This window comes from Phalangium opilio, unplaced genomic scaffold (genome assembly GCF_054372755.1).
Source record: "Phalangium opilio isolate 3A_F unplaced genomic scaffold, DU_Popi_V2 ptg000041l_1, whole genome shotgun sequence".
In the NCBI taxonomy this organism is placed as follows: Eukaryota; Metazoa; Arthropoda; class Arachnida; order Opiliones; family Phalangiidae; genus Phalangium; species Phalangium opilio.
Genome location: NW_028324165.1, coordinates 388,247 through 460,335, shown reverse-complemented (window position 1 = coordinate 460,335; position 72,089 = coordinate 388,247). Strand labels below are relative to the sequence as shown.

Genomic DNA, 72,089 nt, shown 5'->3' with positions numbered 1-72,089 from the left:
TTTTTTCTTTCGAGCGATTTCCATTTCCGTTATCAGTCCCCTCGGAGCTTTCATTAGCATATAAATTGTAGGAAGTTTCTTCAGGTTTTGATGTAGTACTTGCTAAATCTAAATGTCCTGGATCGTCATTTGCGTCTTTAATTACTTTAACTTCGTCATCAGCTCATGTACTGGATGGTTTCAACAGAGACAGGAAAATTGTCGCTAACCCTGACTTTACCGTTGAAATCAGGCTTGTTGTGTTTTCAGTGTTTATTAAGTTTATCACGTATAGAGGTTTAATGGCAGAATTTTACTGTTTGTTCATATTGTCGGGTATATTTTATCATGCGTTCATTAGGATACGTTTGCATTCCGTATATTGTCTTAGGTCCGTTTCAGTGATCAAATTTTAATCTAAATATATTTTCGAAAGTTGTTTCTTTGTTTATGTTTATTTTTTCCGAATTTGACCGAGCTGCCTGGTTTATATCGGTAACAAGTAACACTATTGGGAAGTTTTAAAACTGGTTTGATTGAGTTCTTTTATAGACTGGTAAGAACATACTATTCTGGATCCGTAACATCTGAGCTTTATGATTAACCACTATTAAAGCATCGTTACATAGAATTTGAAAACTATCCGTTGTTCGCTTTAGGCGGACGCTACTTCTTTAGCGCCACCGCGTGACCGATACATAACAAGCTCATCATTTTTAGGCTAATATTACTAAATCTTGGGTTAATTGAAAAATGACAGTCACCATCGGGGATTCGGGGGCTAATTCTAACCACCAAATATGCTGTACACTCACGAAAGTGAGTCGGAAGCACCTAGCTCTCGTAGGAAATGGAACTAGCCGGGTAGCCGCTGCGACTGCGAGCAGCTTGGGTCCGCGAGCGCATGATCGAGTTGGCTATGGGACGCCCCAGGCGCTGGGGTCAAAAACTAAAACTGTCTGGTAGAGATAACGGTAAATGAAAGGGGAAACTACTTCTTCAAAAGTTCAAAGAGGAAAATAATCATGACAGTGTAAGCGATAACTGATAACATTATTTTTATAGAGTTTAATCAAAAATTGAAGAAATACACAGGTTAAATCTTTATTATAAAAGTTCAAAATATTTAACAGAAACTTTCGAGCTCGTGGCTCTTTTTCAACTGCCAACCACGTGCTCGGAAGCTTCTGTTAAAAGCAGGGTGAAAAGGAAAATCAAGCGATTTTTTGTCGATTCTTCTATTAATTATAAGACCAGGCTGCATAATGAAACATTCAGAAAATACTTCGAAATGATTTTAAAACTCAAATTAGGTTGAGATTTTATGGATAGTTTTAAATAAGCACATCCGACCAATCGCATAACGCTTTGCATTACTGTTATCAGAGGTGGATTATTAAAATTGCCATTGCACGCTCTACGTCTCGAGCAATTTTATCAAATCTCGCGCTAAATTTAATTCGGCATGGAGCTTGCCACGAGAATTTTGTTATCAAGAAGGCAGGGCGTTACGCCTTTGGCCGGAGGTGCTTATACATAGTTTACAGGAATGGAGATTTGCTACCATTAAAACCAGGAGACCAGGCGACTTAGAGTGTAAAATAGCAGACGATTTTACGCTTTTAGTCGCCTGATCTCCTTCTATTAATGGTAGGAATCCTAAATGCCTGGAAAATATGTATTTCAAATTGTCCATAAAATCTCAACACAATTGTAATTTTAAAATCACTCTGAGATATTTCCTGGGTGTTTCACCATGCAGGTTGGTCTTATTATTAGTAGAAGAATAGGTAAAAAATCACTTAACCATGGACATAAATAATTTTAAAATTTATGATAATATTATTACTAAAAAAACATTTTTTAAGCCTCGACTTAGAACTCTGTTGTTCTAAACTTATCAATGCCAAATCTTGATTTACATTTATTTTTATTATATTAAAATTGTACGTGTCAAAGGTCCTTGACATCACAGTCCAAGAAAGAGTGAGTTCCTCAACTGATTGTCGAAGTCAAAAAACATTTGGAATTGTCCCTTGAAAGAAATATGGAGATCGATTCAATTATAGAATCATTGTTTGAAAAACTAGAAGCACAGGAATCTAAAAATAAGCTTCATGAAAATGAAGATATTGAACCTAGCTTCGGTTCACCTGAACTGACCCCGGTTGATCTGGAAAGCGACTTACCGGTTATACAGCTTGAACTTGAAAACGATACTTCAGTGTCCAACTTAGATGCCCTTGAACCTTGCACGTCAAACTATTCGTCTGCTAGTTCGAAAATTGGTAAGTAATTTTCTTCTTAAAAAGTGTGGGTACCTAGAGAGAGAATAGGCCGAGTCATACTGCTACCGTGTTTGAAAATAAGCCTGAGCGATATATCCACTGACGCTGGTAAAGTTTGATGTCCGTAGTGTGAGTACCTAGCATATTGAATCATGTGTCGCACATTGATACCATAAGTTCATAAGACATGATCCACAAGTTTCTCACTTGTTACTGAGAGCTTGTCATGAAGTGGTGTAGTGAAACGTCATAGATTCTCGAAAAGCGACGCCTGGTTTTGGCGCTGTCAAAGGCTTAGTACAGACTAAATAGGAAGATGGACTGCAAAATTAACGGAGTGTAGTCAATTCTCGCTTGCCATTCTCGAACTAGCTCTCATTAAGTCTCTAGCATTACTAAGTGTCATACATATTGAACACATCTTATAAACTTATGGTGATACTAATGAACCAAAAACTATGAAGTAAGGTTTGCATGGTGAGCAACTGAACACCAAAACTGCTCAGGGATATCTTGTAATAGCCGACGATTTTCAATCTAAAAATATCGTGCGAAGAACTTTATTATGCAGAATCAGTTGTAAAAACAAACTTAAATGTTCTGATTAAGACTATCGTTTTACCTCATTTCAATAATCGCACTAGTTTTAACTTTTATGGCACCAGGTGGCACCTATTGTAAAAACTTTAAGATTTAAAGGAAAAGATCAAAGACATAACATTATACCTTAAAAGATCGGCATTTTTCTAAATATAAAAGAAAGAATATTAAAAAATAATTATCTCTTATTACAAACTAATTAGCATTTAATTAGTCTCAAAAACAATCAAGGACTACTGCGCCATCCGCCATTGGTTTAGTGGCGTCTGCTAAATCGAACCACTTACCCCTACGGGAGTAACGGAATTAGTTGAATTCACACAGGCTGAGAGAGGTAGGGGTAATAGGTTCGATTTAGCAGACGCCTATAAACCAATGGCGGATGGCGCCGTAGTCCTCGTTTTTAAGACTAATTAAATTCTAATTATTAATTTGTAATAAGAGATCATTTATTATTATTATTTTTTTAATATTGTTCCTTTTATATTTAGAAAAAGGCCGTTCTTTTAAAGTATAATGTTATGTTACCTTCCCTTTTCCTTAAATTTGTCCTCCATTTTCAAAATTAATTATTTATTAAATTTAATTAACTCCATTTAGGGTATTGGAGTGGGAAAATATTAAATAACACTGACCAGCGTCCAAACGACAGGGGACCCAGGGGTCCTATAATTCCTACAAAATTCTATATTTTTGAACCTGACCTATATTATCATATAATAATTTCCTATATTTTTCGAAGTTTCGGTATAGTTTAGCCTCAAATTTATCAAAATTTAGTTCAGTTATCGAGATACCATTTGACTAGACACCGAAATTTTATTGCTGAGCTCCCTTCGCTTAACTAGTTAAAAATGCCTCGGTATATTATGGTTCTGGTGAGCTTTATGTGTTGGGCCTGTGGGCAGCTAATAGGTTATCTATTAAGTTGTCGTTTGCTAGCTCACATTTTTTTAGTGTCCTATATAACCCTATAATTCTGGAAAAACGTCCTATAAATTCCTATATTTTCATGAAAAAATGCCTATAATTCCTATAAATATTTTCGAAATTCGGCTGGGGGTCCTAGTTTACTGAAAAATTTTTAACAAAAATGCACTAAAACTTCGGACATTTTAACCTTTAGGATTTTGAAAACAAACCCAACGTTATATCATCTGGAAAATTTGTATCAAGGAGACCCAGATTAACAGAGGGTTCAGCTTTTTGAGCTAACTTCGATTTAAACTTATATTGATGGGTTAATTTTCTTTCTGTAGAAAAATCCAAGAATGAACTTTCAACTCGATGCGAATATTCTAAAAATGATCAAGAACGTCAAATGCGAAAGAATAACGTTGAAAAGATTTTCAAATGTGATCAGTGTGACCATGCCTGCACACGGAAGCATTATCTTATCGCGCATAAAAGCATGACACATAGTCTTGAAACACCCTTCAAATGCGAGCATTGTGACTTTGGTAGTGTGTGGAAGCATTGTTTCATTAGACATCAACGTCTTTACCATGGTGTAAATCCCTTCAGATGTGATCAGTGTGAATTTGTAACCACAGAGAGTGGTCATTTGATCAGTTATCAAATCAGTCATCGGCGCATTCACAGTGGTGAAAAACCATTCAAATGCGATCAGTGTGACTTTGCAAGTACTCGGAAGTATGATTTGAAAATACATCAACGCATTCACAGGGGGGAAAGACCCTTCAAATGTGATCAGTGTGACTTTTCCAGCAAAGAGAATAGTCTTTTGATCACGCATCAACTCACTCACAGTGGTGAAAAACCCTTCAAATGTTATCAGTGTGACTTTTCTAGCAAAGAGAATAGTCATTTGATCACGCATCAACTCACTCACAGTGAAGAAACACCCTTCAAATGTGATCAGTGTGACTTTTCTAGCAAAGAGAATAGTCATTTGATCACGCATCAACTCACTCACAGTGGTGAAAAACCCTTCAAATGTGATGAGTGTGACTATTCAAGTAAGTGGAAGAGAAATTTGACCAGACATGAACGCATTCATAGTGGTGAGAAACCCTTCCAATGTGATCTATGTGACTGTAAATGTAGGCTGAAGTGTACGTTGCGCGCATATCAACTCATTCACAGTGAAGAAAAACCGTTCAAATGTGATCAGTGTGATTATGCAAGTAAGAGAAAGGGTGATTTGGCCAGACATGAACGCATTCACAGTTGTGAAAAACCATTCAAATTTGATCAGTGTGACTATGGTAGCAAGAACAAGAGTGATTTGAACAAACACCAACGCATTCACAATGCCGAAAAACCATTCAAATGTGATCAGTGTGACTATGCCAGTACAAGAAGATTAGTTTCATCACACATCAACATCCAAAACACCACTCAGTAATTTAAAACTTTGTAAGGAGATTTATTTAAATGCACCTTTTGGAAGGTGACCAGTTGAGACTTAAGCCGGTGTAAAGGAAATCAAACCCGCGATTTTATATCTGATCCAACCAAACAGCTTCATGACTTTGCATACATTTGCAAATTTATTGACGTAGTGGGTATCCTAAAACTAAGTAGTTTTAGGATACCCACGATGAACAATTTTTAAGGCAAATTATTCATTGAAGTTTTAGGAGAATTTCTTAAAGTTAAGTTGGAGTACTTAAAGCAAAGGGCGGCTCCTTTGATGCCCCTGAAAGATGCCTTTTCTGCTACACGTTGGCTAAGCTTGGCAAAGGCTAGTTAAACCAAAGGCAGGAACCAATGGGACCTAGTGCATTAGGTCTGATTGGTTCCTGCCTTTGGCAAGGTAAAATTCGTGTCCAGAAGATTAGCCAGCATGCTAATGGTGATAATGGAGCCGCCTGTTACTTTAAAGGAAAATTGGAGGTAACATAACATTATACCTTAAAAGAACGGCATTTTTCTAAATATAAAAGGAACAATAATAAAAAAATAAATGATCTCTTATTACAAATTAATAATTAGCATTTAATTAGTCTTAAAAACAATGAAGGACTGCTGCGCTACCCGCCATTGGTTTAGTGGTGTCTGCTAAATCACTCACCACTACGGGATTTGTTGAATTTTCACACGCCGAGAAAGGTAAGAGGTAGGCTCTCGAAGTTGGGGACGCAAGCTAGATGTGGTGTTCTCTTCCCCCCTTGCTTTGGCTTCCCGCTCGCGTTTTTAACTTTACACACGCTAGCTTGGGTCCTCATCAATGCGAAGTATCACACATCCTCGGTGGTGAGAGCTGGTAACCACTACGTTGTGTGGGCTAAGCGGATACGCGTCCTTCCCATGCCAAGGTGTTGAGGCATCGTGCCGAGGGCTGCATGGTACTGGGAAAGTAAAACTACGGTATCGCTAACGATCCCCTCGGGGCACCAGGCGACACCCCGTTTTATCTAGCCTTCCACCCGGGTGGGGGACTACCGGGTGGTGACCTTTTTACTTGCCCCCTTACTCGTGGGATTCTTATGGAAACCTCTATTAAAACAAACTCTAACACTACCAAACCTACGGTGCAGGGGTCTGCTCAATGCAGAACCCACACTGATACCACTACGCTAGGGCCTGTATCCAGCGATACTCGTGCCGATTTATCGGTGCGTGTGACTGGTAAGGCTTCGAAACGTACCGCGCGACGTCGTCTCAAACGACAGATCGCTAAGTAAAAGGCCAAATCGGGGTCTGGAACGGTCTCCACCCCCGCTGGGGGTGCGGCGACACGTGACACCCAGTTGAAGAGGCCTAGAACGGAGGACTCGACTCCCTCGCCCAGTACCTCGCAGGCGGCGTCGAAAAAGGCTAAGTCCTATAGAGACGCCGCCAGCGCCGAAAAGATGGCCATTGTTAAAAATGGCTATCCGAAGGCGGTCATTACGGAGGAAGACGTGGGCCCAATCCAGAAGGCGATTCTAAGGGCGCTGGATGGGATACCTTCGGGGAGCCATCTACCGCGCCTTGCGAATTTTAGCCTGACGGCCGGGGCCCTGGTATACTCCTGCGAGGATACGTTCACTGGTCAATGGCTGAAGGATAATTTAGCCTACTCGGTGGTGGGGGATGCGGTGCTCTCAGTAATGAGAGCTAGCGAACTCCCTAAGCCGTTTAAGGTAATGTTCCGCACCAGAGACCAGATCACTAAAGAGCCGGCGGTGCTGTTCCGGCGTCTCAAGGCCCTTAACGATGGCTTTGCTACCGAATACTGGAAATGCATTCGGACATACGTGGACAGGGCAGTGCGATACTGGGTACTGTCCATTGATGGCTCCTCTCCGGAAGCCATTAAGAATGCTGGCTACGTGGGCTTCACTGGAGTGGACAAGGGTTCCTTCAAACTCCTACAGCACACGGAAACCACCAAAACCACTGCAGCCGAGGCTACGGCAGGGGGTGGGACTAGCGAGATGGGGGATCTCGCTGTGGAGCTCGCTGGTGTCGCTCTAGGCACAGAGGGGGAGGGGGTGGCTCATTCGGAAGCTTGTTCTTCCATGGATGAGTCCACCCTACTGGAAGAATCGGATGGGACCCTTCGGGGTTCAGCCGATGAGCGTTCCAGTGGTCCTGGTGAGGGGGAGGATCTTGGGACTGGGAGCTTGCCTGTCAGGGGGGGAGGTGCCACTAGCCCTCTCGGGACTGATGAGGTGTAGCTAGGTCTCTTCTGAACCCCTCTCTTAAGGACCATGGGGACGCTACGTGCGATTCAAATCAATCTGCACCATAGTAAGGCGGCCTCTGCGGTACTCTGCAGGAGGTTTGCTATAGAGGGTCTTGATCTGGCCCTCATACAAGAACCATGGATTTGCCATGGCAAAATCCTAGGTCTTGACGCGGCAGGGTCACTATTTTATGACCATACTGCTGCTAGACCTAGGGCGTGTATTCTGGTTCGGAGGGATCTTTGCTGTATCTCTCTACCGCTGTACACGTCCCAGGACACGGCGGCCGTGAAGCTAGTCCTGGCCACTGGGCATGCCAAGTTGACTATCACGGCTGCCTCTGCTTACTTTGCCCACGACGCGGACTCTCTCCCGACAATTGAGGCGATCAATTTGGTCGATCAATGTGAAAAGAGAGGGGACAAACTAATCATTGGCTGCGACGCCAACGCTCATCACATCACGTGGGGCAGTTCTGACTGCAACAGGAGAGGTGATGATTTACTAGAATATTTAGTTGGTTGTAAACTCCATATTCTTAATCAGAACAATGAACCTACTTTTGTTACTTCTAATAGAAGGGAGGTCATTGACCTCACGCTAGCCACGGAAAACCTCGTGTCTTCCGTGTCTAACTGGCATGTGTCTAATGAGCCGTCTCTGTCGGATCATAGGGACATCTGTTTTACTGTCGCGACTATCTCTGTCCCGGTGGGGACGGAGATACGCAATCCAAAACGGACCAATTGGGTCGGCTATAAGGAAGACCTAATCCTACGCTACGGAGATGGTCACACCCCTTAAACTTACTTCACCTAACGATCTTGATAGGGCTGCTGGTGACTTACAGTGCTCTATCATTGAGTCGTTTCACCGGAACTGCCCACTCAAGACCGTTAACCGCTCGAGGCTTGTTCCTTGGTGGAATGCGGATCTCAGCCGGCTCCGGAAATACACGCGCAGGCTCTTTAACAAAGCCAAGCGCACGGGTGACTGGACTGGATACAGGCAGTCCCTTAATACCTACAACAGGGCCATTAGAGCTGCTAAGAAGGACTCTTGGCGGACCTTCTGTGAGCAAGTCTCCAATGTCCCTGCCACGGCTAGTGTCATGAAGATCCTAGCGCACGACAACACACACCGACTTAATACTATTAAGTTGCAGGAGGGTGTGTACACTAAGTCTGGGGCTGAGACTCTCAAGCATATGCTGGAGTTCCACTTTCCTGACTCCACTTCAATCAATCCAACAAACCCTGACTCTCGATACCCTGTCCTGCACAGGGCGAAGAGGGAGGACTGGCTTGTAGCCAGGCAGGTTGTTACGATTCCCAAGCTTCGATGGGCTGTCAACTGTTTTGAGCCCTACAAGTCTCCGGGACCGATGGGGTCTTCCCTCGGCTTTTGCAGGAGGGTTTAGACCACATCGCCTCTCCGTTATGCAAAATCTATAGACTTTGCATTGCTCTCGGCCACATACCTCGTGACTGGAAGCGCTCTAGGGTCATCTTTATTCCCAAGCCCGGGAAGGTTTCCTATCTCGAGGCGAAGGCATTTAGGCCCATATGCCTGACCTACTTCTTCCTCAAAATCCTAGAGAAGCTGGTGGACAGGTACATTAGAGACGAGGTACTTTCGGTAACTCCTCTCTCTTCTTCACAATTTGCTTACCAAAAAGGTAAATCAACTGAGACGGCCCTTCACGGCCTTACGAATTGCCTGGATAGGGCATTCGAGTTTCAGGAATTTTCACTGGCCATTTTCCTCGATATCGAGGGGGCCTTTGATAAGGTCTCTAGCTCGGTTATTACTGAAGCTGTCAAGAGATTTGGCATCAGCGACACTCTTGGCCGCTGGATCAAGTCCATGCTGACCGACCGAGAAGTGACGGCGTCTCTCCTTGGGGACTCTCTAGGGGTGACTACCAGTAGGGGCTGCCCTCAGGGTGGAGTGCTCTCCCCCCTGTTGTGGTGCCTGGTGGTGGACGAACTCTTGGAGAGGCTCAGGGGTTCTGGGGGCTGTCACTGTTTCGGGTATGCGGCCGATGTGGCGATAGTCTTTACCGGGAAGTTCCCGGATACTGTCACCGCTCTTATGAGATCTGCTCTCTCTAACGTGGAGCAATGGTGTCAGGCGGTCAACCTCACTGTTAATCCTAACAAAACTGTCCTTGTTCCATTTACGAGGAAGAACACTAAGGATCTGTTCAATGATATCTCTTTCTTTGGCCAGGTCCTGACAAAGTCCACCGAGGTGAAATACCTGGGGGTGACTTTTGATTGTAGACTCACATGGAAGCCGCATCTTGATCGGTGCATCAAGAAGGCCAAAATGCTTTTCTGGAGGACCAGGAGCTCTGTCGGCCAGACTTGGGGCCTTAACCCCAAGGCTGTACACTGGCTCTATACTGGGATCATCAGACCCATATTATCCTACGGGGCACTTGTCTGGTGGACAAGGGTCCGGCTTAAAACGGTGCAGGCTGCCCTGCGCAAGCTTCAAAGGCTTGCCTGCATCGGTGTTACGGGGGCCATGAGATCAACCCCAACTGCTTCCCTGGAGGTGCTCCTTGACATGCTTCCTCTTCATCTTTTTATTGAGGAGGAGGCTGTCATGGGGGCCTACAGGCTCCACATTAATGGCTGTTGGGTCCCAAGACTCTGGGATTACAGTCATACGAAGCTCTTTCGGGAGTACGCCGCACTCGAGCCGTCGCTTACGATGTGCTCTGACAAAACCGTTACCAGTTTTGACTTCACTAAGCCATTCAGCATCCACTTTCCCAGTCGGGCCGAGTGGACTAACCTGCTGCCTCTTGGCACTGGAGGTGAAACTATTTGGTTCACCGATGGTTCTAAGACTGACTCCGGCGCTGGCGCCGGCTATTACTGCCAAACCAAAAGGGGCGGTTTTTCTGCATGCCTGGGCACCTTTGCTAGTGTGTTCCAGGCGGAAATTGCCGCGATCTGTTATTGCGCAGATTACTGTATTAACAAAGGGTATACCGGACGGACTGTGAGAATTTACTCTGACAGTCAGGCCGCCTTGAATGCGCTGAACCAGTGTGAGATTACCTCTCAACTGGTGCGCAGCTGCCTTGATCTGCTAGCGCGACTGGCATCCTGCAACAGGGTTCTGTTGTACTGGGTGCCAGGGCATAGCGGATATCATGGCAATGAGCAAGCCGATAGATTTGCGAAAAGGGGTGCGGAGGCCAAGCTCTTGGGGCCGGAGCCGGCCGTCCCCATCCCCTACAGGCACGTCAAACGGTGTCTGCATGACAGGTTGACTGTCATACAAAACCAGCTCTGGCATAACATGGAGGGCCAGAGACAGACTAAACTTTTTGTCAATGGTCCCTGCAGGTCTCGTGCCAGAGACCTAATTTCGCTCAGCAGATGGGATATTAGGCTGGCCACCGGTCTTTTGACCGGGCACTGTCGGCTTAATAGGCACCTCCATCTGATGGGTTTTGCCGACGACCCTCTCTGTAGGTCGTGTCAGGAGAAGGAAGAAACATCCGCTCACGTACTTTGCGAGTGCGACTGCTTCGCCTCGCTTAGACTAGAATATTTTGATTCACATACTTTGGAACCCTCGAGGGTCTCCTCTATTACGGTGGAGCGAATTCTTCGCTACGCTGCAGCTACGGGCCTATTCAAGGCCTGAATATGAGGATGCACAATATGCCTTTGGCATCGGTGCTAGGGCGCGTAATCTCCTCAACAACAATAATAATAATAATATAAGGTAAGAGGTATGAGGTTCGATTTAGCAGACGCCACTAAATCAATGGCGGATGGCGCAGTAGCCCTCGTTTTTAAGACTAATTAGATACTAATTATTTTGTAGTAAGAGATCATTTATTTTTTATACATATTTTTTCCCTTTGATATTTAGAAAAAGGCCGTTCTTTTAAGGTATAGTGATAATAATATTATGCTACGTACCCTTTTCCTTTAACTAAACAAGTCACGTAAACAATTTGCGTATTAGCTAGGTGTGGTTGGGGTTGGCAAGGGCGTGTTAATTTCGTATGTGTTAATGTAGTACAGTATTCATATTTTCTGGCTCGCTAAGATGATATTCAGGATGGCCCAACGGTTGGGGTACACTACCGTCTTACTACACCTAGCTGAAAAAGTCTTTTCGTCTATCCAGCCTCCACAGGCAAACCACAAGCATACACACTCACAGATCATAATCGTAAAGCCAATATGTCTTTCACAAAGTAGATAAAAAACCTAAAACAGCGACCCAGCCTTTACACATAGTGCCCTTTCCGTATGAAAATGGTCTCTCTTTCTAGCTACCGTGCCCGCATTCTCCATCCCACTTCGGCAACTCATAAAGAAATATTTCCATATATAGACGTTCCAAGAAATCGGCTTCGCAGTCGTCAATCAAATCGGAGCCTCCGAAATGAACTAGGCCCATGCGTGTCGCGAAGCGAGAATATTTTTTTAACCAATTTAGTTCGCCGTGGTTTTACGCTCGGGGGCGCTTATATTACCGTAAAATAAACAAAGTTCAACCCCGTGACCCTGTCGACTGCTTAAGTATTTGGGCCAAGGTCGCGGATTGTAAGTATACGTTTTTATTACTCTTACTGAATTATTTTAATTGAAATAATTTATTTTGTTGTCATCAATACAATCTAACCCAAAGATTCAATAAAAAGTGAATAGCCCCAAAAACATTTACGTTCATTTTAGGATGAAACTTTTCTCTATCATAAAAATTTTATGACTGACCCCTAAAATATCTACGATAATTTAAGGAACACCCCTGTCACAACGGTAATATAAGCGCCATCTCGTACACATATATGGTGAAAATATTTGCCTTAAAAAACTGGATATTTCCCCACATAAAATTTGACATGCATGGGCCTAGTTCATTTCGGAGGCTCCGATCAAATTAACCCTAAACTTGAGGATTGCCGCAATCTAACCGGCTGAATTCTTTGACGATACCAATGTTGTTTCTTTCCCAATACTTCAAAGAGCCTGAAGAGGATCTTTTCTTAACAAGAGTAAAAACCAACTTGTTTATGCAATCTGAAGTCGGAAAATTGCTGTTAACTCATACAATAGAACTAATGTATTTCCTCTCGCAATTCTTTCACATTACGAGCTCCAACGTGGTAGCGGTTCTTGCCTAATCGGTTTCCATCTGCGCTTGTTTTTCGTGTGGCCGACTGGCCGGGCTACAAACACACACACATCCAGACACACAAAACACCATCGCAATGCTAGGTGTGATTACGTAACATCTGGTGTGTAGTGCTAAATTCTAACAAGTACCGCAGATATGTTTGGTAGAATGAAAAGGTTTCATCGTTGAAATTGTTAGTCTACTTGGTTGTTATCATGTGACTTACTCCTTCATAAATAATTTAAACCAAGACTGAGAAGTTTTACTACTTTAAACTTTTATTATTCCAATTTAATTTGATTGACGAATGATTATGACAGGGAGAAATATCATTCTTTTTATATTATAAAAACATTGAACTTTTATTTTTCGACAGGGGTAAATAACGAAAGGAGTTAGAGACGCTAGCTTCCGTAGAGTAGAATACAGTGGGACTTTCAAACGTAGACACAGAAAAGAGAAATGCCTCGGTCGCGCCGCCTATAATTCAAAATAAGTATAATATTTTGCAACCAATAGCGTGGCAGCGAAGATTCGAAAGGCATGCTGGGATATCGATTTTCTCCTGTCTGCTAGTATTCGTCTGCTAGTGTTCGTCTGCTTACGACTGAGTGACAATTAGGGTTAGAGTAAAGAGTATTCATTAAGGTGCACTTGAATTAGAAACATGCAACTTTAAAGTTGGTAAATTCCTTATTCGATAATGAAATGGAATTAAATGTCGTTTTTGCATCCTTCAATACAGTTTTAGTTGTTTTAATTTCTTTAGTCACAGATACAGTCGATGATCCTGATCCCACAGTTCCCACTAAGGGCCTTGGCTCACTGGGCCGACTCTGTAACCGCGCACTTACGGCAAAACAAGTTTGATCACATTTTGAGGATTTCCCCGGCTTCAAATTGCAAATTGTTGACTTATCTAAGTTATCTTTCTTCTTTAAATCGCTGTTTACTCGCGATTGAATATAATAATTATATTGGGTTGATTTATGAGACGACTTCACAACATCGACACCCGCCATTTTACTTCACCCAGAATGCCTTGCGGCGCGAGATTTTAAGGCAAAACTTTTAAGGTTCTGCTCTTATTTACAATACAGTTCCAAAGATGGCACTACGTTAGTTACAAATTCTATGACGTTTCAAGGTCCCACTGCATTCTACACTACGGAAGCTAGCGTCTCTAACTCCTTTCGTTATTTACCCCTGTTTTTCGGTAAAGTTTGTCTTAGAAATATAACCAATTTCTATTTAATGAGTATGTTGATAAAATAATGAGAAATTCCATGATTATTAATATTTGCTCTGATAACTTATGGCGTTTTTTCTTGGTCTGCCATAATGGCATTACAATGAAAAACGGCATTACCTTCCAAAAATTGTAACATTAATATTTACAAAGTTTGCCTAGTATTCAAAATATGATAAATTGTGGCAACATTTTATTTTTATAAAATAGTAATATATCAGTATGTTTTCCTTGTCCTTTGAGTATGTAAACATGGCCCGGGCAGGACTTCAATTCAAAGAAGCAGGAATGAATAACAGTCCTCTCTTCAACTTCATCGTAAGGTGGGCCCATTTCAACTAAGACCACTAAAGTAAACCTTATATTTTGGTACTTTCATCAAATTCTTCAAAACGTAAATTTAAATATGCAAAAAGATGTTTTAAAAATCACATTAAACATGATTAGTAAATACCGCGGATGCACGGTGGCGCTCTTCGCTGTGAAAACCTTTATTCATTCCTGTTTCTTTTAATTGAATAAATTCCTGACCCTAGCCTGCGATTCCTTCAAGAATGTTTTATAAAATAGATTTCAAGACGCTAGGCCCAACGTCGCAATGACAGTATTTTCTTACGCTAAGCCTTGTCCTCTTTTGTGACTCGTAGTCGTAGAAAGATATTAAACTAAGATATCTCGCCTATTGTTGTAAAATATGTCTACTTTTTAGGCATAGTCTAAAAATAGGTAAGACACGAGTTAGGCTCAGCAACATATTCGTAATTGAGAGTCAAATACACGATGTTTAAATAAATCCCAGTTAATTTTATGTTTGTGGTTATAAAACCGTAGATGGTAACGTTTTGGATAAACTGTTGAGTTCTGTTTGAATGGAGTCGAGTCCGCACTCCTTATCAGGGCTACTTGAAGTTGACTGACTTTTTGGTTTAATAAGTGGCGTTACGCCGCTCACAAATCGCTGTAAAAGTACACAGAAAAGGGTCATGATTGTATTTTTATTTATTTTTTCCCCCGAACAAGTATCTAAATTAATGAACATTTCAAATAGGAAATATCAGGGGTAAATAACGAAAGGAGTTAGAGACGCTAGCTTCCGTAGAGTAGAATACAGTGGGACTTTCAAACGTAGACACAGAAAAGAGAAATGCCTCGGTCGCGCCGCCTATAATTCAAAATAAGTATAATATTTTGCAACCAATAGCGTGGCAGCGAAGATTCGAAAGGCATGCTGGGATATCGATTTTCTCCTGTCTGCTAGTATTCGTCTGCTAGTGTTCGTCTGCTTACGACTGAGTGACAATTAGGGTTAGAGTAAAGAGTATTCATTAAGGTGCACTTGAATTAGAAACATGCAACTTTAAAGTTGGTAAATTCCTTATTCGATAATGAAATGGAATTAAATGTCGTTTTTGCATCCTTCAATACAGTTTTAGTTGTTTTAATTTCTTTAGTCACAGATACAGTCGATGATCCTGATCCCACAGTTCCCACTAAGGGCCTTGGCTCACTGGGCCGACTCTGTAACCGCGCACTTACGGCAAAACAAGTTTGATCACATTTTGAGGATTTCCCCGGCTTCAAATTGCAAATTGTTGACTTATCTAAGTTATCTTTCTTCTTTAAATCGCTGTTTACTCGCGATTGAATATAATAATTATATTGGGTTGATTTATGAGACGACTTCACAACATCGACACCCGCCATTTTACTTCACCCAGAATGCCTTGCGGCGCGAGATTTTAAGGCAAAACTTTTAAGGTTCTGCTCTTATTTACAATACAGTTCCAAAGATGGCACTACGTTAGTTACAAATTCTATGACGTTTCAAGGTCCCACTGCATTCTACACTACGGAAGCTAGCGTCTCTAACTCCTTTCGTTATTTACCCCTGGAAATATGCATCTATCTAAGATATTAATTTACTTTAGCTTAGGTGTTCGCCGGTTAGGCCTATCAGGTAGGTAGCGTAACGGGTGGAAATTTACCACGTGATCAGGGATTCAAGGAAAAACACAGGTTGGAGCTAGCGCGAGTAAAACCCCTTGATAAAAGTATCCTAATCAATTATACCTGATCAGCGCCACCCAACTAGTGACGACTTTGAGAAGTATGTCGACGGACAATTATAACGAGCTTTGAAGAGAACTAATCATTGACCGTAGAAACGAATGCGACATCTGATTGACTCGCGTTCTCAAAGTCAACGCTACAGGTAGCTGGCGCTGATCAGATATAAGGCTAATTCCACCCGAAAGAGAGAGTCTGGCTACTCCCAGATATAAATAAGTGCCCCCACTTGATAGACCATTCCACCGAACAACCTCAGATAGATACTTAAGTGGTCTCATGAGCTTATGAAAATTCTTATTTTACATAATCTTTTGATTATGAAAGGCCGTTTCTATTAACCATACGTTTTAAATTTATTTGTGTAAAAATATCATTACCGTATATTTATATAGTAAACTGAATCATATTTCTTACCTCTTTCAATGTACCGGGTGTGATACAAAGGTAGTAAATGACGTAGCAAGGTATCCAGACCATGGATGCAAGGGCAATACCCCAACCCATCATTTGACCCCACAAAGGGTACGTGTAAGGCCGGGAGTGTGGCGCACTCCTGTAAGCCAAGTTTCTGGGCGGCAAAGTTTGAGGGAATACGACACATCCTACCCTATAGGTGCCGACTGCCCCGTGTCCGCCGGAAGTGACTTGACCCCTAACACCCCTTCCGTCACCTCCAAAGTAAACCTCATTTCCTTCCCCTGCTTACGCACATTCCGAAACCTCATTAATCGCATCCTTTTCAAGGATGTAAGAGCCCAATTTGCATTGAAAAAAAAAGAAGAAAAACAGAGGTGGGACCGTGGGAGGTCTCGTTCTCAGCGTACTTCCCTCCCGCCTACTAGTGTTGCCTCTAACGCGAACAGCTTGGTTCGTCGACCGCGTGATCGAGTGGGCTATAGCCCAGTACTATTTAATTTATCACTCAAGGGCAAGGTTTTCCAGCGCTGTTAGTCAGGCGTCACTAGTATCAACTTGCCTACTTTTTTGTACAGGAAGTTGCACATCCTATAGAGCTTCGAGTGTTTTTCACGCCAATCCTTTATCCATTGACCTCCTTTCTTTATTGTGATTATTTTCATTTTTGGTAGCTAAAATCGCTTCAGGCGCCGCACTTTACAAAGACTACTCTCCTTATCCTGGAACTAACAACAAAAATTCAGAGAAAAATGATCCTTCAAACAAAATAGCTATTAGAAAACTGTTAGTCTTTCATTGAAAAAGCAAGACATAACCTTGCAAAGACTTAAGTGCAGGTATTTTACAATTAAAGCATCATCGCTCGGGCTACCAATAATTTAAACCATTTTTCTTAACGAAGGGATTAATAATAATGAATGTAATTCCTTTATTGTTTAGTAATAAACAATGTATCTGTTGTGTTTAAAACATGGTGGGAAATATTTTAAAATCTATATAATAACAAAAATATTCACCTTTTTATTAAGATTTGAACTAACATTATCTATAGCAACACCAATGATTTAAAACTAAGCATTTTAAATTTCGCGCCAAAGAGTAGATTTTCTCGCTATTTACGTGTTGCTGTTGGAAGTAAAACATCCAGTGGTTATTGCGCATGTTCATGGGCGGGGCTATACATTTCCCCACTCGGCATATATCCCACTCTAGCCGCTGCGACTGCGAGCAGCTTGTGTCCAGGAGCGCATGATCGAGTTGGATATGGTATACCCCAGGTGCCAACCGCGCCAGGCTCAAAAATTAAAACCGTCTGCTAGAGATTATTTTTGGCGTAGTTATTTGAGTAGTTATCTTTTGTTCCGGAATCCGTAACAACTTTAGTTAATTTAAAATTTTTGAGCCATACAGCTGGGAGACGGTAAATAACAGAGGAAACTATTTCTCCAAAGAGCAAGAAAATCAGAACAGTGTAAGTGATAACTGATAACATTTTTCTATAGAGTTTAATCAAAAATAAAAGAAATACACATGGGTATAAAATTTATTATTGAAATTAAAGGTGAAATCAAGCGATTTTTTACCGATTCTTCTACTAATTATAAGACCTGTCTATATAATACAAAATTCAGGAAATACCTCCAAATGATTTCAAAATTCAAAATAGATTGAGATTTTATGGATAATTTGAAATAAGCACCTCCGACCAATCGCATAACGCTTTGCATTCCTGTTAAAAAAAATTCGTTGCACCCTCTGCATCTCGCCCAATTTTAAAAAATCTTGCGCTAAATTTCATTCGACATGGAGCACGTACCGCGAGAATCTGGGTGCACGGCACGGCAGTGCACCCGCCAAGTTGTCGTGCACTACCAGCAATCCTTTACCCGAAACATTTCAGTCTCATTTTCACCCCCTCGTAACTCGGTACTGGGGTATAGTACACCACTCATATTTGCACCTCAAGGGCACAGTGTTAATCCAAGGAAGTCCTCCAACTTCCAGTTTTCTAACTCATTTGGTTTCTGTGATAATCCTATGTGAAAATGACACATTATGAGACTGACTGACTGACTGACTGACTGACACATCATCAAAACCTCTAGGGCATTTCCGGTGGTGCTAGAGTGATGAAATTTGGCATACTTGTACCACTAAGCATACAAGCAAAGGGAAAAGTCCCAAAAGCGGGAGTTTTCCCCTTTTAGGCCCTGAAATGGGGGTTTAGAATTAGAGTCATCATCTAAACCTCTAGGGCACTTCCGGTGTTGCGGGAATGATAAAATTTGGCATACAAGTAGGACTTAGCATACAAAGAAAGGAAAAAGTCCCAAAAGCGGGAGTTTTCCCCTTTTAGCCCCTGAAATGGGGGTTTAGAATTAGAGTCATCATCTAAACCTCTAGGGCACTTCCGGTGTTGCGGGAATGATAAAATTTGGCGTAAAAGTAGGACTTAGCATACAAAGAACGGAAAAAGTCCCAAAAGCGGGAATTAGCCCCTGAAATGGGGGTTTTATAATTTAGATCCCTTCGTTATAGGACATTATAATTTAATTTTTTCGTCTTTTAATATTAATATTTTTTACTAATATGATTCTTTCGTATTGTAAAATTGATGTTTTTTACTTAATGTTTTAGTAAATAAATTTTTTACTCATTTCCTTTTCATTTCGTCTGAAATGGTTCTAAGCGTGTTTTGATTCGTACAAATGTTTATTTCACTTCATAATCCTACTTCTATAAATCTACAAGAACATGCACGTACGAAAAGGAGTGAAATCCCAACAAAAACATCTCTGTAAAAATATGCCAAGTTGTTTTGCCGTAAAAAGAAGTGAGATCTAAAATACGGCCAAGTTATTATGTCCTGGGGAACCAACATTTTATTCGACTTAAAACTTCTCAAGAATGTTTTTCTGACTTGGCCATCTTCAGGGATATCTTGCATTAGCCGACGATTTTCCATCTGAAAATATCGTCCAAAGAGTAATTTTTATACCGTTCATCATCTTTTATGCATAATCAGATGGAACAAGACGACCCAAGGGCTCGTAATAGTAGCCACATTTACCGAATTTAACAGGCGTACATAAATTTATGTGAATTGCCCCCGATGCGCTACTTTTAACTGTGCTAAAATGATAACCCGTAATCCTTACTTCAATAAATTTATTTATGTCATGATTATTAAACCTATCCCTGCCATGGCAAAATAGAATGTATTGCAACACATGTCTCAATGAAATTTCTGGTCATTCGAATCAATAGAATCGTCCGTGGGCGTATGATCGAGTGGGCTATGACTTTCATACTTGGAGAAGTGAGTGGGATGGAGACTTAATCTCTTTACCTATAAAACAGCCTCTATAAACACATCTATGGCAACTACGTTCTCCGAGCATCCTCGCTGTTTCGGTATGGGGTAATACGGTACGAAAACGTCAAAGATGCCCATTATGTCTTAAAAATAGAAACTACTCTCATACAAATACAATGGTGCTACGCGGCAGAACTTAATAATCAACTATGGAAGGGTAGTGGCGTCCGCAAGGTACTCCTGGAGACTTTCATTGCCGCACATGTTCCACCAACATTTTACTCCAGCCCACTATCTCCTCCAAGTTAACTCATTGAGCTTCCATGGAGCAATGAAAACGGGAGAAGTATTTGAGGTCATCAGTTAAAGACCGTTTCTGCAGAATCAAGGTCTGCAATTTTTATTGTTCCTTGATAGCGCTCATTCGCCTTGAAAAGTTCATATTTAGAATTGAATAATTCTCTCTTTGAAGCACTTTATTTAAAATTTCAAAAGGGAAATTAGGGAATGCTGGCCAGGCTGGGAAATAGCAGACTTCCTCTGGTCCAAAATCAGTTTATTAATTGCTTGGACTAGTTTTTTAATTCAAGAAGTGGGGCTTACTGGTCCTCGGGACCAGTTTATTAATTGCAAATCTATTGGGGAACAATTTATTATTTAGGACACTAGGGGAGTCACTGGTCCCAAGGACTAGTTTAAAAAATATCCTTATTTCCCAGCCTGATGCTGGCAGCGTGCCGCCCTTATACCGTCGTCTGCTACCGTGACTGCTACACAATAGGGAATTGGCAGTACTACGTCATGCAACGTCAGGCTACCTTCCACTAGTGTTCAAAAACATACCAGGAGGAGGGGCTTATATAGCTTTTACTCTGTTAATTTGATTTCGGCGAGTGCGGTCGCACCAGTTTTCTGCTCCGCGATTCTAATCTAGTCTTATCTAATCTTATCAAATTGTAGTAGGATCGAGATAAACGCGGATTACCGCCCCCTCCAAAATGGCAGGGAAGAAACAAGTGAATAACAAAAAGCCAGTTAAAACCAACTCAAATTGCTTAGTTTGCAAAAAATCAATTACTACTTCTCAACCGAAAATACCGTGCAAAATGTGCAACGCAAATTCTCATGCTATTTGCCTTGGAGCCTCAACTACTGAAGAAATCGGACTGCTACATAATGGAAGACAAAGTAAATATAAATGTAAGCCTTGTCTAACTAAAAGAGACGATAATTCCCTTGTTGAAATCACTAACTCTGACGACGCTGACGCCGACTCTGAAAGCGAAAGCGAAAATGACCCTGACAAAAGCTTAGACAATGAAGATAGATACACCTCTAACGATCTTATGAGTAGTTTAAACGAATTCTTTAAAACAAACAGCCTATATAGAACTAAAGATAGCATCATGGACAATGTTTTGACCTCTCTCTCGTTATTAGTAGAAACTGTTACGGAACTTCAGAAAGAAGTCAAAGACCTTAAGGCACAAAATGCTCTTATAACAAGACAAAACGTAGATTTTCTTAATAGAAACGCTAGTATTCGAAACGTACCATCACATCTTAGTACAATTAATATACCAATGGGACAGAATTTGGGAAATATTAATCCTTGTGCAAGCAATCCCCGAGAATTTTCTAGTTTAATTAACCAAAACCTTAAACAAATACCGATCAGTTCTAAAAAATTTACAACAAAACCCAAAGACAAACAACCCATACAGACAGGAACAAAAAAATCGGACTCAATCAAATGCATTACTAAACCGAGAAAAGACCCTAGAAAAAGAGCCCTCTTTATATCAAGGTTACCGATCGATACCTCTGCAGAGCAGCTTAAGGAAACAATAGAATTCGAAAATGACTTAAAAACCATAGAATGCATACGTCTGAATACACGGATAAAGGGTCACTACTCCTCATTCTACGTCACCTCTAGTGACGAGGAATTTGACCAGTTAAGCGATCCCGGAAATTTTCCAGAAAATTGTTTAATAACAGAATTTAGAGGCCCCTTACATGAAAATCAGAAATACAAGAGCAACCATCAAGAAGCCCATGTTAGGATTGAAAATATAAGTAACAGTTCTGAAGAAGATCATGCCTAGACAACATAAGCTAGTAAATATATACTACCAGAACACAAGAGGCCTACGTAGTAAAGCGAATACATTCTTTGACAACCTGATAGAAACTGATCTAGATATCATATGCCTAACCGAAACCTGGTTAAACAATAGCCATTGTAGTATCGACTATTTTCCCAACAATTACACCGTGTTCCGCACTGACCGTACGTCACATCTTCGCGGTGGTGGAACTTTAATTGCTATAAAGAACAACTTTAAGGTAGTCCGGAGACCTGACCTCGAATGCCATTTTGAAGCAGTTTGGATTGAAACTCGACTTAACAAATATAAAAACCTCTTGCTGGGCTGCATCTACCTCCCACCACAGACACCCATTACGTCTTACGAACTATTGAATATTACCCTTAAGAATAATTTGCTAAAATTTAAGGGCGACATCATTCTGCTAGGAGATTTCAATCTTCCACGTGTAGAGTGGAATCAATGGAGCTTGGAACACTGTAATTGTTATACTAAGAAAAAAGCTCAACATATTTTCGAACTATCAAATCTTAACAATCTTAAACAGATAAACACAATCAAGAACTACAAAAATGACATACTTGATCTCTGCCTCACCAACAATCATAAATGTAGAACAAATATAGTGACAAATCCCTTAGTCCCAATAGATAACTTTCATCCTACTTTCTTAGTGGAATATGAAACAAATGGCCTTAAAGACCAAAATTTAGACGAAAATGTATTTACCAGCCTTAATTACAAAAAAGGCGACTACCTAAGGCTTTACAAAACTATCAAGACAATTAATTGGGACCCCATCAAAACATCTAACGATCTAGAATTTGCAGTACAATTTATAACTGGTAACATACAAAAGGCCATGAACGAATGTATTCCTACATATACCAAACCGAAAAACATACTCAAAAAGAGATACCCTAACTGGTTCTCCCGTGATCTTATTAAGAGTCTAAAAAATAAAATATACTACCACAAAAAATTTAAAAGAACAAAAAACTCCAATGATCTACAGAAATACAAAGATACCAGGCAAACCGTAAAAGATTTATTAAAACGCGATAAGCTAGATTATTCCTCAATAATATGCAGTAGTATAAAAAAGGACCCAAAAACATTCTGGACCTATGTAAATAAAAAATCGAAAGAGCAGAAAAAAAATATCACTCTGAAGAAAGGAGACAAACTCCTAATAAATAACCTTGAAATAGCCACTGAGTTTCGAGAAATTTTCTCCAATATCGCAAATGACACTTCAAACGACCTCGAATTCTCTCCAAAATGCATTCAACGGGAATTTTTCAACACCAAAATAACAGAAGATGAGATTAGAAGTACAATCAAGAAACTAAAACCCAAGTTGTCCTCTGGTGTTGATGGAATCCCCAATATAATTATTAAAGGCTGTAGCGATCTTCTGTCCCCAATACTTGCCAGAGTATATAATCTCTCTTTGGAGCAAGGTCTCTTCCCTTCAGCGTGGAAGGAGGCACTGGTAACACCAATATTTAAAAAAGGGCATCAAGGAGATCCTTCCAATTATCGACCAATTTCTCTACTGAACAGCTTAAGCATGCTTTTTGATATGATTATGAGTGCTAAACTATACTCATGGTTTAAAGTAAATCTTCCGGAAAGCCAACACGGTTTTGTAAAAGGAAGATCCGTTGAGACAAATCTTATAAGCACACTGCAATACATTGCACCCATTGCGGAAAATAGAGGACAGGTTGACATTATATATGTCGACCTATCTAAAGCGTTCGATCGGGTATCCCACAAGATACTTATCCAAAAACTACAACACTATGGATTATCGGGTAAACTGCTTGAGTGGACTAAAAACTACTTAAGTAACCGTAAAAATACCCTCAAAATTAATGGGGAAAAAACAAATGTCACGTACAATGTAACTTGTGGCGTTCCACAAGGGTCATCCCTTGGCCCACTATTATTTAATATTTATACAGCTGACGCACCCTCGTTTATTAACCACTCTAAAATCCTCCAATTTGCCGATGATACTAAACTTGGGAACTCTGTATCGACGGACTCAGACTGCGAAAAACTTGAAGCCGATCTCATTAATCTTAACAACTGGTGCACCCAAAACAATATTCCCATAAATAATGATAAAACCTTTATAATGTCATTTACTAGAAAAAAATCTAAAATTGCATATAATTATAAACTTAATGGAGAAACCCTTATCAGAGTCCAAACCATAAGAGACTTAGGAGTCATATTTGATGAAAAACTAAATTTTATCGCACATGTTAAACATACCTTAGCTGATTGTTATCAAAAGCTAGGCCTAAGTCTCAAAATTGCAAAAGATATAAATTCACCAACTTGCTTTGTAAAACTTTATCTAACTCTGGTCAAACCAAAATTAATATTTGGAAGCCTGGTTTATAGCGGCTGCAGTGAATATCAACTATCCAAACTAGAACGGGTACAGAATAAATTCCTGAATTACTACAAATACTACTTTTTGCCGAAAGATACACATAAGACAACCCAAAGTAAATTAAAACTAGATACCATCAGTAAAACCCTAATTAAATTAGACATCATATTCCTGCAAAAGCTAAATGGAAATTTTATAGACTGCTCCATGTTGTTAGAACAAATCAAGTTCCATGCTCCCAACCTGAAAACTCGCCACAGAAGCGACAGATTATTGAAACCCAACATAACTTCACTAGAGCCAATGAGCAGAATGATGAAAAACTATAATATTTATGGATCTCATATAGACATTTTTGACAAAGCAAAACCCTCCCTGAAAGATATTTGTATATAACCCTATAACTCTAATTTTTATCTTAGAACTTCTGTTTTTACCTCGCGACATTTATTCTTATGTATTTTCATATTCCGACTTATATTTTTAACTTATTTTTATCGTATGTTTATTTTTATCTTATGTTTATATTTTATCCTATGACATATTCTTACATTATTTCTAAATAATTATTCTAAAATATACCCTTCACCCCTAACTTATTACCTTATCCCCGTGTAAATACTTGTAGGTCATATACATGTACCGTTTATTTGCACGTAATAAACACTATTATTATTATTATTATTATTATACCATAATGGCGCTGGGGGCGGAGTTAAGCCCGAATTGCCAAGTCCCTATTTAAACCGAAATTGGCCCCAACATGAAGGGGTTCTGAATTTTCGCATTAAATTTTATTATTCTATAACTTATAGCCTTTCTGTCTTCTCTCTCAATTTATTTGGCAACATTGGGGGAATGATTTTCGTAAAGGAAAAGTTATGTCTTTAGAGTCAGACATTTCGGAAATGAGTTTAGTAAGTCTTCAAAGTGTGGCGCTTAAAGAGGTACTTGAGAAATTATCCGTGGTTTGCGCAGGAATTTTAAATTTCAAAAAACTGGACTTTGTTTATAGGAAATGGAGGCGAATGATTGTAACTGTGATCATTTAAGCAAAGATGATGAAATAAAGCAACTAAAAGCCACGGTGAGTTTCAAAGCCTATAGCGTTTCGGCGCGGTAGGATTGCACTTTATCTAACTAACTCAATTAACAGCGGTTACTGACTAATTAGACCACGGGGCGTTCGGAAAAAATAGTGAAAAAATTCTAAACCCGCCGCAAGTTGGTCAAAAAAAATTTTGAAAATTTTAAAATTGCATGTACTTACCGCTATAGACTAAACGCATTATGCACTCAATCTTTGATAATATGCCGGGGGGGAGGGCAACTATAAGAACTTCAAGGACTCGCGACGGAAGTATAGCTATGGAATTTTAAAGACCTACTGAATTAATCCAAACCATTCATTTTTGGTACTGGGATTGAAAAGTAGTCTGAGAAATTTCCAAAATATTGCGTAATGAAAAATTTAGAAATGCCAAAAATAAGGAAAAGGAGAATATAGGCGAGAAATGGCGAAAATTACATTAGCGATATTTTAGTTTCTAAAACAAGCATTAAAACTTTTGGGAAGTATTTAAAAGTAAATCAATATTTTAGGAAAAAAAAGGCACCAATTGGTTTTGAAGTAACTAGGCCTAATCGCAAACAGAAATTTTGGAAAAGGTGGTAAATTAGCTAATAAGTAAGCAAACCGAACCCTACCTAATAATATTTGAAAAGGTGGATTTTAATCGAGAAAAAAATTAGAAATAGGGCGCATTATATTTGAGTTGTAAATGAAGTAATCATCAAAACTTTGGAAAAGGTGGATTTTGGTTCATAAATATTTCAGAAAAGGTTGCATTCTATTTGGGTTGTAAATGAAGTAATCATCAAGTTTTTGGACCAGGCTTCAAATAATTGGGGAAGCAAATGAACGCAAAGGCAAAATTATGGAAAATTACGCAAATTATTTGGAAGTAAATGGTAATATTTGTAAAAGGCGTCATATTTTACAGCAATATTTTGGAAAAGGCGTCAAATTTTACAGCAATATTTTGGAAAAGGCGTCATATTTTACAGCAATATTTTGAAAAGGCGTCAAATTTTACAGCAATATTTTGGAAAAGGCGTCATATTTTACAGCAATATTTTGGAAAAGGCGTCATATTTTACAGCAATATTTTGGAAAAGGCGTCAAATTTTACAGCAATATTTTGGAAAAAGCGTCAAATTTTACAGTAATATTTTGGAAAAGGTGTCAAATTTTACAGCAATATTTTGGAAAAGGCATCATATTTTACAGCAATATTTTGAAAAGGCGTCAAATTTTACAGTAATATTTTGGAAAAGGCGTCAAATTTTACAGTAATATTTTGGAAAAGGCGTCATATTTTACAGAAATATTTTGGAAAAGGCGTCAAATTTTACAGCAATATCATAGAAAAACTCTCCATGAGAAACGAAAGGTGGCCTCCTCCAAGTGGTGTTTCTCGGGTAATACATTACGGCATAGCCGTAAATATATTTGGAATATCTCATTGTATTTAGTTCTTCTCTGGTAATTTGAAACCCTTTACAAAAATATCGCTGTTTGTGTTTAGATATTTCAAAAAGAATAAGACGCCTTTTGCAAAATTTTGCTGTAAAATATGACGCCTTTTCCAAAATCTTGCTGTAAAATATTACGCCTTTTCCAAAATCTTGCTGTAGAATAGAACTCCTTTTCCAAAATATTGCTGTAAAATATGACGCCTTTTCCAAAATATTGCTGTAAAATATGACGCCTTTTCCAAAATATTGCTGTAAAATATGACGCCTTTTCCAAAATATTGCTGTAAAATATGACGCCTTTTCCAAAATATTGCTGTAAAATATGACGCCTTTTCCAAAATATTGCTGTAAAATATGACGCCTTTTCCAAAATATTGCTGTAAAATATGACTCCTTTTCCAAAATATTGCTGTAAAATTTGACGCCTTTTCCAAAATATTGCTGTAAAATTTGACGCCTTTTCCAAAATATTGCTGTAAAATATGATGCCTTTTCCAAAATATTGCTGTAAAATTTGACGCCTTTTCCAATATATTGCTCTAAAATCGGACGCCTTTTCCAAAATATTATTGATGTAAAATATGACGCCTTTTCCAAAATATTGCTATAAAATATGACGCCTTTTCCAAAATATTACTGATGTAAAATATGACGCCTTTTCCAAAATATTGCTATAAAATATGACGCCTTTTCCAAAATATTGCCATAAAATATGACGCCTTTTGCAAAATATTGCTATAAAATATGACGCCTTTTCCAAAATATTGCTATAAAATATGACGCCTTTTCCAAAATATTGCTGTAAAATATGACGCCTTTTCCAAAATATTGCCGTAAAATATGACGCCTTTTCCAAAATATTGCTGTGCAATATGACTCCTTTTCGAAGTATTACCATTTATTTCCAAATAATACGCGTAATTTTGCCTTTACGTTCATTTGTTTCCCAAATTATTTGAAGCCTGTTCCAAAATTTTGATGCTTACTTCATTTACAACTCAAATAGAATTAACCCAATTCCTAATTTTTTTCTCAATTAAAATCCACCTCTTCAAATATTATAAGCATAAATCTCATAATTTTTGTAGATTTTGCTTTTCTTAGTAAGATCTAGAATTCGCTATAACACTATTTTCGACGCGAGTCCGTTTGGTAAGATCGAGCTCGGCTGCAGACGACGGAGTTAGGTTTTTCTCGACTTCTCGGGCCTCGGGGGCAGGGCCGGAAATAAGAAAAAATTCTTATAGGACATGCGTCCAGTGACCCCCTGTTTGACTTGAAATTTTATAGGACATTGTCCACTGGAGTGTGAAAAATAGTGTCGAATCTCCATAGTCAAGCTATCAAAACTTCTGAAAATTTATTGGTCAAACTGTCCAGTGACCCCCTTATTTTTTAAAAAAATTATGGGACATTTTAAAATTTTATTGGACAATGTCCAGTGTCCTGTGCTTATTTCCGGCCCTGCTCGGGGGTTATGGTAAGTAGCCTACATGCAATTTTAAAATTTTCAAAACGTTTTTTGACCAACTTGCGGCGGGTTTAGAATTTTTTCACTATTTTTCCGAACTCCCCGTGGTCTAATTAGTCAGTAACCGCTGTTAGTTGAGTTAGTTAGATAAAGTGCAATCCTACCTTTTGGCCAGTACAGCATGAGACATCCAATCTAGTATCCCTTTAAAGCGAGTCTCAGCTGTGACTGTGGTTTAGTGAGTCAATGCCTACGAGATAGGCGTTGGTTTAGTATAGTGTGTTACCACGAACTTTGTAGTGACGTCACATGCTCTTATCTCTTACCTTATTTTCAGGCGACCATATTGGCAGTCGCGAGACGTCGTCAGCTTGGGCAATACAAATTCGGGACCCAATATTGACGTCACAGTTTTTCCCCCCTAGCTTCGTGGTAGTACACTATAAAAAACGGCACTAGATGCTCCCATAGTCGAGGGGTGGAGTTGACTGACCCAATAAGCTTATCAAAGACTAGGTCTAGCTCCGCCCTTGAGGACGATTTCTGATTGGTTCCTGCCTTTGGCTACATAAAATTGGTGTGTAGAAGGTTAATCAGTGTATAGGGGCGCCACAGTAGCTGATATTTGCTTTAAAGTATAAATCGCAATAGAAAAACCTCAAGTAAACCAATGTTTATTGGTGGCTGATTAGAAACACCATAAGCCTATCACACATCCCTCGACCATTTATAGCGTTATTAAAGGGCACCACAAGAGCCTTGTGGGAGCTGTATGCCCACACACACAAACTGCAGCCTTGCTTATAGTTCTTGCAAAGCTACCACGCCCCCAAACCATGGATTAACTAACGCTAGGGATTGTTCACTAACTTAGTTTTCCATGTAATGCTATCGCCAACTACATGTTCTGAATCATTCCTTGATTCCCCTCTTCATTCCCCCAATTTATTGAACCAAAACGGATGTAGATAGCGCCATCTCTCGTCATGGACCCCGTGATATTTGGTCCAATTTTCTCATATAACTTCCTGTTAAGGATAGTAGTTGCTGCTAGGGGGCGTTTGGAACATGCATGCGTTATCTTTTTGGGGGAGCGAAATATCCCTAGCATTAGTTAATCCATGCCCAAGCCTCTGGTGGCGCCCTTGAAGAAAAAACCCCTTCTGATCCCCCCCCGTTTGTTGACGTCACTGGTTTCTCTGTTTTCTTTCTGGACACTTTAAAAGACATTCTGCGTATAAGAAAGTCCTATTTTGTAACGCAGTCTATTTTTTTCAGTGTAATGGTTTAATATCAAACATGAAAGAAGCGAGAATGACAATTTTATTTGCGATAAATAAGAAACTGGACGAAATTGAAAGGCTCAATGGGGTCATTAAGGAGTTGGAAAGTGAAATCAAGGATCTGATGGTTTGTAACATTCTTCATTTTCATTGTCGATGTGAAAGAGAATCAGGTTAAAAGTATTGGTTCAATTATTGTTAACTGTTTATAACGTAGGAGGAAAGTGGAATACACGAAAGAGCCGACATTGAACGCGTGAAATCAGAACCTGTTGAAAGTGATTCAGGACTGAATGAACAGGAATTATCTCATCCTGTTCTGATAAATCAACAAACAGAAGAACAATTACAAAGGTATATAAAGCAAAAAACCAATGAGAACTTGTCAATGAGGGCGGAGCTAAAACTAGCCTTTGCTTATGCTAAGCTCAGCGGGGCTGTCAGCTCCACCCCTCGACTATGGGAGCATCTAGTGTCACTTGTTTGAACTAAACCATAGTCAAGTCTCGGCTATGGTTAAGTTTAAGCTCAAGTATAATATTTTATTTGACTGACTAATTGTCGTCAATAAAACTTGATTCGTTAAGCCTTGCCCTGAGAATCGTGAATAAAATCAGAAGTATGTATTGCTTCGAGGGAGAAGTGGGGTAATTGTAACATGATTCTTCCCAACATCATTTTATATTTGGAGCAAGGTTACTATTAAACCAAATCACACGCGTTAAATAGTTCCCTCATTATTACTCCATTAGTGCTTAACTATTTGCCAAGGCGCATGCATGCGCTTGTGGTCATTTTTGTCCCATCCACGTCAAGACAATCACGGTTTGTGCAGAGTTGATTGCTGAGGATTTAGCAAATACCAAACAGTTATAGACTTCACCCCACGTTGCGATGCCCATCTGAAGTTTGTTGAGCAGGAAAGCAAATGTTCAAAAAGGGGTCCTTCGCCTGGGAAGAATCATGTAACATGATATAACTAAAGAGTGTCATCCTTTTTCTATTATCCCCTTCTGATAAAATGTATTAATCTTTTATTACTGTTGCTATATCAGTTTTGACGATTTTTTATTTGGATAGTTCGCAAAGTATACCAGCTGAGATTACCAGCAACATTTACCAAAGTCTGCTAAAAGTGGAAGCCACGAACCTCGAGCAATTTGGGATAGGTATGGTGTCACATTATTGTGATTCTGACACGCAACCTGATGTAGTTCCAGTTTGATGAAACTATTAGGGTTATTTTTTCGTTTTGATCATCAAGGTTCCTTGGTAAAAGCCGAAGGTGCTTGCAATATCGAAGGAACGCTGACTGAAGAAGACATTAAGGAAGAATCACCCGAATGTGATGCGGAGATTGGCAAAGGAAACACGTCCCAAACTAAAACTACCTCAAAAAATGCGCGTTTTTCAACGCGAATTATGAAACTATGTATTCCTGAACTCAAATGCCGTGACGGTGTTCCCTTACTTGAAGGCGAAGCGCAGTTCGAAATGTCTCCTGTCCCAACGACAGATTCGCCTCCCGAGAACAATCTTAGCGTTAACAATTCTTATCCCAAATCACGAATTTCTTCTACAAAAAGAGAAAATGAGAGTATAGCAACTCGATCCAAGAAATTGTGCCTTGAAAAACATGGGGAATTGTCGTCGCTCGACGCAAATAAGGAAAGCAATTCTCAGGAAGAAGGTCCAGGGGAGAATCTTGATGATGACCAGTCCAAAATCACCTTGACCGATTCAAAGAAAACTGATAATAGACAAAATCAAACTATGAAACTGTGCTTGCCAAGCGATTTACATTGAACATAGTAATGTGTTTGATTCAAAGTGTGACAAATTTCAATTTGCTTGCTTTCTGAAGTAAAATCCGAGAAGCAGCGTTCAACTCTTTGCAAATATTCTCCTGAATATAAAATTGATCTTGAACGTCACATTACAAATGGTACTGAAGAAAAACGCTTCAAACGTGATCAGTGTGACTATACTAGCTCCGAGAATGGTTCTTTGATCAGACGTGAACATTATTTAACTGCTCTGAGATCGACCTTGTTTGGCTTTCATCTTCCAAAAATCGCGAATGTGGGAGACACAGACTCCCTGCCGGAAAATCAGGCCGAAAAATTCCGCTTTAAAGTTAAGATGATAACTAATCTTGGGCAAAAAGCCGCTAATCTATGCTAATTTTCAGTCGTTGTGGTTGTAACATATTTAAATGTGTTGGACAAAACGTTCACACTTTTTATGTTATTCTCCATAATTTGAACTGTAGCACTTGAATAATGAAACAAACCCTTAAAATGATCCCTTTCCCAAGGATCTTCACACTTATCTTATCATCACTGGTGCTTATTTCGGCCCAAAATACTTTTGCAATAGAGAGGGGGTGCCAGAATAAATTGGACATTGGTAACGATTTGATCATCCATCGACGTATTCACAGCGGTGAAAAACCCTTCAAGTGTGATCAATGTGAATATGCTAGCTCGCAGAGCTGTCATTTGAACGTCCATCAACGCATTCACCGTGGTGAAAAACCATTCAAATGTGATTAGTGTAATTAGGCCAGCACGCACAAGAGTAGTTTAATAATATATCAACGAGTTCACAGTGGTGAAAAAATCCCCTTTTAAAAATACAGGTACCCAGCCGTCCTTGGTGTCTTAAAGAGCCCAAGCAAACGTTGCTCAGATTGATAAGACCTTAGTGCTTTACTCCCAATGGTCTTTGAAACTGTGAATAATTTCACCTAAAGAATATTTAAGAGAACTTACTCCGTCTCTATAGCAGTTCTCGAATCTATGCAAGCAAAGAGAATATACCAAGAGGAGCAGAAAGTCTAGCCTTTCACAAGGCTTTTGAAAGGCCCGTCCACAGTTTTGGTCGTAACTAGATCCGGTTTGTGTTGATTGGCTAAGCAGCGACGCCTTTTATCGGTTAAATTATGTCGACTGCTCATTTTTGGTGGTGGCACCGTGTCCAAGGGTTGATCTCTGGGTTGAATATTGACGTACAAAAGGTAATTTTTAAGTAGACCGAAGACTACAAGGTCACGTGAACAACCGGAACTAGTTGCTCCAAATTCAGAGCCGGTCCCTATTTACAAAGTTTCTGCTCCTCTTGGTATATTCTCTTTGATGCAAGTGGCCAATCGGTTCTTGAGGTAGTGTCGAAGGAACCGCGTCACCGAATAATTGTCCTTCGCGTGCTAGGAGGTTCTATAGGAGGCGTTTCGAATATATCGTGTAGCTCACCTATGGCCCAAGATGCATACTTTGTGTGTGAAGCCTTACCGCTTTTGGTCTTACTGATAATGAAATATGAAACGATCTATTATTGAAAACGTAATGGGCACAATTTGTAATGCATTGAAAATGACTTAATGTATGGGGAAACAAGGGTTTTAAAGAGAAAATGGTGTTAAGGTAAACATCCTTGGGATTTGGGTAGAGCCTTTCGGAAATAATGTTATAGTCGTTGCAAACTATCCAAGACGATTTCTTTTCTTCTGACTTAATCGTTGCAATAAGTAAATCACGATTTTGTCACATACACCGCTTACGCCTCGGAGAAGTGGCCATCATATCCTAAAATTATGATGATATCCAACTTATCGATAATTTTCCGCTTTCTCTACCATCATATTCAGTTCATAAGGGTAACGCCAGGGCCAAATGTTTCCCACACAGTCTTGAGTTAATTTGGAGTTACGTGTTAACGAATTGCAGTTACTTGCATTTTAACTTGATCACCTAGAACCAAAAAAGAGGAGAGGACATTACAATGCCTTTCAATAACGGCAGTCCTATCATTTTTCTTCCAATTTATTTTATCAGCATATATATATTGCAATAGACTAAAACCTTAAATATTTTCTTAATAATTAACAACCATTAGTTTCCACTTTCTGATAAGTAAAATCTTCGGAGACAGTCATCTCGATTCGGAGCGGTACTAATTTTTTTCCCGAACTTGTTTTCTTTAACTTTGTGTCATTTTAGTCCTCGGCATGACCGGTTTTATCAAGTTCTATTGAACATAGTAATGTGTTTGATTCAAAGTGTGACAAATTTCAATTTGCTTGCTTTCTGAAGTAAAATCCGAGAAGCAGCGTTCAACTCTTTGCAAATATTCTCCTGAATATAAAATTGATCTTGAACGTCACATTACAAATGGTACTGAAGAAAAACGCTTCAAACGTGATCAGTGTGACTATACTAGCTCCGAGAATGGTTCTTTGATCAGACGTGAACATTATTTAACTGCTCTGAGATCCACCTTGTTTGGCTTTCATCTTCCAAAAATCGCGAATGTGGGAGACACAGACTCCCTGCCGGAAAATCAGGCCGAAAAATTCCGCTTTAAAGTTAAGATGATAACTAATCTTGGGCAAAAAGCCGCTAATCTATGCTAATTTTCAGTCGTTGTGGTTGTAACATATTTAAATGTGTTGGACAAAACGTTCACACTTTTTATGTTATTCTCCATAATTTGAACTGTAGCACTTGAATAATGAAACAAACCCTTAAAATGATCCCTTTCCCAAGGATCTTCACACTTATCTTATCATCACTGGTGCTTATTTCGGCCCAAAATACTTTTGCAATAGAGAGGGGGTGCCAGAATAAATTGGACATTGGTAACGATTTGATCATCCATCGACGTATTCACAGCGGTGAAAAACCCTTCAAGTGTGATCAATGTGAATATGCTAGCTCGCAGAGCTGTCATTTGAACGTCCATCAACGCATTCACCGTGGTGAAAAACCATTCAAATGTGATTAGTGTAATTAGGCCAGCACGCACAAGAGTAGTTTAATAATATATCAACGAGTTCACAGTGGTGAAAAACCCTTCAAATGTGATCAGTGCGACTATGGTAGTAATCGTGTGAGTAATTTGATCATACATAAACGCATTCACAATCGTATTGACAGTGCTGAAAAACCATTCAAATGTGATCAGTGTAATTAGGCCAGCACAATGAAAAATCATTTGATCTGTCATCAACGCATTCACACTGGCGAAAAACCCTTCAAATGTGATCAATGTGACTTTGGAAGCACTCAGAAGAGTAGTCTGATTGCACATATACACATTCATAGGATAGGTACATATCGGGCTGTTTAACAAAGTTTCTTTAGATAATGTAAACAATAATGTTTAATTACAATTGTCTGCAAAGATTTAACGGCTCGGGCTGGATAGAAATTAAAATTCACACTAAAGTATAAAGCAGACTGTGCGTTGTCTCTAAATAGAGATTCAGATGGTTCTATAAGTTTAATTAATCGAATCAGGGGGAAAGCTACCATTCCCCCTCCCTGATCGAACCCGGTGACATCACTGCAAATATATTCAACCGTCATAGGTTTGTGCACCTCCTAAGTTCACGTGGAATATCATTGAAACAAATAATATAGAATCTGTTTTTAAGTCTATTTTTATTACCATAGAATATTTTTTTTTTTTTGAAGTTTCCACAATTTCAAAGCATATATTAGGTTAGGAATCATCAAAATTGTCGCTAAGCTTAACTTTACCCTTGAATTCGTACTTGTGTTTTATCACTACTTTGTAGGTGTTATCATGCACCTACAGAGGTTTAATGGCAGAATATGGCTGTTCATATTGTCACGTATATTTTATTATACGTTTATTATGGGGAAGTTTGCATTCTGTATTACGCGAGTGTCTTACGTGGGATCAAGTTTGAATCTTCCACGTTCTTAACGCATATATTAGATTTGGTAAGGTCAAACCTTTGGAAACCGCTATTTCGACTCGGACATCAGTTATTGTTTCTGAACTTGTTTTGTTTGCGCCTTTGTCTCTTTTTAAGCCTAAGCATAACCAAAAGTAGATAGGGGGGAAAGTAAAGCACTTGGAAGATCCCCCGCGCCATGAAAACCTAGAAACCCCCTTTCCTCTCTCACACAGTTCCTACCCCCTCGCGTAGGAGAGGCATTGCACATTGCCAGTGCCTATTTGCAACTGAATAGTTCTGTAAACAGTTTTAAAAGGACTCCTACTAGCTAAGGCTTAACAAGATTGCATACGGATATACCATGGAGAAAGGGGGGAGGAGTCGAATTGAGTAGCGTTTCTCGGTCACTATGCGTAGTAAGTTTCACCCCCAAGTGGGAGAAAACTGTGGGGGATGGAATGGGGAAAGATTCTTGCACACCGTGGTAAAACCACCATGATGCTTTTTTGGTTACATTTATCACGCCCTCTCTCGACCATGTCTCGACTTAGCAAATTCAAAATATAGCGGCAGCATGGTTCCAGGCTTCCATCGTTTTAGATAATGACTTTGGCCGGTTTAACTACATTATAGTAGGATCATGGAGAATTATGTGATTCAAAAGGACCATAATTATTGTAAGATCACTAATTTAAAAAAAACCACAAAGGCGCAACAAAGAAAGATTGATTCAGGTAAGAATTCTCTTAAGCTTTCGTTAATATGATCTTGGAGAAAGAGGGCTGATGTGTCACTTGTTTTTATACTTTTGCAGGTATTAAGTTTGATAAAAAATTCTTGAAAGAAAACTTAGCAAGTATTCTTTCTAATGCTTCGAACTTAAATAAGGTTACATATATTGGGAGATCAAAATCTGTTATTGTAAGTATTAACAAAAGTAATATAAGAACCTCCCTACGGGAGGTTTCTTATATTACTTGTCGTATTAATGGTAAAGGAAATGGCTGAGGCACCGAGCTACATTAGTTGAGCTACGCGGCTACGCTAAGTGATACCAACTATCAACATAAATATGAGTTGATTCATTTCAATACTTTATAGTATTTAATGTCTAATAGTCATTCAATTGCAGGATGCATTAGAAGAAATACGAAAAACTAAAATTAGAGAGTTATCAGAAGAAGCATTTGATAAGTTGTCCATTTTCGCCGATTGTAAAACTGGGTTGCTCGATAAAAACCGGTTTACAGCCAAAAGGCACGAGCTTTTGACCTCTGATGAGTTTAAAGATGATTTAAGACAGTCGTTTTATCCAATGGAATCATTCAGGAATCTTAGTCACAAAGATAAAGACCTAGTGACAACAATTTTTTCCCAACGCCTATTTAACGAAATACATTCCAGTTCTTTGGAAAAAGAGAAATCTCTGTCCAGTGTGGATCAGCACTGTGCAGTAAAGCAACCACAAAGGAAGATTTTAAAGCCTGATGAAGCAAGAAGTAGAGAAATGAAAACAATTCATCAGATAGCTGGATACGCAGTAAATCAATTAATTGGTTTATACGAGTGCCCGAAGTTCTGGGCAAATTGTTTGGTTAAGAAAAGCGAGGCTAAAGAAATATACCACGGCTGGACTACCAAGCAGGATAGAGGGGGCCTATTATACCTTTCAGCACCAGCATTTCAGTTTTTTAAGCACGTATGCGGTCTGATTGCCCATAGCGTTAAAACTGAGGCGCCTTTAAAGGACAATGAAACAAAAAAATCTAAGATTACTGACTATTTGGAAAATGATAATTACATAATGCAGACTTGGGAACAGTTATGGGCCGATGGAAAAGAAAATTCGAAAGCTGCCAGGAAAAAGTGTTTCTCAATTGCCATTAATTGTTATTTGAAAGGCTTGACAAGAATGGTTAAGAACGCAGTCCAGATGTCGAAAAAGGATTGCTTAACCAGCAGTGGCTTTCGGAAAGAACTGAAAGTTTTATGTTCCCAGAAAAAAAACCAATAGTTAAAAATATGTTTATTTCATATTATTTTAATTCTCGAAAAGCATCTCGAGCCAATATCCTTCTATTAATTCTTTTTTTTGGTCGCTGTGCAATTTCCATTTTTAGCTCTTGGAATTAAAGATTTCATTAGTTTAAGCCTTTTCGATCCTTGTCCATATTGACTTATTGTTGGGTTTTCACCAGATCCGCATGACCCTCGCTGCCGGCTAAAGTAATTTTCCACCAAATCTTGGTTTAGTTTCGCCGTTAGAACGTAAGGTGCTCCTTTTTGGAGCAAAAACTTTACAACATCAATAGTTGCGTATACTGAAATGGTCGATTTAAAATTGAAATATATTAATAGTAAAGTTTGTGGTAGTATTAAATATTTTAAACACAAACCAGTTATTCGAATACCCTCCAGAGTTTCCCTGCTAAGGAGCATTTTTGATCGGTCAAAATCTTCATCGACATCTATTTGATTTACCTCGGCTTCCCACTCATCTAAATAACCAAGAAATTCCTCTTGTAGCCACTAAAAATTAATGAACGTCAGAATGAATGGATGTTTAATTTTTCACTGATAATTGCAGCAAAGAGAATGGATAAATAATTCTTAAGTAATGGCGTGTTCAAGGGATTGGGTAGCTTAAAACCTTTTCTCTAGGAATCACCCTTATTCAGGCACACAGGTACCTTTCTCTCATTCTCTTTGATAATAGCATTTAGTACTTTTTACCTTAAAACGCCAATCATCTAATCTCTTGAATGGTTCCAAAGCTGGCTTTTTCTTTGTAAAGTATGTATGAGTGTTCGATACATTTAGGATGTCAAAGAAAGTATCGAACAGTCGTAAAAATTTGACAGTTTCTATTGCCTCTTCACCAATCAGTTCTTCCACGGCGTTGGCAGTGGTGCTGCTCAGAACTTGGGTTGCAAGTTTTACCCTCATGCAACTGTGCGGATTTGGATGAACATGATTATAAGTTAATTTAGGTGCTAATCGTAGTAGAGAATTTGAATCTATTTCGTATGTATCGGCTATGTGCTTCCATAGGAGAAGCCTGCCATTCTTTTTTAAAAGTCTAATTGGCTGAAAAGTACCATCCTTGTGTTTTTTCATTTTTCCGCTGTTGTTAAGGGCATTTTTTGCGGTTTTTATATTGTGACATACGTCTGAAACGAAGTAAAGTGGTTCTCCGTTGTTGAATTGATTTTTGGCTTGATACCCTACTCTATGATTCTTCAGCTTTTGAACACCTTCTGTGCAAAGTTTTATTAATTTCATATTGGTTGAAGCTTTATCGCATACCACTGTGAGAATTCTAAATCCAGCTGCCTGTAGGTTTTCAATAGCTTCCCAAAGTATCGAGTACAGATCATCTGCGTGTAAATTTCCACAAGGAAAAAAGGCGTACGGGTATTTAAAATTTGTCGTCAAACCTCGCACCATCAACTGAAGCACGTGATTTGCCAAGGGTATATTTCCATCATCTGTGGTATCTTTTAAGCGATTTTCTAACTCCGATACTTCATATCTAAATTGGTTGAGCTTGATACATCCAATTAATTCACCCGTGCTACTGTTGAACACTAAATCCTGTTTGATTTGAATTTCATCCAGCACTAGCGAAAAATACTTTTGGTGTTCCTCTAAATTGACTATATCTATTTTGTTAGGTCTACAGTGTAATTGTATAGCGTTCTTTGCGAAGGCAGGGAAAATGCTTGACGAATAGCTTCATAGGCACTAGGTGATTTTGCTTTTATGGAAATGCACCATTGGATGATTGCTGGATGCCATTTTCTTGGTCTGGATTTTTTGTTTCGAATTAATTTTAATTGCTCACGCATCAATAGCTTTTGAAAAACTGATTTGCTTTCAAATGGATTTTTTGCAATAATTTCTTCGAAATCCCGACTCTCTTCTTCAGACATAAAAAATCCATCCTTTTTGAAGCTTTTCTTCACTTTTAAATCCAGCGCTTTAACTTTCTTCTTTAAAGCTTTGTTTCTTGTATTTACTATCAGGAAACGATTTTTGATATTATCTGTGGTCATATAACGTATATTAGTATTTTTCAAACGATGTACTTTTTCTCTGTGCTTTCGATTATGCAAAACAGTCTTTGTAATTCGACATGATGGGCAAATTCTTGTACGTTGGCTAAGAAATAATTTTTGACATTTTTCCGATCTAATCGATTGACTAGTGGAGCAAACATATGCGGGTTTTAAGTATTTCTCCTTGAAACTTGCAAACAATTCACCTTGTATACCTTGACAAGTTTGCCAATTTTCTATTTCATATAATAAGATGTTTAACTCCTTGATACATGAAACAGAGCCACCAAAGTCAACTGAGCTTGACGAAAATAATATATGAGCAGGTGATACTAATGTGTTGCAAAAATACACACTAGGGATTTGAGAATGCGGTATTTCGACCGTAACAAAGCCATTATTCTCACTTCTTCTAAACTTCAAGCATTTTATACTAAGTATATGGCTCTCTGATTCTTTTAGAATATCCATAGACCAGTCACAAGTATCTAAATTTTCTAGCCGATGACATAAAAACTCCTGTGCAAGTTTCTTCAGAGGATGTAATTCCACCGATGTGTAACACAGCGATGTTGAATTGATAGCTAGGTGTGGTGCCATACCTTTTGGTGTGGTAACCAATGGCTTTGTTGATGTATCCAGTGTAGCTGGGGGAGGTTTTAGAGTTTCCAATGTCGTAGCTGGGTAAGGTGATAAAGTTTCCTGGGTAGAAGCAGGAGATGTTATCATTTCTGACGTGGTAGTCGTGGTAGTCGTTGGCAATATTACAATATCCAAAGTAGATGCAGGAGATGTTTCCATTTCTGGAGTAGCAACCAATGGCGGTATCACAATATCCAAGGTAACTGAGGGAGATTTTATTATATCTGGAGTGGTAACCGGTGGATGTATCACACTATCTAACATAGCTGCGGAAGGATTTACAGTTGCCAAACTGATAGCTAGGGGTGAAATATAAAGGTTTAAAACTTAAAACTGTTGATCAAATATGTGTAAATAACTCACCTTTGCCCAGTGTTCTTTTACAATAAGTGTGATCCAACGCAACAGGGTTCTGTTTATAATGTGTATAAAGAGTAAAATTAGGATAAAATGCTTTTGGGTTGCATTAATATTTAAATTGATCGTGACCTTCTGGGCGGATTTAATCGGGCCATGATATTCCTCAGTGGGTTCATCTTCACCTTCGACGTATTGTAAATCCAAACCAACTGAGATCTGTTTATTTTGTAATGTTATGCATGTGATTCAGTCCAAACATTTTGGATTTTAGTAGTTGAAAATATTACATGTTGGGTGTCTTTAGTTGGATCAGGAAATTCTTCCGTTGGTCCGTTCCCACCGATAAAATGTTTGGAACACACATAATGATGTGTTTTAACATCATCATGGGTCTTTATATCCGCACGATTAATTGCCTTAACCCATCTTATACACTTATCGAAGTTTCTCCTCGGTTTCGGTACAGGATAATATTTTATTCCCTGACTACGCGAATGCTCAGTTGTATTGTAGTTTTTGCAGCTTTTATACACGCAATATATGCCCATATTCAAATAATACTCCGTTCCTCCGTTGAAATGTACGCGCCACGAAGTAGCAGAAGGCAATTAAATTAAACCCGCCACCATGGTGCCACAGACGGCGCCAGCTACCTAGGTCACGTGTGTTTACCACGATATGGATGATGCGACCCCCACTATTTCAACCCACCCCATCCTCCCGTTTTTGTGGGAAATTATATCGCGGTACGGGGCAGAGTTCGGCTCAAGATTTCGACTCCTCCCCCCTTTCTCCATGGCCCATGCATGTCAAATTTTATGTGGGGAAATATCCAGTTTGTTAGGAAAAATATTTTCACCATAGATGGCACTTATTTTTCCGTTGTGACAGGGGTCTTCCTTAAATTATCGTTGATATTTTAGGGGTCAGTCATAAAAGTTTTATGATAGAGAAAAGTTTCATCCTAAAATTAACGTAAATGTTTTTGGGGCTATTCACTTTTTTCTGAATCTTTTGGTTAGATGGTATTGATGACAACAAAATAAATTATTTCAATTAAAATAATACAGTAAGAGTTATAAAAACGTATACTTACAATCCGCGACCTTGGCCCAAATACTTAAGCAGTCCAAAACTAGTTTATTAATTGCTCGGACCAGTTTATTTATTCCAAAACCTGGGGTCAGTGGTCCCAGGGACCACTTTATTAATTATCGTTTTTGGAAAAAATAGGCGGCGGGACCAGATTATAAATTTGGGGTTCCTTATTAGAATTTTTCTATCTTAACATATTTTCTACCAATTCTACTCCTAGGTAGTTAGTACTCCATGGCTACAACTTCCCTACCAAAGTTTTGTAGTCTATTGAGCAGGCTAGGAAATAAGACAGGTTTACAGGTCAAAAACCAGATTATTAATAGCTTAGACCACTTTTTTTATTCAAAACGCGAGGGTCACTGGTCCCAATGACTAGTTTATTAATTCCTACTTTTATTAAAAATTGATATGGGGACCTCTTTAATTATTTTCATTTTAACATAAATTTCGACTCCAGGAGTCCAGTTGTGTATACAACCCTAAGCCGAGAGAGATTTTTTTAGAAGAGAGAACGACCACAAGTCCTGGGACCACTGACCAGTAGAAAAATAAATTGGGGAAGGGTCACTGGTCCCGGGACCAGTTTCATATTTAAGACATCAGGGGTCACTGGTCCGGAGGACTAGTTCAGAAATAAACCTTATTTCCAAGCCTGCTATTGAGTGGCTGTGGGCTTTGGAAAACGTTAAAGCTGTCTGCTAGAGGTTCTCTTTTTTCGCGTTTGTACTTTTTTCTCCCAAAGACCCGAAAAACATAAAAAACAGGACAGTGTGAGTAACTGTGAAAGAAAAACGTTCATATAAGCCTTGGCTGGTAAGAATCGAACTGAGGGTAAAACGCTGAATCTTTCTTTATGGCCACGTTTTTTATTATCATTAAAATGTTACGTATGTTATCTAAACAGGGAACTGTACAAAGTATGGATTTTGTGAAGGATTGTCGTGTTGTGGTCGAACGTTTAAGCTGGTAAGTGATGGATAAAGCATGTTACGGATCCAAGCCTATCGAAACTATTATACCTTGAAAAGAAAATGATCTTTCTTGTTATTTTTAAAATAAAAAATACTAGCAGAATAAATAATTTATACGAAGCTATAGTTGTATTCAAAAAATGGGTTTGAGGAATTCCCTAATTTTGAAGAGAGTTGCAGTGTCAATTGTCACAATCTTTTGAACTAGCTAAGCGTGTTTTTCTAAGCTTTGATAGCGAAAGCTACAATTTTTTGGGAAACCTTTCTTGTTATATGTTCGTTTTCTTCTGTTTGAAAAGAAATTCTACTTTAGGGAAGATTTACAATTTCACAAACTCTCTGCACAAAATTCCGAAATGAGTTTAGTAAATCTTCAAAGGTTGGCCATTAAAGAGGTATTTGAGAGATTATTGCAATATTGGCTGTTTAAGGCAAAAATAAAATTAGGGAAACTTTGTTTTTAGGAAATGAAGACTGAGGAAGATTGTAATTATGATCACTTGAGTAAAGATGATCTTATCAATGAAGTTAAAGCCAGGGATGATCGAGTCAGGGAAATGGAAGCCGAGGTATTTATTACTAGTGTGAAATTAAGCACAGAAATATGAGACTCATTTGGTATCGTAGCCCATTTTAAATGTACTGGATGAGTTGTCGAATCTTATGTCCCTTAAAGTAGAACCAAACTCTGTGGGTGGGTGAATAATTAAGTTTATTTGTGAAAATACCAATCAGGATTGGCTCTGATCTAAGGGGATTGGTAACACATCCCTCTTTAGTAACAAAGAAACCCAACTAGGACCTTTGTTCTTTCTTGCTTGCCCCTTTAAAATACGCTCAGCCAATGAAAGTCCAAAGAATATTTACTGTTAAAATGAAATCTTATTTTGTTTAGCGTAATGTTTTAATTTCAAACATGGAAAAAGAGAGAGTGAAAACAACATTTACGATAAATAAACAAATAGACGAAATTGAAAGACTCAATAGGGTCAATAAAGAGTTGGAAAGGAGAATCAAAGATCTGATGGTATGGAACATTTTTCACTTTAATGGTCGATAGGAAAGAGTTACTCCTAAGGTTAAGAGTTGATTGTTTGAAAAATAGGAGAAAAGTGGAATGGATCAATTAGCTAACGATGAATACGTGAAATCTGAACCCGTTGAAAATGATTCGGGAATTAATGGCCAGGAGTTATCTCTTCCAATTGTGATGCACAGTGTCGAAGCTGTCAATGTCCAAGGCATGCTGGGTAGAGAAGAAATTAGTCAAGAATCACCTGATTCTGCGTCTCAATATGTTGCGGATGTCGGTAATACAAACGAAACTGAAATTATCCCAAAAAAGTCTAAAAATGCGGGGTTTATAACGCGAATTACGAATGTATGTGTCCCTAAATTGATATACAGTGAGAATTCGCCACTTTGTGTGCCTTCGCCGAAGCTCGAGGTCGAAAACCAATTGAAAATGCCTCTCGACACAACGATGGAAAGTGATTCGTCACGAGAACCTCTTGGGAACAATAATTCAATTATCGATTCTTATCGTAAATCACAAAGCGTTGCAACAGAGGGAGAAACTGACGAAAGAACAACTCGATCGAAGGAATTTCGTGTTCCTGAATTGAATGTTGAAGTTGAAAAACACTCGGATCTTTCTCTTGGCGCAAATGTCGAATGTGGTTCACTAGAATTAGCCGTAGAAAACGATCTCGATGATAACCAATCCAGAATAACCTTGACAGGTGCGAAGAAAACAGATAGACAAAATCGAAGTTTGGTACTGTGTTTGCCAAAACTGAAGCGTGTTGATCCAATGAGTGTGCCAGTGTGTGTTCCTAAACCAAAACGTAGCCCAAATGAACTGTCAGAATTGACCTCCGTCTCTGTGGAAATCAATTTACCCGAAGTTTCGATTGAAGTCGGAAATAATAGTTCGGAGTCCAACTCGGAGACATTTCAAGAAATCGCTCCAAAGAATTCCGAATCACGTTGTTCGGAAATTGGTAAGTCATTTTATACTTTAATCGTCTGAGTGCCTAGAGTGGGGTTTCATATTCCTACCCCCAATGGGCCAAATATGCTAATCAATCATTTCCACCTTCTCGGTGTATAGTCTAATGGCGTTTTCCATTTAACTGCTCTGAGATCGCTCTCGATTTGCTCTAGACGACATGAAATGCGCTTCATTTCTTGAGCTGCGTTAACAATTGTCTTTTTCCGTCGTAATCGTCGCTACAAATTTAGCGAGCTATCTATTATGTACTGATAAGCACCGATGGGATCTTGGGTCCAGCGCTCGGTAAATGGAAAACGGAAATCGGAGCGCGAGCAGTTCTAGCGCCCTTGAGCGCTAAGTTGAATACGCTATTGGCAATGCTGCTATCTAGGTCAAAAACGGAAAAAACCTATTTAATACTCGTGGTAAAAGCAGGCAGATCCCTATTCCAGGGTTCGTGCAGAACTTGTATATAAAAATTGGGAAATATCTCGAGGATTTGAGGTGTGTCGTCATAAGTTTCCATCTTGGATTTTTATCCGAAAATTTCGTTCGACGCGCTCTACTTTCCATCTCTCCTCCACTTTAATTCAGAACTAGCTTTTACCCGCGGCGTCGCTCGCGTGTAATAAGAACTTGCATGAAAATGATATAAAGAATGGTTAGATTTTACTGATGACTAACCTTTTTGTAGCACCCTAGAAGCGAAGACACTCGGCGTTTGCCTGCAGCTTGTCGGGACATTTTTATTACTTTTCAGGCTTACATTATTCCATAAAGAATTGTTTTAAAATTTTTGGCCGCCATTTATAAAGATGACAACAAACTGAACCCAAAAGACCATTCAGCCCGTCTATAGGATAAAGGAAACCAGTGTACAAAATATTTGTGAAATCGGTTGAAACGCTCTGATTTTGTTGCATAGAGAAGATTTTTTATATTTCTGGGCGCCATTTATTAAGCTGGCGGCGGATTGGAAATATCTTTCTTGGTACGCGCCTACTGCTTATGGGTAACGTTCCTGCAAATTTTCAGCCTTCTACACTGTTAGAAAAACAAGTTCTATATTGAACAAAGTGGCGTTCATTGGAGTGTCCCCGTACGAGCACAGCGTTTTGTTCTATACAGAACACTAAAAGAGTGTTCAAAACTGAACGCAAAAAGAGTGTTCAAAACTGAACGCAAAAAGAGTGTTCAAAACTGAACGCAAAAAGAGTGTTCAAAACTGAACGCAAAACGAACGTTCAAAACTGAACGAAAAGCGACTGTTCATAACTGAACGCAAAAAGAATGTTCAAAACTGAAAATGTTCTCAGTTCTAAGCCGCACGTTAAGTTGTTCAATAAAGAACTCGTGTCTGATTTACAAAAAACTAACACCTGTCCTATGGCGCGCGGGTATTCGTTCATAAAATAATTCGTGTTTGTTCGATGACTTTCAGAGTTTCGTTTTTGAAAGAACTCGTGTTAAAAAACAAATAGATAATTAGACATGTAAAAAATGAAATAATAGGTCAAGCAAGATTAACGTATAAAAGTACATGTGCCTACTGATAAGAGGTCTTCTCGGACGTAAGGTTTATGAGTTTGAGTAGTTCAGTTTTAGAGCTCGCATGTCAGATTACGCCTTTTGCATTAAAAACCTGACCTAGTCATAGTTAAATATATTTTACCTCATCGACTGACGATAACGTCACGGAGAGGTATTCTACTCGACGTGTGTGTGTGTGTCTGTCTGTCACCGCGTTCGCAGTTGGCAAATGTTTACGCAGAATTTTTGGCTTCTATTCTCACCGTTACGATTAAGAAGTACGCGGCGTTTGTGTAGGGCAACGAGAAACGTCTAGCCTCCCAATATCAAGGCTTCCACAAAAGGTTTATGCTATTGCGGGTTTCCTGATCATTAGTTGTGAATCAATCGCCTTATATATCCAAAATTTGCAAACATTGTTGGGGCATAGGCTTGAATTCAAACGTCAACAATAGCTATGATAAAAATTGTTTTAGAAATAATGTTTCCTAAAACGGTTTAACTTGAAATAAGGTAAATTAATGACGATTAAAATAATTAAAATCAATTATATTTATTTTATTATTTAAGAAAAGCTTCTTTATTGCGTTTCGACTCGTAGAGGTTTATTTTTTCTTTCCAAACTTTTAAATAAACTAGCGACGTGTCATGATTTTGATACTTACTAACACGCGTATAAGAGTAAGTATAAAGGAAATGTGCGTTTTACACATGGCAAAAGTTATTCTGCCTTTGGGGCGTACATGACGTCATTATACTAACCTAAATGACTAAAAATTTAACGAAATAAGGTATTTGAACGCACCATAGAACCCCAAAACGACGCTTTTAAACATACCGATATAAAATTTAAAATAGTTTTTTTTTTGGTCGTATATACTCTGTTACGTCACTTTCCTGTCTTGGTTACTTGGTTCCAAATTAAATAAACGAATAATCTTCGGTGGAATCTTTGATCTAAGAACAAAATACAATACCGTTTCATGTTCAACAATATTAGTTTAAAGCGAAATTTTGTAATCGAAATCGAACGAAACACTTTGAACGATTTTAGTCCATGACGTCATTTATTGTTTTAGTTCTATATTGAACGAACAACTTAGAACGATTCTAGTCCTTGACGTCATTTATTGTTTTGGTTCTATATTGAACGAACAATTTAGAACGATTCTAGTCCTTGACGTCATTTATTGTTTTGGTTCTATATTGAACGAACAATTTAGAACGATTCTAGTCCTTGACGTCATTTATTGTTTTCGTTCTAAATTGAACGAGTAATTAGCACGATTATCATCTTTGACGCCATTTTCTGGTTTTGGTTCTGAATTGAACAAACTCATAGCATAAGTAACATAATAACCATAAGTATGACAATTAGCCAAAACTAACTATAAACCTATTTTCGGACCTTTTACGTCATCATAAGTTCGCGCCCAGCACAGAGACCCCTAGCGGTGGAAAATGAAGCGACTTCCGCCTCATATTGAAAACCCGGTTCAGAGTTTTAAAGAGACGCCATTGAAATTTGAGTCGACGTTCCTAAGCCTTGGTTATATAGTTGATTTGTATTAACTTTTTACCGATTTTAGCGCGACCACATTACGAAGTTGAAAATTGCACTGGGTAGGTTTAGTTACCGAATATTTAGACTTCAAAAGGCTTATAATTTTTGGTGCTGGAATATCCGACTTTCAAAGTGAAACATACAAACACCGCGACCCTGCGAGCTTGTACAATAAATAGCAGACGAGCTATTTCCGACACAAATACGTTCAAGGAGAAGGTTTATTGTGATTGGCTAATATTGTAGAACTACGTCATTCGCCAAAGACCAGCATGAAGTACTCGACGGGGTTGCAAGTCCTGGCCTGATGTAAGTGAGAGTGTCAGTGTTGATTATAGGTTTCATTTTGAAATTTGCATTATTACAACAGGAAGAGTCATACTTATGTTTATTATGTTACTTATGCTCATAGTCATTGAACAAACCATTCAGTGCACTGAACACATTTTGAGTTTTGTTCAATCTAGAACGCGACTATCTATTTTGAACGGATTGTGAACGCCTTTTTCTAACAGTGTAGGGTTTGGGCTGGGCGTTGATTATCAGTCAGTGAGTCAAGACTATAGAAGATATGGTTGTCAAGGCCTTAAATGTTCTGAGTTTTTTTTAAACTTGTTTTGTCATCCTCGCTGTAGATTATTCGAAACAATTATGCGAAACAATTTCTTAGGTACGAGATAAACATTTTACGTTGCAGCGCTAAATTGTTATTTCAAGATTTCCCAAAAATTACTTAATGGGTTAAATTCGCCTGGGGTGTTAATATAAGATAATGTTAAATAACACTGACCTGTAGCTACTGTCTAAAACTAAGGACGCTTTCAAAAACGTAAATCAGTAAAAATTAGAGATGGGCCGATACCAGTTTAAACCGATACCGATATGATCCGATACTTCGGAAACCGATACGTACCGATACCGATATTTTACCCGATCCTTCGATTAAACCGATATCAAACCGATACCGATATGGTATCGGTATCGGCCCATCTCTATAGATGATTCTCGATCCAATTTCGGTACTTGAAACTATAAAACTGGCTTTTCATACGAAAAACCCATTTTAGACACTAGTTACGTTATCCAAAAATAGATGAAAAACTGTGTTGTCTCAGAGTTTAGGTCTTATGGCGCCATCTACTCTCAACATAAGTGTTTATTTTCTTCCAAAAATATCGGGTAGAAATATCGGTTCATTTTTAACCGATACCGATATATCGGTTAAAGCCAAATATCGGTACCGATACCGATATGGTATCGGTATCGGCCCATCTCTAGTAAAAATATCCGAATGTATATTTTTTTTTCGAAAAACTATTGAACTCTCTACCGACAAAATAGTGTTCAGCTTTTGGACCTAATTTTATCTTTAAACTTCTTTTCAATCGTTTTGGTTTGTAAATACCCAATAACAGTGGCATCAAGCCATTAGGTAGTAATTGTAGGTGCGTGGGGTGGTGAAGTGGTTAGCACTTTCGCCTCGCACCAGGAGAGTCCCGCTACCGCTCCCTTAGAATATCCGAATGGATTTATAACATTTTTCGAAAAACGAGTGAACTCTCTACCGATAAATTCAAATAGTGTTCAGCTTTTGGACCTTTCGCCTCGCAGCAAGAGAGTCCCGGGTTCGATCCCGGACTGTGGCACGGGGTGGAAAACCTTGGTACAAACCCTTCTGCATAGAGTTGTGAAAGTTCTCTCCCCACTTTTTCCTGCGCGGTGTAACCCGGTTTCTCCTTTCCACCAAAACTTGCTGAGGTTAACGGTTATACTTAGTATAGGGCGCTGTCGGTAAGCTGTGGCGTAGTAGCTAGCCACCACCTCTCTGCATTGAAATCGTGACCCATTGAATGTTATGGACGCGCAATAAAGCTAGATTATTATGTATCAGAACCTTTAAAATGTCCTCTTTCGCAAGGGTCTTCACTCCTTTCTTATCGCTGGTACCATAAGAAACTAAAATATAGCTCTCTATAAGCATGAAACGTGTACATTTTCATACTTACCCCGTACCAGTGTAGGGGCTAGCCTTGGTAGTCAAAATTTCGCGCCATCTATTAATTTATTATGATAATTCTGGCATGCACATAATCAGTTACAATTATCATACTAATAATAACTTCAAGACATTTAACGATTTAATTACAATATAAAATTTGAAAATTTTCTAAACAAATATTTCAGCTCTTTTAACGCCAAAAGTTCTTAACGGGTGGCTTTAGAAACTTTTTAAAAATTTCAATGGATGAAATGCTGTTTACATGGCTTAAATGGAGAGTTTCATACTTATAGGGAGCTATATATTATTTTCTTATGCTGGTACTTATTTCGACCAAAAATTCGGAGTTTATTTGTTGCTGGATAAAATGAGATATTGTTTCTGGTTACGCAGATTTTTGGAACAATAAGTTTTATCTATCGAAGGGATATCCACATTAGTTATTTTTAAGTATGTGTCAATTGTACTTTATTTCACATATGTGGAATATATAACACTAATCAGACCTCGGGGGTGCCATTTGCCAGACAGAGAAACAAAGTGAAAAACTAGACGCGACAAAAGAGAGAGGGGGTGCAAGATCGAAATAAATTGGTAACTTGTGTTCACTCAGCATCAATACGACCTTTCTAGTTTCGCGCCGAGGTTTCTCGTGCATTTCAGTTGATGTTCGTTCATCCCCTTTTGGTTGATGAGGTCGTTTTCTCATCGCCTAACGCCTTGATCAGCACTATTTCTTTTCTTTAACACGGAGTTTTCGTAGAGGCCTTAGCATTACATTTTTTATGAAGTGCGCTTGTAGGGCTCGGGGATCGGTTAACTGTTATTCAAATAAATTCACATACCAAAATTTGTAAAGCGAAGATTATATAGAAGTATTTCGTCTCGATTTATTTCGGAAAAAGATAGAGTGATTCAATTATTAATCGTAAGTATTTTTACCGAAAAACTAAAACTTTCAACATAATCAGAAGAATTTTACTCCAAAAACCTTTTTTGCGATACCTTTTATTCGATTTCGAATAAAAAATTATGATCCATACGTTTCTTGATACAAATGTGGTTTTGGTTTCTTTTATCGATTAGTATTTGGATGAGTAACCGCCAATATTATTTTTTTACGATAAACTTTGATCTTTTTTAAATTGTTATAGCTATATATTAACGAAAAAACGCAAAGTTTAAATCATTGAAAAATAATTGTATTTAAAAACCTGATAATGGTATGAACTATCAATAAAAACATTGGTAATTGTCCATATTATCAGAAGTATATAATACGTCTCTTCGAGAGAAGTGTACCACAAAGCGTGGTAACATGAGAACATTGAAAATAAGGTTACTAAACCGAATCACATACGCGATAAATAGTACTGTCAAAAAATCTTGTCCATAATTTGATGTAAATGGATCCAAACGGCTGACTCTGAGACAGCAGAGTTTTTCATCTATTTTTGGATAACGTAACTCGTGTTCAAAAAGGGAGGGTCGAATGATAAGCCAGATTTGGAGTCTCATCCAAAATTGGAACCAGAATCATTTATTAAGGGATCAATTATTACCCAGAAATGGTCAGAATATTATCCACACATCAATCAAACCCTCATTGGACAAATTTCTAACCTATATTGGACTAATATCGAGCGCATATTGGTGTTATATCAAGCCGACGTTGGACAATTGTCGAACAATATTGGACTCATATGAAGCCAATATAGAGGCTAGATTTTTTACTTCACCGAGTGATGATTGTTTTGGAAACGTTCTGTTCTTGACGTCTCCATCTGTCTGTGTGTTTGTGTGTCTGTCTGCCTGATTTTACACCCCAGGAGATCGCGTTCGCAGTTTTCTAATCTGAACAAAATGGTTCTCAATTTCCGGATCGTAGTCACGGTTCACGGATATCTGAAAAACAGTACTGACCACAATTCTATTAACTGTCATCACCAATCTAACTACACCATTTAATGTCTATCAGACACTCGCGAAAGTGGCATACTCTAGGAAAAACGTCTCTTAAAACGATTCAACTAGAAGTATGATAAGTAACTTCAGATAAAAATAATTAATATCATAAACATTATAAAATATTTGAGAAGAACCTCTTAACCGAAAAATATGTAGTCAAAGTTTGTAAAGGACGAGTAACGAAGATTGGGTATGAAGTCGATAGACTGGATACATTTAAAAGCTTAGTTCGCACTTGACCAAAAACACGACGGAAACATTTGCGTAAGTACCTCTGCGGTAAAACATCTTCCGCAAAACGCGACCGAAACAGCTTTCGGTCGGACAGAATTGGTGTTCTATTTTTGACACAGTGGCCGACGTAAAATGATTTTCATAACCAATCAAAATTCGTTTCGAGATGAAGCTTCTGTTGACGTCATATTAGGCGAGTTTTTTATCGCCGCTTTGAGGTTTTTCCACTCGCTAGTCGCCTTTGCCACATTTGCATGTCATGAACTTTTGAGTCTGAATTCTCTAATCGGATTTGATCGCGAGAGTTTGTATGTAATAAACCTTCGATTTGAATCTCTGACCTTCATTTGGTAGAGGTTAGCTCCCTAATTAAGATACCATCAAGGGAAAATCAAAGTCCAAGGCTTAAGTTCTTCTGGCTCCGAGCCCCAATTCCAAATCGTGCCACGTGACTACCGGTCGACTGCCCTTTTGGTATAAATTCTGTCGTATATGTGAACCGAACTAAAATCTTGCCGTTGAAAGGCTGCGTAAAACTCAATTTTTTGACGCAGCGCTAAAGTTTTCTGTCGTCATTTTCGGTCAAGTGGGAAATTAGCTTAAAGCGAAAAATTGAGACTTTACTACACTGCACCATGAAACTCTTTCCAAAGTTAATATAGGATGAGTATTGCAATCCGTGACAATTGGGTCTCGCCGCTATGGTCTTGCCGATTTGGTCTCGCTGATTTGGTCTCGCCGTTTTGGTCTCGGGATAAATGGATTTCGGAACAATTGGGTCTCGGGACCTAACCCAACCCAACCTTGTTTGGAGGTAAAAAGATTATTTATATGAGTAGTAAAAGCCCGCCTCTTACCACGAACAATTTATTAGCAATAATAGAAATATTTCGGAAAAGTTGTCAGATAATTAATAGGAGAATATTTTGGAAAAGCTGGCAGCTAATTAATCGGCGAATATTTTGGAAAAGGTGGCAGCTAATTAATCGGCGAATATTTTGGAAAAGGTGGCAGCTGATTAGTAGGAGAATGTTTTGAAAAAGGTGGCAGCTAAATAATAGGAGAATATTTTGGAAAAGGTGTCAGCTAATTAATAGGAGAATAGTTTGGAAAAGGTGGCAGCTAATTAATAGCAGAATATTTTGGAAAAGGTGGCAACTAATTAATTGGAGAATATTTTGGAAAAGGTGGTAGCTAATTAGGCAACCAAATAATCACGAGACCAAACCGTCCCGAGACCAAATAATCACGATACCAAATAGTCCCGAGACCTAATAATCACGAGACCAAATAATAACGATACCAAATAGTCCCGAGACCAGATAATCACGATACCAAATAGTCCCAAGACCAAATAATCACGATACCAAACAGTCCCCGAGACCAAATAATAACGATACCAAATAATCACGATACCAAATAGTCCCGAGAACAAATAATAACGGGACCAAATAGTACCGAGACCAAAAAATCACGAGACCAAAGAGTACCGAGACCAAATCGGTGAGACCAATTAGTCCCGCGACCAAATCGGCGAGACCAAAATGGCGGGACCAATTCGGCGAGACCATATTTTCCTGTTCCGTGAGAATTGATATCATTAGTTAATAAAAACGGAATAGAGAAGTCGTTTTCAAGTAAATGATCAAAATATGTTTCGACTCTCTGAAATATAGTGTACGGTATGCGACGAGTGGATTTTTACTTCTCTTGAGAGACAGGCTTTGTACCTTACGTGTCTGTCTGTGTTTTGTTTTAACTTCTGCAATTGTTTATCAATAAAGAGAAATGATTGCATATCTAGGTAAATAGTTCTGTTGGTGATCCTCAAATATTATTTCACTTCCCCTTTTTACCTTAACCCTTTTATATTACACTAACCCCTTTTTTGTTCGAGTCTAGGGCGTTTATGTTGAGATAATATGGATGGGTTTCGCACCAAAAATCGAAGACATCAATTTTCGAATTAAAGCTAGCATTATCTATTATCCCCTTCTGATGTTACACATTAATTGTTGTTGCTTTTATCGCCATTTCGACGATACGGTAAGCGGTATCGCGAGATCCCTATGGCGAAAATATCACAGATATACGCTTTTGGTACTTGGTGGAAAGTATTTTGCTATAGAGTCCACTAACGTAATAACTATGGCTTTTTGGAATTGGGTTTTATCGAAAAGATTGTAACAATAAGTGAGTTTGGCGATCTGATCATAAATAACTGATACGGGGAAAAGCGTATACTTGTTAAATTATAATAAAAAATATTAGTGACAATATTCCAGATGAAAGTCTACTTCAAAAAAATTACTTGGATATTTTTTACAAAGCTTAAATTACAAAATATTTCGCTAAAAGTTAGACTTCAAAGCAAGTGGATTTAATTATAGAAGATATTTTTAATTTAACCGAACGTAGAGTACGACCCTTTTTTCTACATAATTATTTTTCGGAAAATTTTGCCGATTGAATACATTTGTTGGTTAAAGCCTTACTAAGATTATTCAATCTCAAAAAATATCATCTAAAATTGTTGTATTGTTTAAACGAATAAACTTCTGAATAGTTTCCGATTATTTGTAGCCAATCGTATTTTTCGAAAAAATCGACCAAAAAACCCCGAGCCCTATGCGCTTGCATGTTCCTGTATTTTTGATGCTATATTGTAAATGGAATGTGTGTCGTTTTTATATTTCGTTAATAATTTTCTGCAGGAAAATTAAAGAAGAAACGTTCAACACGGATCAAATATTCTGCTGAATATAAAACGGGTCCACAACGTCACATTAAGAAGGGTAACGAAGAAAAACGATTCAAATGTGATCAGTGTGACTATGGATCCACGCAGAAGGTTCATTTGATCGAACATCAACGCATTCACAGTGGCGAAAAACCCTTCAAATGTGATCAGTGTGACTATGCCAGCACAATGAAGAGCTATTTGATCACACATCGACGCATTCACAGTTGTGAAAAACCCTTCAAATGTGGTCAGTGTGACTATGCCAGCACGCACAAGTATAATTTGACCGCACATCAACGCATTCACAGTGGAGAAAAACCCTTCAAATGTGATCAGTGTGACTATGGATCCACGCAGAAGGTTCATTTGATCAGACATCAACGCATTCACAGTGGCGAAAAACCCTTCAAATGTGATCAGTGTGACTATGCCAGCACAATGAAAAGTCATTTGATCAGACATCAACGCATTCACAGTGGCGAAAAACCCTTCAAATGTAATCTGTGCGACTATTCCAGCGCACAGAAGCCATATTTGACCAAACATCAACGCAAACACAATGGTGGAAAACCCTTCAAATGCCATCAGTAAGACTTTAGGTGCACTGTTAAGAGTACTTTCATCAGGCATCAACGCGTTCAAAGTTTTGGGAAAGCCCTTTAAATGTGCTCATTGTGACTTTACTAGCGCATGTAAGTTCGTTTTGATCACACGTAATACCCTTCATAATAGAGAAAAACCCTTAAATATAAGAGTTCTTTTATCGGACATGTCCGCATTCACAGCGGTGAAAAACCATTGAAATACGATTGCCCGACAGTTATTGGTCTTGATATTCGATCGAATTATTCGTCATAGACGGTCACGCGTATAGGCCCACCCTTACTCCCATTCTTAAATGAACTAAGAAAATAGCTTTTCCCCAATCAACTCTTAGTACCTTTAGGATTGTCTCTCTAGGGAGTGGTAAAATGGTGAAATTCCGCTCTAAGCCAATTAGGCACATTACCTCAGTAGGAGGAGCTATCTTCTTAAGCCACACCCCTGAACTCTTCATTTAAGGCCACCCGGTTTATCCTTCCCATCAAAACTAGCTGAGGGTAATGACAATACCAAAAAATATATAGATATAGTAAAAAGAAAACTTACACATTGTTGTTTAAACTTGTTCGCTCTGTGTAATATGAGAAATCGCCCCTTTTTCCTAAAATTAATTAACTTTTGGATCGCCAACATCATGTACTATACTTTCTATAAACTCATGACGTCAAGAAGCTCTTACCTAATTGGTTAGTTTCCTCGCGAAGAAGAAATGGACTTGCCCAACAAAATTAGACTAGTTCAAGGACAAAAGATTACTCGCATAGGGAAAAATGAACTATTCGAGTAGAGTTACTAGCTTTGCCGAGGACTCGTGAGTGCCCGCGAATTTCTAGGGGGAAACAAGTACCAGTCCAGGCCTAATAATGACCATTCTCAATCCCCCCACCCGTTAAAAGACTTATAATTTGCCTTCACGCTTATAGGCTTGCCAGCGAATTGTTTTTGCGAAATTAATATTATTTATTGTTATCATTTCAGAAATTCCTTGAAAAAGTGATAGAACAATTTCAGTGCACTATTTGTGGCATTTTAATGAATAGAGATCCCGTGAGTTTAAAGTGTAGCCACACTTTCTGTTTTAATTGTATAAAAAAGCAACTAAAATCAAAGCAATACGAGTGTTCCCTTTGTAGGACTGTCATTCCGAACGATTTCCGCCCTAGTCCTAACTTCATACTAAGAGAAATTTTAAATACTGTATTTATTTGAGAAAGGATGAAAAAAATGTTGTAGTGTTTTAAATTGTCTTTTAATTAAAGTTTAATTAAGTTTATTTTAATGCATTTACGTCTCGTAGCATATTGCTCCACTGTGGCACTGAATTGAAATTTGAAACTTTTGTTTGCATTCCATTAAAACTACTCCACGGAAATATTGCAATTGTAAATGGCAAACGTTTTCACACGAAAAACCGTTTAAGTTTCTGTCTGTATTTTCCATTGAGAAATTTTATATTGCAGTGACAACGAAAGTTCCTTCAAAATAGGGACTAGGCAATTCGAGCTTAGTTCCTCCTCCATCGCCATTATGCTATGTTATTTTACAGAATAAAAGCTATTTAAGCCCCTCCTCCTGGTAAAATTTTAGCACTAGTGGAAGGTAGCGTGACGTTGCATGTCGATTACTGCCAAGTCCCTGTTGCCTTAAATGTATCTCTGTCTCCTTTACTACTGCTCCATAGTGGCAAGCTATATTTCCGTGGAGTAGTTTAAATGGAGTAAAACGTAATTTTAATTAAATTGCCTTAAACACAGGTGTACATTCTACATACAAGAAGGGATTTCTCACCGATTTGTCGAAATTTTTGGGAACAGACAGGAGGGGAGGCCGCCATCTTCTTGGTGCCAGGGAGAGTAGTGACTGTCCGCTGACAGCTTGTATAAATTTCGCCAAGGTTTAGCGTTTAACAAACAATACAAAACACAAAGTTCCAGATGAAATGAAACACACTTGCGATATACTTAATATATTTTTGAATTGATTACTAACGAATGTATTTTGGTAGGATTATATTTTATGTGGCTAACCTAACCAACGCTGGTTTCTGACTAATTAGACCATGGGGACTCGGGAATGTGAAAAAAATAGTACAAAAAATTCTATAGCATATCCTATCCCTCCTAGCAAATTGGTCGAACTGTTTTTTTAAAGTTTAAAATTGCATATATTTACCGCCATTGTGGGTTAAGACTAAAGTAGAGAAAAAAAGCGAACGTGCGGCCTTAGAGTGCCTACATGGTCGAAAATCACTAAAAACCTAGTTTCCTCGTAGACTTTTTAACCAAGGAGACCAACGGGAAGTAAAATACAGTTAGTTGGTTTTATATTGAACAAACAAAAATTGAAAATAAGGTGACCGGTTTGCTTCACGAAGTTTATTACCTGAGAACTAAATACATTTCCTTCTTATTAATTCTTTTGAAGTATAATATCAAATGAACTGTTTCGAAGTACGGCGTGTTACCGTTAAAGTATTACCCGTCAAGTTAGATAATCTTTAATTTCACAATTAAATGGTTGTATTATTGCGTCTCCGAATTTTTCTAATTCAATCAGTGATATCTATGCAAAGTTCAGTTATTATTTAAAGCAAAGCGCGGGTCCAGTGGATCCCCTACAAGTTGACTTTCCTTACGACCTCCAGTTTTGGCTTGGCGAAGGCACGAGTCATTTGTAGGCGGGACTTATAAGTGCACTTATAAATCCCGCCCACTAGCCCTCGCCAAGCTAAATCCGGAGTTCAGGAGGAAAGTCAACTTGTAGGGGATCCACTGAAGCCGCGCTATGCTTTAAGGACTTGATGCCATCATAGTGCGCAAAACGTACTGAAACGCGACAAAATCATAGAAATGGTACGCCTCCTGCCTTCACCAAGCCAAAACTGGAGTTCGTAAGGAAAGTCAACTTGTAGGGGAACCACGTGGCGCTTTAAGCTTTGTCCACATTGAACTCGCGCTCGCGTGTTCGCGCCTTCGTTTATTCGCATCTTCGCAACAGATCACGAAAAACATTTGCACTTCTGTTCTGATACACGCAAAAATTTTGCTTTTCCCATTCTGAGAGTCAATAAAGTTTGAGCAATCATTGCGCCAACTGCCCTTCTCCATCGACGTTGTCCAAAGAGAAAAACGAAACTAATCGCCCCAGCCTTCCTCTCGTCTGTGATTGGTGCTTTTCTCGCGAAGGCGCGAAATTCTTGGCTTAGTTGCAAGAAATTTGTATCTTCGCGAGGTGAGGACGCAAAGTAGCGAAAACCCAATGTGAACAGTAGCGCGATCTTGCAAACAAGCAAAGCGAAGATGCGAACTCGTCCAGCGGGTCCACTACAAGTTGACTTTCCTTACGAACTCCAGTTTTGGCTTGTCGAATGTGATTTCACTCCAATTGTAATTCTGGATTTAGTGCATAGGATGGGGCCGAAGGGTCCGACATTTACACACAATCCCGTACGCTTCTCGCAAAATCTTTCACTAAAATCACGAAATCTTTGAAGAAATCACGAAATCAAAGATGAAATTACGAAATCTTTGGTGAAATCAGGAAATGAAGGAAGAAATCTTGAAATCATTGGCAAAATCGCGAAATCAAAATAGAATTTTTTTTAGCGAAATCGCGAAATCAAAGAAGAAATTACGAACTCGCAAAAAGTGTCAGGCTAGTGGGCAAAAAACACATCGTTAAAATCGTTTAGAATTTCATTTTAACTTAGGCCCTGGGTTATCATTATAAGCTAAAACGTTTTAATATTAGTAAATAACATCAATATTAGCAAACTAAATTAATGCAATCGTGCACATCATGAAATTAAATTGTGGCGATAAAATAAAACCGCACTATTTCTTCACGCGCAATATCACAAATTATCTTAGGTACGTGGTGAATAGGCGAGGGGGATGAAACAGATTTCGCGAGAATGCATTCACCCCTCCAAATGCATGTCACAGACGAAGGAGAGAGTCCGACCCTTTCCCCTATTTATTTTTACCTTCGCCAAGCCAAAACTGGAGTTCGTAAGGAAAGTCAACTTGTAGGGGACCCGCTGGACCCGCGCTTTGCTGTAAGAGCCGCTAGCACTTTTCGTAGACCGCTTAAGGTTTCGGTTGATTCGAACCTTCAATTTTTTAGTTCAGTCGAATGTGATTTCGCTCCAATTGTAATACTGGATTTCGGGCATGGGATGGGGCCGAAGGGTCCGACATTTACACGAAATCCCGTACGCTTCTTTCAAAAAAAATCACGAAATCTTTCACTCAAAATCACGAAATCTTTCACTCAAAATCACGAAACCTTTCACTCAAAATCACGAAATCTTTCACAGAAAATCACGAAATCTTTGAAGAAATCACGAAATCAAAGATGAAATTACGAAATCTTTTTCGAAATGGTGAAATCAAGAAGAAATCAGGAAATCAACGAAGAAATCTTGAAATCATTGGCAAACTCACGAAATCAAAGAAGAAATTTTTTTAGTGAAATCATGGTGAAATCCCGAAATCAAAGAGAAAATCTTTGGCGAAATAGCGAAATCAAAGAAGAAATTTCGAAATCTTTGGCGAAATCAAAAAAGCAATACCGAAATTTTTGGTGAAATCCCGAAATCTTTGTGAAATCGTGAAATAACGAAATCTTTCTCGAAATCATTGGCAAAATCACGAAATCCCGTACCCTTTTTGGGAATGTCGGACCCCTCGGATGGGATGCTCTACTTCTAAGAATTCTGGGAAATGCTCTTTGCTTAATACCCCACCATTTTGGCTTCTCTTAGGGTGTTGTATTTCTAGATATCTAGTGATATGTCTAACCATAAGCATATCATACTACCCGGGTGATAAAAGTCAACCTTCAATATATTAATAAATACCGTCGTTTGCAGTAGAGAAATCTAACTTTCCTATTCGCTTGCCATTTGGCCAATAACGGCGTGTGTGCGAGTTTTTCACGTGACTTTAAAAAGATGGCGCGGCTGCTCTCTTCAATTTTAGGGCCAATTAATTGAATTTTAATCGTAATTAGGGAAAGTATAATTTTTTTAATCAATGATTTCGATATCTTCTAAACGAGGCCGTTATTTTAAGGTCTAATGTTAGGTACCCAGAACTTTTCCTTTAATCACTGTTTACGCAGCGTTTGGATGAAATTTAACCGTGTTTTGATCAAATTGTAATCAGTTTATACCGTGTTTTGATCAAATTGTAATCAGTTTATACCGTGTTTTGATCAAATTGTAATCAGTTTATACCGTGTTTTGATCAAATTGTAATCAGTTTATACCGTGTTTTGATCACATTTTAATCAGTTTATACCTTGCTTTGAATCCGTTTACACCGTGTTTTGATTAAATTTTAATCGCTGTTTACACCGTGTTTCGGTCAAATTTTAATCAATTTATACCGTGTTTTGATCAATAACAACACCGAGGTTCATTATGTTACTAAATCATTTTCTGTAACACCATTTCATAAAGGCTCACAATATTATAATTGTAGAACATTTCAGATGAAATTGCGTGGACGATAATCCCTTTCCTTATCTGGGTGTGAAGGGGCAATTATAAACAATTACTAAATGGGCCTAAATTATTTTGATAGAAATGAAACTGAATTTGAAAATGTTCTTATTAATTCTGCAAAATCAAGTAGACTTATATAATCACGTTATAATTTATAATGTTAAAATTATCACGTTGTAATTAATCATCAAAAAATTATCACAATTCATCATTTAAAACTATCAATCTTTTACCAAATTTTGTTTGAGGTATTGTGATATTATCAAATACGGATAAAGTTTAATTTCATTGAGAGAGAGATAGTATCAAATACGGATAAAGTTTAATTTCATTGAGAGAGAGATAGTATCAAATACGTATGAAGTTTAATTTGGTAGGGAGAGATATTATCAAATACGGATAAAGTTAAATTGGTAGGGAGAGTTATTATCAAATACGGATAAAGTTTAATTTGGTAGTGAGAGATATTATCAAATACGGATAAAGTTTAATTTGGTAGGGAGAGATATTATCAAATAGGGATCAAATTTAATTTTGTAGGCAGAGATGTCATCAAATTTAATTTGGCAGAGAGGAAGAGATATCAAATACGGGTCAAATTTAATTTAATTGGGAGAGTTTTTATCAAAGACGGGTGAAATTTAATTTGAAAAAGAAAGATGTTGTCAAATACGGATCAAATTTAATTTGAAAGGAAGGGATTTTATAAAATACAGATCAAATTTAATTTAATTTCATAGGGAGAGATATTATCAAACATTGATAAAATTGTGTTTGATAGGGCGAGATATAATCAAATATAGATCAAAAATTTCTTTGATAAAGTAAAATGTTATTAAAAGTCGATCAAAGTATACATTATAGTAGATTCTTATCAGTATATGATAGAGTTATATTTGACTGGGTTTAAAATTATCAAAAGTTGATCAAAATTAGATCCAACAAGCCTTATCAAAATTTTATTTGATCAATTATTATATCTTTTGGTATTTTTACCTCTCCGAGTGACGTATGTCACGTGAGAGGTATTACATCGGCCGTGTCTGTCTGTGTGTGTGTGTGTGTGTGTGTGTGTGTTTCTGTCTGTCAGACCCCACGTGACCGCGTTCGCAGTTTACAAATCGGAGCAAACAAATACCCGATTTCCGGAACGCGTTCGCGGTTCACGGAAATTTGGTCATTCATCTACCAACACCAGTCTTTACTAACTGGCTTCTAAGGACCACAATCTGCTAGTCTTTGTCCATCCCACATGGACACTAGTCTGTACGTGCTTGCTTCCAAGCACCACCAACTTCTGTTCTTCGTCCATTCCACATTGCCACCAGCTTCTATGCACCGCCATCTTCTGTTCTTCGTCAATTCCACATTGACACCAGCTTCAATGCACCACCATCTTCAGGTCTTTTTTGTCCATTCCACGTGGACGCCAGTCAGTACATTCTGGCTTCCTTTCCTCCGTCATCGTTTGGTTTCAAGATATACGCGGCGATCGGCTAGGGTTACGAGAAACGTCTAGCCTCCCAATGGCAGGGCTTCCACCATCGGTTCACGCAAATGCGTTTTTATCTATTATTTGGTTTTAAGATATACGCGGCGATCGGCTAGGGTTACGAGAAACGTCTGGCCTCCCAATGGCAGGGCTTCCACCAAAGGTTCACGCGAATGCGTTTTTATCTATTATTGTAATGGAATCGAAACGTATATATACCCCAAAATTTGAAAAAAGCGGGCAAGAGGGGTACCCTTCACTTTAAACGTCAATATTAGCAAAGTTTCGAAAGATAATAGGAACAACTTTATTTTAAACGATTTAACTATTTTTAAAGTTATTTACTGGCGATTAAAATAATTAAAAATAATTATATTTATTTAAATATTAAAGATAAACCCAAGTACCGAAGTCGTTAAATCATTGCCTCCTATATCTATCAAGGCCCGTGCTTTGCGTTATATTTCGTACATTGTCTCTTATATCGTTTTAGGCCCGTGCATTGCGTTATATTTCCTACATTGCCCCCTGTATCTATCTAGGCCCGTGCATTGCGATATATTTTTGAGAACAACAACCAAAATGGGAAGCTCCTCTCAGAACCATAATAATTTGTTTTCTCTGTTATATGAAATGAAAATATGGATAATATTTTCGGCAATTCGATTTGAATGGCTCTTTCTGATGTATCATTCTCTCAGCACTGTTCATAATGGACAGGAACGTAGAGATTCGAGACACTAGGAATTACGATAGTGTTTCAAATCCTCTGTATTGAGGGCTTAAAGGCTTGGAGTGAGTCGAAAGATAAATACACATCCTATTTTTTAGTTGTACCATGCGTACCACAATGTTGCCAGGCGTTTTTTGAAGGATGCTTGGGTACTTGGTACAGACTGTTACGTCTACCAAGTTTCCTAGCATCCAAGAATAAATAGGATTCATAGAAGCCAGTGTTAAGGGCATGTCATGGGTCAAGTCGTTAAATATATCGACGCAGTTAAATAGCTGATGGCATTATTTTATCCACTTTCCCATTGCCTTCGAGTGGAAGTTCAACTTTGGCACGGACGACAGATGGCGCTCTTAAACTTCTACCCCCAAAAATCGTTGTTGTCTGCTCGTTTTCCCCTTCCGCGTTTTTTCGTTATAAACTTATGATTTAACGAACTGTTAAGATAAAATTTCATATTTCCTAAGACAGATAAGCTTCTACTCCTTTCATATTACTCCCAGTTAGATTTAATGCTTAAAAAATATATTTTCAATAAAAACACCGCTTCCACTAGTGGATTTATACTCCTTGTTAGATTAGTGTAGGTGTAGAGAGTAATCATTACAAACGCTAAAAAATATATTTTCAAAAATGAAGAACATAGAACATTTATTCTATTAATCAAAACTGTCTTTGTACACAAAGACGCGAAAAAGTAAGAGATAAGTGTAGAAAATTAATTGTTTGAAGTAACAGATATTCAAATTTTCATCTTTGAAGACGTGATTTTAAAACATCAATTATTAGAAAAAATTTCTTATCTTAGTTTTTTTCACCAAAATTCCTTAAGTAAAATATTTTATCCTTAAACATGTGCATCATTTTAAAAATAGAAAACGTACGCATTTTATTTTATTTTTAAAATTTAGAGTTAGTTTGAGTATTCGGGCCTAAAAGGAGAATAAAATGGACAGAAAATCGTTGATAGCAGACAAAATAAAATAAGCATGAAAACTTAACAAAACGTGTTCGTTAATTTTAAAGTTTTCGAGGTTTCAAAAATTGACGTGTTATATATCTCTCCAAAGATCATGATCAAGCTACAGATCCTTTTGACTCTAATAACTACATCACAGTCAAAGGGCGAATGTAATTTTCGGTTCGAAATATTTTCAATTTTAAAATAAATGCTTCTAGCTCTATTTTTCAGATATCCGAGTATTTGAACTTCCTCGAAGCAAATGTTTCTCGAAAATAAACAGTAGTATCAAGGTAGTTTCTCTGAAATTTTTGTGAAAAAAACTAAGATAAGAAATTTTTTCTAATAATTGATGTTTTATAATCACGTCTTCAAAGATGAAAATTTGAATATCTGTTACTTCAAACAATTAATTTTCTACACTTATCTCTTACTTTTTCGCGTCTTTGTGTACAAAGACAGTTTTGATTAATATCTGTCACTTCAGTCTTAATATGAATTAAAACTGTTTAGAAACTATTATTTTAAAACTTGTACTGAAAAGCAGGCGCTCTATTTAAGTCTTGTGGTGTTGCGCGTTTATTAGTTACCGCGTTTGAACTAACAAGGCCCTAACCATCTATTATAGAAGTATTAATCTTGATTGCTTCAACGCCCAGTCCAACTCAAATTGCCTTCCCGTCGTTTTCACGTGCAAAGCACAGTGGATGCAATAATTCTTAGACTTAGGCTAAAAAAAAATAAACAATATATACACCTGTGCACAAACATATTCCATAGACCTGTGCTGGGTGACCACATTTCCTAAATTTTATAATTTTTCCAATTTTCGGATGTCTTCCTATATTAGTTCTCATAATTTCGATAATATGCCTATATTTTCCTATTTTTTGAAATTGTAGATATTTTGTGCGCTCTCGCTTTTGGTTTTGTTATATATCACTCAAAACAGAAATTTGACTGAAAGTAATGGCGATTTCCACTAGATACTAGCAATCAGATACCGTGGATTTACAATACAGGCTAACGCTTCTGTGATTCAGATATTCCGATCGTGTTTTAAGTTTAAGTTTAGTATTCCATGAGGTATGTAGCTAAAGCTACGGAAGCCTCTAAAAATACTTGTCACGGAAGTCTGTGATGTTTTAAGGTTATAGCATATGTTTCTAAGATTACGTTCCATAAGTATGACACTTCCTATATTTCGAAATGCTAGAGACTTAATGAGAGCTAGTTCGAGAACTACGCGAGAATTGACTACTCGCGATTTTCTACTACATCTTCCTATTTAGTCTGTACTAAGCCTTTGACACGGCCTCATCAGGCGTCGCTTTACGAGAATCTATGACGTTTCATTTACGTCACTTCGAGACAAGCTCTCAGTAACCAGTGACAAATTTATGTAACATATCTTACGAACTTATGATTATAATTAAACCAAAGTTCCTTTGTAAATCTTGTCTTATTACTTTCAAAGCATTTGCAACCTATGTATTTTGGTATTTTTTCAAGAGTAGTTCTGTCTTTTCCTGTTTTTTTAAATATTCATCTATATCTATATAAATCAAAGTCCTGACTGACTGATAATCATCGCCCAGCCCAAACCGCTGGCCCCAGAACGCTGAAAATTTGGAGGAACGTTACTCCTAAGTAGTAGGCGCGTACTAAGAAAGATTTTTCCAATCCGCCGCCATCTTAATAAATGGCGCCCAGAAATGTAACAAATCTTCTCTTTGTAAGAAAGTCCGCGCGTTTCAACCGATTTCACAAATATTTAGTACACTGGATTCCTTTAACCTATAGACGGGCTGAATGGTCTTTCAGGATCGATTTGTTGCCATCATTTTAAATGGCGGCCAGATATTTAAAAACCCTTCTTTATAGAATGTCTGCGTGTAAAGTAATAAAAAATGTCCCGACGAGCTGATGGGCGACGCCGAGTGCCTTCGCTCCTAGGATGCTACAAAAATATTAGTCGAATCAGTATAATGTACCCATACTTGATGGAAGTTCTTACTACACTCAAGCGATGCCGCGGGTAACAGCTAGTCTCCTATAATTTCCTGTAAATCAATTGTAAATTTCCTATTTTCCTATAACTATTACAAGGCTTTGTTGTGGTCACCCTGCCTGTGCACAAACATATTTCGTAGAGCTGTACACATCCAGATACCATAGACTTGTGAAAACACATGTCATATAATTGTGTACAAACAGATCCCGTAGAATTGAGCTCAAACTGATGTCATAGACTTGCGCACAAAATGATGTCATAGACTTGCGCACACACTGATGTCATAGACTTTCGCACAAACAAATGTCATAAACTTGTGCACAAAGAGATGTTATATACCTGTACACAAAAAGATTCCATGGACCTCTGCACAAAAACATTCCATACCCCTATGCTCAGAAATATGCTCAAGAATATCTCGTACACCAGTGCACAAAAATAGTGCATATCCATTTGCACAGAAATATCCCGTATCCATTTGCAGAAAAATGTTCTTTAGACTTGTGCACAAACAGATGCAGTGGCCTTTGCAAAAACAGATTCAGTAGGCCTGTGCAGAAACAGATACCGTAGACATGTGCATAAACAGATTCCGAAGACTTGTACACAAACGGAAGTCACAGAGATGTGCACAAACAGATGTCATAGACTTGCGCAAAAAGAGCTGTTATGCACTCTAAGAAATGGAAGTGTTAAAAAAGTGTTAAAATGGTGTAAACACCGTAAAAACACCCAAAAGAGAGTTTTATTACCTTGAGTTTTAGGGGCCAATTTAAAGTGTAAATTCGGTGTAAAATAACACTATTAAAACACCGTTTTGAAATTAAACATGTAAAATTATAGTATACTGCGGGTTTCTTAAAAAAGGTCTTTCTTTTTACCTCTCCGAGTGACGTATGTCACGGAGAGGTTCTAATTTCGACGTGTCTGTCTGTCTGTCTGTCTGTCTGTCCGTCTGTCCGTTGTTACACCCACGTGACCGCGTTCGCAGTTTGCAAATCGGAGCAAACGTGTATTCAATTTCCAGACCGCATTTACAGTCCCGGAAATTGTATTAAACTTACAGGCTATTGCCTGTCTAACAACTCTGTTCATTTGTCCACCCCACATGGACACCAGTCTGAACTTACTAGCTTCTAAACACCACCATCTTCTAGTCTTTCGCCCATTCCACATGGACACCAGTTTCTACTTACTGGCTTCTAAACACCACCACCTTCTCGTCTTTGTCCATTCCACATGGACACCAGTCTGTACACCTGGCTTCTAACACCACCATCTTCTGGTCTTTGTTTTTGTCCATCCCACATGAACACCAGTCTGTACACCTGGCTTCTAACACCACCATCTTCTGGTCTTTGTTTTTGTCCATCCCACATGGACACCAGTCTGTACACCTGGCTTCTAACACCACCATCATCCTTAAGGTTAAGACATACGCGGCGATCGGCTAGGGTTACGAGAAACGTCTAGCCTTCCAATGGAGGGGTCTTCCTCCAAGGTTCACGCAATTGCGATGTTCTTATCTACAGCTGCGGTTCGAATCCTTTATATACTACCTATTTTAGTAAGGCGAAGCAACCGGCGTATGTTTCATTTCAAACGCCAATATTAGTCAAGTCTCTCAAGAATGTTTAATTGTTCTTTTTTAAAGCGATGTAACGTTCAATAAGGCGAATAACTAACGAAGAAAATATTAAATATTAATTATATTTATTTTAATATTTAAGATAATCTTGTTTCTCAATTCAAAATTAATACGGAAAGAGTTAAAAAGCAGTCTATGTTATTGTCTGTGTGTGTCCGTCCGTTATTACACTAGTGCCGCAGTGCGCTGCGTTAGAAGTTCGTTTTGATTTGATGTGTAAAGAAATCCTACAGAACCATAATATTCCCTTTATCCTTAATATAAAGTGAATATGATGAAATATTTTTCGTAATTATGATGCATTTAGTGCTTTTGTAGCTTTAAAGCTCTGTTTCACTTTGATATTCCAAAGAGTTTTTTTAATATTATTATTTGAAATGGCTGTTTATATATTACTTAAGCTATACTACATCTGTATATAGAATAATCCTTGGTTTAGTAATTTCATGAAGAAAGCTAAGATCTAGACTCCGGCGTGCATATCTAGTATTACTTGCAATAAGCTTAGTGAAATATAGAGTAAATAATTGAGGCCTGAGGTGAAGTAAGTTTTGGGTTTTGATTTTCGTGTCTGAAATGAAGAGACATCAACGGTTCAGAGTGAACCGAAAGTTAAATACACTCTTAATTAATTAGGTTAAGATTTTATAATAGAAGAAAAGATGATGGTGGCAATTAGATTAGTAGGGCTAAGCTACAGAGTTTTTATTCTCTTTATGGTGCGCATTGACTATCAGTGCGTCTAGCTACAATTTAGCTTTGGTATTATTTAACGTTAACACTCATGTTGGCAAACTAAGAATATTGTTGAGGTGAGACGAGACGATAGTGTTTACACTGCTAACCAGTTGTGAATGTAGCTATCAGAATATAGGGTAAACAGCTGAAGCGTAGACTTCATTTCCTGTTCTTTTTGCCATTAACTGATTTCCATGTGTCCAAGATTTATCCTTATTGGAAGTAAAATGTCGTCTGCTTTACTGTATATTCGCTATGCTTGGAATACTGCTTCAATATTTCGTAAATTTTTACTTCAAAAAAGAGAAATAATTCCATATCTAGGTAAATAACTTGACTCGGAGAGGTAATATTTTGGTTTTCCCAACTTGTTCATTAATGTTTTAATATTAAAGTCAATCCGAACAGTAAAACATTATTGAAAACCTTAATTTTTAAACATTTTTTAAAGATGATATTCATGAAAGAATATATTTTTATCCTTTAAATAAAATTGACAAGGAAATTGGTAATCCGACGGTATTGTACATTCATAAAGCACTGCTAAACGTGTTAGGTGACACTCTTAAAAGCGTTATGCGACACTCTTAAAAGTGTTATGCGATACTCTCGCAGTGGCGTGGCTAGGCCTTTTATGGGAGCTATATCGCCCCCAAATTTCAAAGTTAGCCCCCTCAAAAGAATCTGTAAACTATACCAAAAAATTGCTCGTAGCCCCCTAAAATTCTTTAACAGTATAGTGTATAAAAATTATAATGAAAAGTTCGTTAAGTTTCATCTTTGTAGAAATGAATTTCAATATCAAACAGTAGTGGGGACTAAAAGCAAACGAAAACTAAACTTAAAAAAGACGAGTGAAATTCTTTCATCCACAATTGTCTCATAGTCAATAACTCGGTTCCGTACTCTTTATCAATAAAAGTTTGTATATCTTTAATATACGAATAATAAGATTAAGCCCCCCAAATTTCAAGCCCTAGCAACGCTATTGCACTCTTGAAAGTGTTACGAGATACTCTTAAAAGTATTGTGTGACACTAAAAAAACGAGACTAGGTTAGGTACTGGCCTCCCAGTAGGGCGACTATTATTATTATTGTTACTATTGGGGAGAGGGGGGCTCACATCCTTGCACCGATGCCAGAGGCATATGTGCACCCACATATTCAGGCCTTGAAGAGACCTGTGGCCGCGGTGTAGCGTAGAATTTGTTCCACCGTCATGGACTACAGACGCCAGCTTGAGAGGCCAACATGTGGGGCACATGCTTTTGTGACATGTCTTATCTTTATTTTGAGAAAAATTAGAGTAGAAAATGTTTTTTTTTTTAATATTTTAGAGTAGATTAGGTCAAACGCGTTTCTGGTGTTCGAAAAACTCTTCGTGAAAAGAGATTGTTAAACTTAACGAGTTCGTCTGTATCTACTGCTGGGATAATATAGCCTCCAAAACCAATTTAACACCCGATGCATTTATATTAATTTAAAACTTTCTGCCTTTTCAGAAGTTATTAAGTCGGTGAAAATGACCAACTTATCATGCAGATTCACGCTGGATTTTATGCAGTTTCACATTGCATGAGAGAACTATCCTTGCCTAAAGGGGTATAGCTCTGCATGTTAGAACTGTCCTCTTAAGTTCTCTCAAGGTGGAACCTTGCTATGAATATAGCGCTATTCGCGAATAAATCAAACACTATTAAAGGTGGCATGCGACACTCTTAAAGGTGTTATACGACACTCTTAAAGGTGTTATACGACACTCTGAAAGGTTTAATACGACACTCTGAAAGGTTTAATACGACACTCTGAAAGGTTTAATACGACACTCTGAAAGGTTTAATACGACACTCTGAAAGGTTTAATACGACACTCTGAAAGGTTTAATACGACACTCTGAAAGGTTTAATACGACACTCTGAAAGGTTTAATACGACACTCTGAAAGGTTTAATACGACACTCTGAAAGGTGTTATGCGTCACTCGGAAACGTGTTATGCTACACTCTTAAAAACGTTAATTAAACTCGGAAAGGTGCTTTTCTACACCTTTTAAGGAATTGCACAACACTCATATGAGAGTAAAAAATTAACTTTTAGTTCGATATAAGAGTTAAAAAGGTGTTAAACTACACCTCTATTGCACCATTTTATTCTTATCTTTAACACCAATTGCTCAAATAAGTGTTATTAAACCCTTTCAGGAGTGTAAATGAACACCCGTAACGGTGTCAAATTTGGACCCATATAAACTACTTTTGAAGGTGTTAAAGCACACCCCAATTTCTTAGAGTGTGGATATGTGCACATCAGATTCCATGGACTAGTGCACAAACAGAAGTCTTAGACTTGTTTACAAACAGAAGTCATAGACCTGTTTACATAAAGATTCCATAGACCTATTTACATAAAGATTCCATACCAACTTGTACGAAACGATTCCATACCAATTTGTACGAAACGATTCCATACCCATTTGCACAAAACGATTTCAAAGACCTGTGCACAAAAATATTCCACAGACCTGTGCCCAAAGAGATTCCATAAAACTGTGCACAAAAAGATTCCCTAGACCTGTGCTCAAAAAAATATGCCGTAGGCCTGTGCACAAACAGATGCCGTAGACCTGTAAAGAAACAGATTCCGTAAACCTGTGCACAAACAGATGCCGTAAGCCTGTGTACAAACAGATTCCGGAGATCTGTGCACAGATTCCGTAGTCATGTGCACAAACAAATTCCGTAGACTTGTACACAAGTGGAAGTCACAGGCTTGTGCACAACAGATGTCATAGACATGTTCAAACCAGATTCCATAGTTTTGTGCACAAACACAAGTCATAGACCTGTGCACAAAAAACATTCTATAGACTTGTCCTCGTCAAGTTTCCATAGACCTGTGCACAAAAGATTTCATGGAGATGTGAACAAAAGATTTCATGGAACTGTGCACAAAACATTATATAGGCTTGTGCACATAAAGATTCCTTAGACCTGCGCACTAAAGATTCCATAGACCTGTGTACATAAAGATTTCATACCCATAGCACAAAACTATTCCATAACCATTTGCACAGAAATATTCCCTAGACCTGCGCACAAAAATATTTCATAAAACTGTGCTCAAAAAGCTTCCATTGACCTATGCCCAAAATATTATATTGGCTTTTGTATTAACATGTGACATAGACCTGTGTACAAAAATATTCCATGGACCTGTGCAGAAAAACATGCCTTGGACCTGTTCAGAAACATTCCATACCCCTATATGCTCAAAAATATTCCACACCCATTTGCACAAACATTTTCCGTAGACCCGTGCACAAACAGATGCCTTAAACTAGCGCATAAATAGATTATATAGATTTGCGCACAAATATATTACGTAGACTCGTGCACAAATTGATTCCACAGAATGGTACACAAACAGAAGTCACACGGTTTTGCACAATCCGATGTTATAGACTTGTTCACAAACAGATGTCATATGCTTGTGTAAAATACTGATTTCATAGACTTGCTCAAAAAGAGATGTCATCGACATTTGCACAAGAGATTCCGTAGACTTGTGCACATAAAGATTCTTCAGACTTGTGCACAAACATATTTTGTAGACCTGTACACACACAGATACCATAGACTTGTGCAAAAATAGATGTCAAATGTTTGTGCAAAAATAGATGTCAAACATTTGTGCAACAATAGATGTCAAATATTTGTGCAAAAACACATCCCTTAGACTTTTGCACAATCATATGTCCTAGACCGGTGTACAAAACATTCTATATATTTGTGCACAAACATGAGTCATATACTTGTACACAAAAAATATTCCACGGACTTCTGCACAAAAACATTCCATATACCTGAACACATGAACACAAAAATATTCCATATACCTCTGCACAAAAACATTCCATATCCCTATGCTCAAAAATTTTCCTTAGCCATTTGCACAAAAATATCACGTTCACCTGTGCACAAAAATATCACGTACAC

The 72,089-nt window shown here is 38.2% G+C and overlaps 5 protein-coding genes across 5 annotated transcripts; all 5 read left to right on the top strand.

Moving 5' to 3' along the window:
• The first annotated feature begins 20,711 nt into the window (after positions 1-20,711).
• LOC149679159 (uncharacterized) lies at positions 20,712-24,630 on the top strand. Its single transcript, XM_089835796.1, has 2 exons — positions 20,712-21,792; positions 21,905-24,630. The coding sequence occupies exons 1-2, from the start codon at positions 20,712-20,714 to the stop codon at positions 24,628-24,630; spliced, it is 3,807 nt and encodes a 1,268-aa protein (XP_089691922.1).
• A 325-nt stretch (positions 24,631-24,955) lies between these two features.
• LOC149679158 (uncharacterized) lies at positions 24,956-31,710 on the top strand. The gene is made up of 7 exons (XM_089835795.1): positions 24,956-25,181; positions 25,250-25,321; positions 29,522-29,653; positions 29,744-29,880; positions 30,607-30,695; positions 30,791-31,318; positions 31,391-31,710. Exons 1-7 carry the CDS (start codon positions 25,116-25,118, stop codon positions 31,708-31,710), a joined length of 1,344 nt encoding a protein of 447 aa, XP_089691921.1. The 5' UTR covers positions 24,956-25,115.
• A 2,169-nt stretch (positions 31,711-33,879) lies between these two features.
• LOC149679157 (uncharacterized) lies at positions 33,880-34,873 on the top strand. Its single transcript, XM_089835707.1, has one exon. The coding sequence runs from the start codon at positions 34,039-34,041 to the stop codon at positions 34,309-34,311; it is 273 nt and encodes a 90-aa protein (XP_089691833.1). The 5' UTR covers positions 33,880-34,038; the 3' UTR covers positions 34,312-34,873.
• A 4,042-nt stretch (positions 34,874-38,915) lies between these two features.
• Positions 38,916-43,897, top strand: LOC149679156 (uncharacterized). The gene is made up of 6 exons (XM_089834810.1): positions 38,916-42,357; positions 42,676-42,757; positions 42,827-42,931; positions 43,258-43,389; positions 43,468-43,672; positions 43,770-43,897. Exons 1-6 carry the CDS (start codon positions 42,245-42,247, stop codon positions 43,823-43,825), a joined length of 693 nt encoding a protein of 230 aa, XP_089690936.1. The 5' UTR covers positions 38,916-42,244; the 3' UTR covers positions 43,826-43,897.
• LOC149679155 (uncharacterized) lies at positions 43,687-56,496 on the top strand. The gene is made up of 3 exons (XM_089834807.1): positions 43,687-44,365; positions 54,368-55,088; positions 55,978-56,496. The coding sequence occupies exons 1-2, from the start codon at positions 43,828-43,830 to the stop codon at positions 54,985-54,987; spliced, it is 1,158 nt and encodes a 385-aa protein (XP_089690933.1). The 5' UTR covers positions 43,687-43,827; the 3' UTR covers positions 54,988-55,088; positions 55,978-56,496.
• Positions 56,497-72,089: the final 15,593 nt, after the last annotated feature.

What these genes read in the sequence shown, in the direction of transcription:
- LOC149679156 (XM_089834810.1), top strand. Translation starts at nt 42,245, where the DNA reads ATGGCCACGTTTTTTATTATCATTAAAATGTTACGTATGTTATCTAAA. An exon ending in GTGGTCGAACGTTTAAGCTG is followed by an intron (nt 42,358 to 42,675) that starts GTAAGTGATGGA and finishes ATTCTACTTTAG; the next exon opens with GGAAGATTTACAATTTCACA. An exon ending in TCAGGGAAATGGAAGCCGAG is followed by an intron (nt 42,932 to 43,257) that starts GTATTTATTACT and finishes TATTTTGTTTAG; the next exon opens with CGTAATGTTTTAATTTCAAA.
- LOC149679158 (XM_089835795.1), top strand. Translation starts at nt 25,116, where the DNA reads ATGTCTTTAGAGTCAGACATTTCGGAAATGAGTTTAGTAAGTCTTCAA. An exon ending in ACAGAAGAACAATTACAAAG is followed by an intron (nt 29,881 to 30,606) that starts GTATATAAAGCA and finishes TTATTTGGATAG; the next exon opens with TTCGCAAAGTATACCAGCTG. An exon ending in CCTCGAGCAATTTGGGATAG is followed by an intron (nt 30,696 to 30,790) that starts GTATGGTGTCAC and finishes TTGATCATCAAG; the next exon opens with GTTCCTTGGTAAAAGCCGAA.
- LOC149679159 (XM_089835796.1), top strand. Translation starts at nt 20,712, where the DNA reads ATGGCAGGGAAGAAACAAGTGAATAACAAAAAGCCAGTTAAAACCAAC. An exon ending in TGTTAGGATTGAAAATATAA is followed by an intron (nt 21,793 to 21,904) that starts GTAACAGTTCTG and finishes ACAACCTGATAG; the next exon opens with AAACTGATCTAGATATCATA.
- LOC149679157 (XM_089835707.1), top strand. Translation starts at nt 34,039, where the DNA reads ATGAAACAAACCCTTAAAATGATCCCTTTCCCAAGGATCTTCACACTT.
- LOC149679155 (XM_089834807.1), top strand. Translation starts at nt 43,828, where the DNA reads ATGCCTCTCGACACAACGATGGAAAGTGATTCGTCACGAGAACCTCTT. An exon ending in ATCACGTTGTTCGGAAATTG is followed by an intron (nt 44,366 to 54,367) that starts GTAAGTCATTTT and finishes AATTTTCTGCAG; the next exon opens with GAAAATTAAAGAAGAAACGT.